The sequence below is a fragment of the Quercus robur genome, chromosome 5 (genome assembly GCF_932294415.1).
Source record: "Quercus robur chromosome 5, dhQueRobu3.1, whole genome shotgun sequence".
Classification (NCBI taxonomy): Eukaryota; Viridiplantae; Streptophyta; class Magnoliopsida; order Fagales; family Fagaceae; genus Quercus; species Quercus robur.
The window spans coordinates 23,965,856-24,037,944 of record NC_065538.1 but is presented as its reverse complement, the minus strand read 5'-3'; the positions used below and the strand labels follow the sequence as shown (position 1 = coordinate 24,037,944).

At 34.2% G+C, this 72,089-nt stretch overlaps 3 protein-coding genes across 4 annotated transcripts; 2 read left to right on the top strand and 1 right to left on the bottom strand.

Moving 5' to 3' along the window:
- Positions 1-14,036: 14,036 nt before the first annotated feature.
- On the top strand, positions 14,037-66,115 carry LOC126725567 (palmitoyl-acyl carrier protein thioesterase, chloroplastic-like). Of its 2 annotated transcripts, none has more exons than XM_050430362.1 (8): positions 14,037-14,531; positions 14,740-14,933; positions 15,011-15,144; positions 16,102-16,215; positions 16,392-16,560; positions 16,644-16,712; positions 17,703-18,021; positions 65,980-66,115. In XM_050430362.1, the coding sequence occupies exons 1-7, from the start codon at positions 14,339-14,341 to the stop codon at positions 17,964-17,966; spliced, it is 1,137 nt and encodes a 378-aa protein (XP_050286319.1). In that variant the 5' UTR covers positions 14,037-14,338; the 3' UTR covers positions 17,967-18,021; positions 65,980-66,115. The 2 variants fall into 2 exon arrangements, with proteins under 2 accessions (XP_050286319.1, XP_050286320.1); XM_050430363.1 differs by having other exon boundaries at positions 14,112-14,531; positions 14,740-14,921.
- Positions 27,715-28,251, bottom strand: LOC126728005 (uncharacterized). Its single transcript, XM_050433891.1, has one exon. It carries the CDS (start codon positions 28,249-28,251, stop codon positions 27,715-27,717), a length of 537 nt encoding a protein of 178 aa, XP_050289848.1.
- LOC126725568 (palmitoyl-acyl carrier protein thioesterase, chloroplastic-like) lies at positions 62,114-66,115 on the top strand. The gene is made up of 7 exons (XM_050430364.1): positions 62,114-62,472; positions 62,681-62,862; positions 62,952-63,085; positions 64,044-64,157; positions 64,334-64,502; positions 64,586-64,654; positions 65,655-66,115. Exons 1-7 carry the CDS (start codon positions 62,280-62,282, stop codon positions 65,916-65,918), a joined length of 1,125 nt encoding a protein of 374 aa, XP_050286321.1. The 5' UTR covers positions 62,114-62,279; the 3' UTR covers positions 65,919-66,115.
- Positions 66,116-72,089: the final 5,974 nt, after the last annotated feature.

The following is a 72,089-nucleotide window of genomic DNA, read 5'->3' as shown; positions in this document are numbered from 1 at the left end:
TTAGGGTATGTTTGGTTGGGATGAAAACAGGGAAGATGGAAAATAGGGTGGAAAATGACATTTTTCACTGTTTGGTTGATGAGAGAAAACAAGAAAGACAGAAAATAGGGGGAAAATTTTTCCCTCCAGGCCCACCTTTTTTTATCCTCCCAATTTGGGAGAAAAATGAGGAGGGAAAAGTGTTGAAAGATGTACTTTACACAAATACCCTCAATTTAAGTTGCATTTTTTTTTCTTTCTTCTCTCCTCCCTGGGCAGCAACGTTGCCCCTCTTTTTTCTTTTTTTCTTTTTCATAGGCAATAACGTTGCCAGTAACATTGCCCCTTTTTTTTTTGCTTCTTTTTCTTTTTTTGGGCAATCTAGTTGCTAGTTGTCACTTTTTTTCTTTTTTTCTTGGGCATTAACATTACCCTTTTTTTTTTTCTTTTGATTTTTTAGGGCTTGGGCATGATAGTTTATTTTTATTTTTAATGGATGTGATTTTTTTGGAACATGTTTTTTATTTTTATAAAAAAATTTGGGTGATTGCTCTTTTTTGTGCGGTTATTTGTCACCTTTTTTTTTTTTTTTAATTTGGCATCATTCTTTAACAAGGGTATAGAGTAAATTTATTCAAACTCTTTTTTCCACCCCTTCACTTTTTCACTCCCAACCAAATAAAAAGAAGAGAAAATAAAATTTTTTCTATCCTCCCACTTTTCCATTCTCACACAATTTTCTATCCTCTCACTTTTCCACCACTCCAACCAAACGAACCCTTATTGTTTTATCACACTTATAGCAAATAAACTACAAAAAACATGTGAGTTCCAGTTAGCTCAACTGGTAAAATTTCTTATGGTTGTATAAGAGATCTAGGGTTCAATCCCTGTCTACACCAAAAACTGATTGTTGTCTTAGTTTGATAATAAAGAGCTATTATCAGGAGCGGACGTCATAGTTTGAAACTCTCTCTCAAAAAAACTACCAAAAACATATCTTGTCTCATATTTAGCAAATAAGCAAAGAGTTCTTCGGCTTTTTTTTTTTGTTACTCTATGTGTGCCGCAACAATTAATATTTGTAAGAACTTTTGGCAGTATTATGCCTTTTTATTTGGTGCAAAATTTTTTAGTAGTTCTCTCTTTGGTTTGTACTTAATGGAAATTTGTATTTGATAGTGATTTGGTTTGGGTTTTGTAGAAATCTCTTTGAGGGTGTTACAGAGTGGAGAAAAATCTATATTTTTTTTTTTTTTTTTTGAAGAGGAATAAAAGTTTGCACTGCAACAGAGAAAACATAATACAGAGAAGACCGAAAAAAAAAAAAAAAAAAAAAAAAAAAAAAAAAACCAAAGAGAACCTGCAGGGCAGGCATTAGTGCAGAAGGTCTGCTTGTACAATGGATTCTAAAAAAGAAGGGGTGACCCCATACCACACCTGATGGGAACCAGTCCTTTGGGCAAAGTGAGCGAGTTCGTGGGCTGCATAGTTGAAGGCCCGGCTAAGGAATCTGAAAATGCAGAAAACAAAGGAGGCTTGGGCTTGGATAATATCCTATATAATGTGTCCAAATGGAGTCCCAGTAGTAGAGTCATTGATTGCATTGACCACATTATAAGCATCACTTTCACGCATCACACAAGGAAGATGCAACTCTTGAGCAAGCAAGATACCTTGCTCCAAGGCAATGATTTCCACTAATTCCCCCGGGTAATGGGACTAAAGAGGTTTGCAAAGAGCAGCAACTGTTTCACCCTAGCAATCTCTAATGATGACTCCAATGCTAGAAATTCCTTCAAGGTCTGATGAAGCCCCATCCACATTTATTTTAAATACACCAGGAGGAGGAGGCGACCAACAACTAGAAAGAGGCGGTCTAGAGGTGGAGAGGTCTGTATAAGATGCACCAGTGAAATCTTCTATGGTATTCCTAGCCATCTGCCAAACCTGTGAGGGGTGAGAGCATTTGCCTTCATGGATGGTTCTGTTTCTATTATACCAAATTGCCCAAGCAACAGTGAAGAAAGATTCTAAAACATGAGAGGGCTTGTGTGCAAGAATGTACATGGCTGAATCAGGAAAGGTCCAATTGTTTCTTTGGATCAATTGCACACCATCAGCCCAAAAACTCCAAACCCGGATAGCAAACTCACAGTGACGCAAAACATGGTGAACGGATTCCAGCTCCTTGTTACAAATTGGGCAGTCTTTGGCTGTGTTAATTTAGGTGCAACCTTTATTCTAATCTAATCAAACCTCAAATCTCGTATAGAAACAATGCTCTTCTAGTACTGGGAGTGGAGGTATAGGTGATACGAGTTTAGTAAAGTGAGAGACAATTAAATAGACTAGACAAATCCAAGACCAGAATGCAAGTGAAATATTTGAGGGTCGTTTTGGAAACCCATAGTACGAAAGCCCAAGCTCAAAAGTTAGAAAGAAAACAACCTTAAAGTAATTGGGTCAAGCAATATTGGGTTTCTCGGCCCATGCTCAAAACCTGTGGCCCTTTCTCTTTATGCCGAGGCCTGCGCACCGAACGGCTTGATGTCTTGGGCCATTATTTGTTTGCATTGGTCCTAACTCTCCAAGCATTCCCTTTTAACCTTATTACACTGAACTAAGCTATAGCCTACATGTATGTGTAATTATATTGACAATATTTAAATCTAAACTCTTGTTTGCCTCCCTTTCTTTCCCTTTGAATTTGACTCATTATACTTAGCTTTGGCCTAAGCTGGACTGCTGGACTGCTGGAGTACCAATTAGACGTTGATTCAAAGCTTCAGTATCCATCTTTCGGGCACGCACCATACTAGAAAGGATTGGACTGCATTTACATTACATATACAAAGACTCATTCATCTTTATGCATCAAATTTGAATGCCCGTGAAAAAGAACTAATCTTTGGCGAGATTCAAAATCAGGTTACTGAACCATTGCTATCTGCAGAAAAATTATCATGACTTTCACAAGTTACGGATACAGTATTGTTTACACAAATTTTTAGATATTACTATGTAAAACAAACTAAAACTACATAGGAGCAAGATACGACATCATATGTACATACAGTTGTAAGAAAGCCATAAGTAAGTTTGCAGAGTTCACAGTAAGGCCATGATTTAGACATACTGAAGCATATCTGAGACCATGGGTACCTGTACCTGTCGGATTGCTGAGTGCTTACTGGGAATTTTTTAACGAAATCAACCAAAAGTGTAGTTTAGGAAACATAATCTAGTCAACACCTTCGCTGTTTTCCTTTCCTGCCAACGTACTTCTTAGGTTTGTAGGCACTCAGGCAGTCAGGCGTGAGTCTGAATCTCTCCCTCTTGAAGGATATTATCAGAATTGACTTCAAACAAGAACATTACAGCTCTTGAAGTTTATACAACCCATGCCATTATCCTTGAAAACTAGGATTTTAAAGCAAGCCACACCAATTTTTACCTAATTGACTACATAACCGTGAACTTCTCAATACTTTAAAAGCCACAATCTTCCAACTGAGCAAATTTAAATCCTCCTATGTAGTTGGGCTCTTTCTTATATCAGTTTATATATATAGAGACAAAGAGAGACAGAGAGAGAGAGACAGAAAATGTGGACTTGAATGCAGAGGGTTTCATTGGCAGGTCCAAACCAAACAATAAGCTGGACTACTCTCTTCAAACCGATTCCACTCAATGATTGTGTTTCACATATTCTTTGGTAATAATGCATAAGAAAACATCAATAAACAAATTCTTCTTCCACCAGTAAGCCAGTCATGTGGCATCTCATGGACATGATAATTCTTTTTCGAATTAACATCAGTTAAATATTCTTAGCAAGAAATAACAAATAGATTCTTAAACATGTACAACATCTGACAAGCGGGAACTATAGAAACATCTTGAAAGGAAAAAAAAATATACATACACACATATATATATAGCAGCATTAAATTTTGGTGGACAATCCTAGTGCAATGCCTACGAGATTTAAAAAGAATGAGAAAATATTTAAGTTGTGTAGGAGGCACAACATAAAAATGGAGAATCTAATAATAAAAATAAATAAATAAATAAAGGAACCAAAAGACCTCATGATGCTAGCCAATGCATATCCAACTATTTAGGCTCCACTTAGCATCAAAGGTCACATATCGTGCTTCTTCATTCAAAATACACCCTAGATGAACAAATATACTTCAGAATACATATCATGAGAACCCCAAATTCACATAGTTGATCTATAATATACCTATGAAAGAGGCCTAAGATTTAGAATTGCCTCTAAAGGGAATTAAAATTGAGTGAAAATTTTGATTGTCTGATGAAACAACAATGAATAATATAGCAGACAAAAAGAAGACAGAAATTATAAATCACCATTTTGATTCTCTGAAAATGAAGGAAATTTTTATAAAACAAGACAATAAAGGAGATTGTTCAATGTTTCCATTTTTATTCTCCAAGCAACCAAACCTTACAAAGCCAAATTAGTAGAAACCATAGAAAACCATAGAATTTCAATGAAAAAAAGTTAGTAACAAATTTAAAGAGAAAATGTTTTAAGAGATCACTACAACAAAATGTATTTTTAGTGACGAAAATTAGTGAGGAAATATTTTTCGTCACTAAAAATACAGCTTTAGTGACGAAATATGAATTTCGTCACTAATAATGAAAAAAATTATAACATTTAGTGACGAAAAATAAATTTCGTCACTATTGTGATTTGAAAAATGGGCGCCAATAGAGGGAAATTTTGGCGCGAATTTAATTAATCTATAGTGACGAAATATTTCGTCACTAAAAGTTGAAATTTTTAGTGACGAAATATTTCGTCACTGTAGGTATTACTATGGATAATATTAGTAACGAAAATCCTTTCGTCACTATAAGGAAGAATTAGTGACGAAAAATATTCGTCACTAAAAATAATAATAGTTGTGCACTTATATGTTTTTAGTGACGAAATCATAATTCGTCACTAAAAGTATAATTTAGTGATGAAATATAAATTTCATCTCTAAAAATCTTAACAAAGCCCAGTCTTTAGTGACGAAACTGGAATTCGTCACTAAAGACTTCAAAGCCCAATTTCAATACCCAGCACATGCACCAAAAGTTTTTAGAGTTTTTTTTTCAACAGAGCCACAAACTCTCTTCAAAGCACTTGTTGTGCCATATTTCGGTCCAAAAAAAAAAAAAAAAAAAACAAAGAGCCAAACAGGTTGCGATTAAGCTCCACCGTCACCGTTGAGCTCCCACCGTCGCGATTAAGCTTAGCCGTCACCGATGAAGCTCAAACCGCCGTTGAGCTCCCACCGTCGCGATTAAGCTTAGCCGTCGCCAATGAAGCTCAAACCTTCGCCGATGAAGCTCCGTTAAGAGCCAACCGTCGCTGATTAAGCTCAACGGCGACCCTTCACATTCCTTCGAACCGACGACCATTCGACTTCCCGGCGACCCTTCGCATTCCCTCGAACCGGCGACCATTTGACTTCCCGGCGACCGTTCGCCTTCCTTCGAATCGACGACCGTTCGCCTTCCTTCGAATCGGCGACTTCCCGGCGACCGTCGCCTTCCTTCGAATCGGCGACTTCCCGGCGACCGTCGCCTTCCTTCGAATCGGCGACTTCCCGGCGACCGTCAAAGGTGTTTATCCCTGGCTTTTGTATACTTCTTTATATCAGTACAATTTCTATCATTTAATTTTTTTTTTTTTTTTTTTTGAGGAAGTTCTATCGTTTAACTTAAATTTAAAAATAAAAATTAAAAAAAAAAAAAAAAAAAAAAAAAGACTCATATTAATCTTCCTAATCAACAAATAAATCATAAATAAACACTATTTCATGTTAATTCTTAATATGGGGCTCTATTATGGGGCTCTATTATGTTGTGCTTGGAGGTCGGTAACTTTACTGGTTTCCCAGTCATCGCCTATTGTTGTTAGTTTAAATGTTTCTTTTATTGTCCTTGATTTTTCCTTCTTTATCTAAATTGGTACATTATGTAGTTCTTTCTGGTTTAAATTTTGGGAAAATAGATTGTATCATTGACAACAAAATGCCACTCAAACAGCATGGATGGAAAATACATTCTGACGGGAGGTGAAGATGATTTAGTACAAGTTTAGAGCATGGAAGATCAGAAGGTTGTAGCATGGGGTGAGGGGCATAATTCATGGGTAAGTTAATTAAAATAATGTTGGGCTACATATAATTCTCACATAATGATAGCCACCTTGCTCAGTGTTTTTTGAATCATGCTGGCAGGTCAGTGGAGTGTGTTTTGATTCATATTGGTCAGTGGAGTGTGTTTTGGGAAACTGTCATGTATCGGTTTGGTTTTGTTGGTCAGGTATTGAGAAATATATAATTTTAGTGACTGTTCAAGCATTTGATTGGTTAAGTAGACACTAAGTGTATTATTTATATGTGGATAAGTGTGGTTGTGTGGGTCAATAGTTAATACAATGCCAATGGCTTGAATTTTTTCATTTAGTTTAAAATATTTTTGGCGTAAATGCACTTTTAGTCCCTACATTTTGACCTTTTTCCATTTTAGTCCCTACATTTTATTTTTTTCCACTTTTAGTCCCTAAACCAATTAACGCGGAACATTTAAGTCCTTGAAACACTATTCCGTCACCAAACTACCGAAGAAACTGACGGATTAATAAAATAATAATAAAAATTCATTGTAGCACTGACACGTCAGCATATAAATTTAAAAAATTAATTTATTAATTTTAACTAAATAAAAACGAAATTAAAAGTATTTCGTTATTGTTAGCAACCTAAATCAGCCACCTAAATCACAAATCGGAGAGAAAAAATCAGCAAAAGCCAGCCAGCCAGCCACCACAGCCCACCCACTCAGCCACTATCCACAAACCCACCCAGCCACCCACCGCAACCCCCAAGCCATCCCAAAAACCCAGATCATGAAGGAAAAAAAAACCCCCACTCACTCTCACCGATTCCAGGTCAGAGATCTTAGTGACGAAGTTTCTAGTGAAACCAGATCCGAGCAATGAGCGACGGAGCGGCGGTGACAAGGCTCACCTCGGCCCCCTCGCAGCGACTTCTCTGACTACAAAACGGGCCAAGATCTGATGGTGGTGCCACCAGAACAAAGGCGAAGGGTGCTGACGGAGTGGAGGCGAAGAGTGGCGTCACCGATGGGTGTTGTCACTGGTTTGGGCAAGTGTGAGAAAGGATGAGTAAAGTATAAGAAAGGGGGAGAAAGAGTTGGGTATGAAAGACAGTCGGATGTGATATTTTTGTAAAATACTTTATACTTGTTTTTCTAGTAAAATATTTTACAAGTTTTTATATACAAGGTTTTAGATTTTTTTTTCCAAATAACCTTACTTTGCTAACAATTTCGTTAGTTTACCGGAGAATTTTGGGGGGTTTTGGTTTGTTTTTCTTGTGGGTATCTGACTCGATTTTTTTTTTTTTTGTATTTGTTTCCCAAGTAGATTTATGGGTTTGAAGGTTAAGGTTTACTTTGTTGGAGATCGGTTTGGTTGTTGGGTTTATGGGTTTGGTTGTTTTATTGGAGATTTGGGTTTGGCTCTTTGTTGGAGATTGATTTTGCAGGAGATCTGTATTTTTGTGATTGTTGGTTTTGTTCTCATTTGAAGATTGCTATGTGTTTTGCATGTTTGGTTGCTAAGAAAATGCAAGAAGAGAAACAAAAATATTGATTTTTAAAATTTCTGGGCAAGGTTTGTTGGGAAGAAAATGAAGAACATGATTAAGGGGAAGAACACATGTTTTTATTCTGGGCAAGGTTCGAACATGATTTTTTAATTCTGTTTTTATTTTTTTTATTTAGTTAAAATTAATAAATTAATTTTTTAAATTTATATGCTGATGTGTCAGTGCTACAGTGAATTTTTATTATTATTTTATTAATCCGTCAGTTTCTCCGGTAGTTTGGTGACGGAACAGTGTTTCAAGGACTTAAATGTTCTGCGTTAATTGGTTTAGGGACTAAAAGTGGAAAAAATAAAACGTAGGGACTAAAATGGAAAAAAGTCAAAATGTAGGGACTAAAAGTGCATTTACGCCAATATTTTTTATAAAAACAATGACAAATAGATAATGACAAGTGAAAATTACATAAAAATAAAAATGTTATACAAACTTAACAAAATAAAATAATAACACCTACTCACATTAAAAAATAGATAATGAAAACTGATAATGAACTATTAATTATATAACGATTTCAAAATATGAAAATCGTAGATGAAAATTATAAAATTTCATGTATTTACGTTTGTGTGTATGTGCATATTTTTTTCTTTATAGTGTCAATAACTCAATATATCCAAGTTCTTTTTAAATTAAATTTTGTTTAATTTAAGCTTCTTAAGAAACTCTTACAAAAAAATTTCCTACAAAAAATTTGGAAGCCGCCATAATGTCAATATGTTAAATACCATGAGAAAAGGCATTCACTCCTAACATTAAAGCAAAGTTTCTACAAGATCATAGAGAGTAGGGTAGCGTTTAAACTTTAATTAAGGTTGCCCTGCCTACAAGGTGACAACTTTTGGGCTTTGACTTTGATGTAACCCATACTTTGCTAAATAATAATAATAATATATATATATATATATATATATGCTTTAATTAAGGTTGCCCTGCCTACAAGGTGACAACTTTTGGGCTTTGACTTTGATGTAACCCATACTTTGCTAAATAATATATATATATATATATATATATATATATACTTTAATTAAGGTTGCTCTGCCTACAAGGTGACAACTTTTGGACTTTGACTTTGATGTAACCCATACTTTGCTAAATAATATATATATACTAGTATTATGCCCGTACGATACACGGCTTAATTAAAATTCAAATGTAAATAATTTTTTTTTATTAATTTCCTTAAAATTAAATAATAAAATAAACAATAAAAAATAAATGAATATTTTACTTTTAAGTTATATAATGAATGCATATTGTGTGAGACTAAAGTGTTTTAAAAGAGTGCGCACACACGCGCGCACACACACACACACACACACACACACATATATATATATATATATATCTAAAATAATTTAATGGAAGATGGTAGATAACTACGTAACTAATATAAAATGAGATACATAAAAGAAATATAAAAGGATTTTTCATAATATATTGAGATTTAAGGCTCAAGTAATATTTAAATGGAAAAACCTTAAATTTAACAATTAAAAGCTATTAAAAAAATTATTGAAAGCATATTTAAGTGGAAAACTCAATTCAGTAATTAAGAATAATCTAAATAACTAAACATTTAAAAATATAAAGTAGAGAGACATACACAAAAATATAATTTTTGTTCTTGAAAGCATGGGAGAAGACACTGAAACTTGAGTGATTTTCACCCAACCAAAAAAATAAATATAATAAATAAATTCATTAGCATTGATATGTGATGAGAATTGAGAAGTGATACCTTTCAATAGTAACATCCTTTTTTTTTCTTTTTTTTTTCTTTTTTTGAGAAAGATTTTGGCCTTTAGTTGTGAACAATAATCTCTATTATTTGATCTCAACCTCTCTCTCTATTATTAACAAACCAAAATAAGTAGCACAAAAAAAAAAGCAAAAAATAAATAAAAAGACCAAAATAACAAAATGAGTAATACAGATAAATAAAAATAAATAAAGAAGAAGCAAAAAGACCAACAAAATAAAAATTATTGAGGCATAAATAGAACAAAATAAGTGAAGGGGAAAAATGTCTTACTTTTTCTTTGGAGATCATTGAGTAATTCTTTACTTGCAATGGACAATTTATCTAGGCGTGGTGTTTATGTTGAAGCAGTTTGTCCAATATGCAGAATTTCAAATCAAACTGTACTAAACGAAAACAGAAGTGTGCAATTGTTGAGTGTAATTCATATATGATATACAAAATAATAAAAATTCATGTCTAACTCTATTTAACGATTGATACTCAAACAATAACCAAATAAATAGGATAAAACTTTAGGAAATTAGGTTAAACAAAAGACAAAAAATACACAAAACCTATTCAATTTGATGGAAAAAAAATTAAATTAAACAAATACATTAAAAAAATTAGAGTAAACAAATACATATGTGTAAGGTTGTAAGGAGAAGAAAGGGAATAATAGAGGAAAAAAACTACAGGGTAGGTATTTATTATGAATTATCTTATATATATACACTCCACATTGAAGAAGTTGATATGAACAAAAAGTCTAATGTTAGTCTAATTTATAAAGGTGTATGAAACTGAAATTAGATGGACTTTAAGATTTTTATCAAATTAGAAATTATCGAAGAAGAAAAATTATATCTATTTTTTTTTAAATCTAAAAACTTTTCTGCAATTTTTACATGTAGTAAGGTTTTTTTTTTTTTTTTGTGAAGATTTTACATGTAGTAATATAATTTAAATTTAAAAAAAAAAAAAAAAAAAAAAAAAAAAAAAAAAAAAGAAGGATAAGATGGACCTTTTTTTATGTGTACTATATTGATTTTTTTAATTAAGATTGTTATCAACTTATATATTATAATAAGAAAATGATTAAATGAAGAATTTGGATTGTAATCAAATTATGATTTTTATCAATTTAGAAATTATAGGAGAAGAAAAATAATATATATTTAAAAAGCATCAAGATGAAAGAATCTCTTTTTTATTTAAATTTTATCCTTAGGTAATTCTATTCTATTGATTTTAGGGTTTGTTGATAACATTTTAGATAGACACAACTGTTATAGTTGTAAATCAAATACCACTTTCTTTTATTACTTGATTTGTCATATTTATCCAAAAAATATGTATATATCTATTCTTAAAATCTAAAAATTTATTAAAATTTCTGCAATTTGGTGAAACCATGTGACGCAACCACGGCGTCTAAACCCAACTTTTATTATATATAATATAATATAATATGAAAAAAAAAAAAAAAAAAAAAAGAAGGATAAGATGGACCTTTTTTTACGTGTACTACATTGATTTTTTTTAATTAAGATTGTTATCAACTTATATATTATAATAAGAAATGGATCAAATGAAGAATTTGGATTGTAATCAAATTATGATTTTTATCAATTTAGAAATTATAGAAGAAGAAAAATAATATATATTTAAAAAGCATCGAAATGAAAGAATCTCTTTTTTATTTAAATTTTGTCCTTAGGTAATTCTATTCTATTGATTTTAGGATTTGTTGATAACATTTTAGATAGACACAACTGTTATAGTTGTAAATCAAATACCACTTTCTTTTACTTGATTTGTCATATTTATCCAAAAAATATGTATATATCTATTCTTAAAATCTAAAAATTTATTAAAATTTCTGCAATTTGGTGAAGCCACGTGGCGCAACCACAGCGTCTAAGCCCAACTTTTATTATATATAATATGATATGAGATGAGTTCAAGTTACACCTGGTGTAACTCTAAAGAGTTACACATTTTTTAAACCATTGGATTTGAGCAGATCCAATGGTCAAAAAAAGACTCTCATTAATGCTAATATTCTGATTAGGATCTTATTAATTATCCCTCATTTATTATATTTTATATCTATCTCTAAACCTAAAAAAAGTGTTATATTTGACTCTCTCTCTCTCTCTCTCTCTCTCTCTCTCTCTCTCTCTCTCTCTCTCTCTCTCTCTCTCTCTCCTCCACCATTGTTCTACCTCCATGGATAGATTACCGACAGAAGGTTGTGAAGCAATGGTCTCTCATCCTTGCAAATCATAAATTCAAAAAAGAAATATATATGATGAACGGACTTTTCAACACAAACCAGCAATAGCCGCTAACCATAAACGCAAGAAAGCATGAAAACATCATAAAAAAAATGTATTTGACACTATCAATTCATAGTATTTATAGGCTATCGGGAGAGGAGAGTGACATAATCTAGACTCAAACTGGGACACAACTTCCTTATAAAAATATAAAATATAAAATATATTTTAGAAAACCAATTGATAGATTCAATTCTAATATGTAGCAAACCTCTAAAGCAATTGCCGGCAGAAGGTTGTGAAGCAATTGCCGGCAGAAGGTTTTTGATCATTTACTTGTAAATTATTTGTTGCAAGCCTTGGGTAACGGTTTTAGGTGGAGTCTACATATATTTTTTTATTTATTTATGATGTTTTCATGCTTTCTTGGGTTTATGGTTAGCGGCTATTGCTGGTTTGTGTTGAAAAGTCCGTTCATCATATATGTTTCTTTTTTGAATGTATGATTTGCAAGGATGAGAGAGCATTGCTTCACAACCTTCTGCTGGCAATCTATCCATGGAGGTCGAATAATGGTGGAGGAGAAAGAGATAGAGAGAGAAACGTAGAGAGAGAGAGAGTCAAATATAACACTTTTTTGGGTTTAGAGATAGATATAAAATATAATAAATGAGGGATAATTAATGAGATCCTAATCAAAATTTTAGCATTAATGAGGGTCTTTTTTTTACCGTTGGATCTACTTAAATTTAATGGTTTAAAAAATGTGTAACTCTTTAAAGTTACACTAGGTGTAACTTGAACCCATCTCTATATATATATATATATATATATATATAAATGGGTTCAAGTTACACTTAATGTAACTCTAAGAGAGTTAAATCTTTTTTAAACCATTGGATTTAAGTAGATCCAATGGTTAAAAAAAGACTATAATTATTACAAATATTCTAATTAGAATCTAATTAATTACCCTCATTTATTACTTTCTAAACCTATCTCTTAATCCAAAAAAGTTTGACTTCTGACTCTCCCTCTTATTTACATTTCTCTCTCTCCTCCTCCACCACCTCCACAAATTGACGGCAAAAAAAAACCAGAATGGCATACAAAGATTATAAAGCATATTGATGGGACTGATGAACTCAACCTACCTGAACGATCTCATCAAGTCCAACGAGGCCATCCTCTAAGACGAGCTAACCACATGTCCCTATCACTAATGAAAGTAACGAAGCCATTCAATACAGCAAATAATGTCCCGAGCAGTTACAAGACTAACTGTACAGACCGTTGGATGCCTCATTGAGGCTCACATTACTAAGCATGAGGCATTACCAAGAGAGACATTAAAGCTACATTAACAACCACAACGGTTAGGGGCTATGGAAATATATATAAAGCTCTCATAGCACCAATACAAGGTACATAGACACATCTAAAAAGCACTACTAGTTATTTTGATACTCTTTTATTTCCTAAAAGCTTTTCTTATACTGACTTTAGTATCGAAGACGTTGTGGCAGGCACCATACCAGTGACCACATTAAGGAAGCTATCTTATCATTTTCAAGGTGACACAGACAAAGACTTGGCTCCATCTGGACGCACTTACAATGACTGACGAATCTGCACATCATCACATACAAGTAGCAATTGAAGAAGGTTCATACATGTTGCTCCGTTGTAGAGCCCGTGGACATTTTCATAAAAGACAAATATAGCATCATACAAAGCTTAAGAAAACATTTGATGAGAATCATAAAAAAATTAGAGCAAGTTGTCGGTGTTATCTCTCATGCCTCTCTACCGACAAGTAAATGTCTCAAGCAATGCATTAAAAAGGTTTGAGATTGTGACTTGTAAGCAATTTCCACCCCTCCCAAGTTTTGACTCATGTACCCAACAATAAAAAGATTTGAGATTGAGACACATTTACTTTTAAAAAAAGAAGAATATAATTTACCATTTAAAACTGCAATACATATCTATATAGATTAGTTGGCGAAGAAGAAAAGCCTTATTTTCTTCACAAACAAATGCTAGATCTGGTTGACATATATTTAGAGAGAAGTTTTTTTATACTCTATTGGATGATCCAGGGGATCAATACTCAATTGTAATCCTGCCAATTAATTTATAGGAACATGATCTGTAAAAGAACTTTAGGCTGCATATATATACATATATATATATATATATATGTGTGTGTGAGAGAGAGAGAGAGAGAGAGAGAGAGAGAGAGGGAGACAATAGTAGGGCTGGGTAGCCTATTCCGCATCCTTGTCCCCACTAAGCTAATCCCTAACCTACTCCTAATAAATAAATAAATAAATAATCTCAAACCTGGCGCGTCCCTATATAATGAACAAATTAACGTTATATTGAAAATGTATAAAGTTACTCCCCTTAGGTATTATAGATTCATTCAGAATTTCCTAGAGACCATTTGTGATAATTTCATTTGATACTTTCTTATAAATTTGAGTGGTTTCCACTTAATTAGGATTTGGTTCAAATTACTCATCAGAAAATTCACCATTTTTTCACCATTTTTACTTTATCTTTTCGCTGCTTTTTCTAATAGGAGGTCATATAATCAATCCATGGTAACAGCTTTGGTCACCCCGACAGTCTTCAGGCTGATCCTTCCATCACTGTCCTCTTCAAAAAATAACCCCACCATGTGTTGGAAAGGAAGAAGCAACAGCCTAATTACTAATGGAAATAATTTCAACTTTGCTCCTCACCGTGCTTTGCTATTTAAGATGCAGACTAAAGAGCCTCCCGAGGAAAATGGTACCATTTAGTAAAAGTCCTGATTGTATCATGTTGTGCATTACATGTATTATATATGTTTTATGATGTTCTTTCGTTATGTGGCTCCCACGTAAGTGTAAAAGATTGGTTTCGACTACAATTACAATTCACTGGGGACTAAATCTTAGCTCTGCCTCTGCTGATTGGTTTCACTTCTTGCTATTGTCAATATGATTGCCGTGCGCAGATACTGAGAAAAGGCAAAAAGAACTGAATTTGAATCCAAGGCGGCTTGATTTAATTACGGACACATTTGGTGGAAAGTTGCTGCATGGAGGGCTTGTACTCCAGCAAAAATACTTACTTAGATCATATGAGTCAGACCCTGATGGCAAAGTTTCCATAGAAGCCTTAGTGAATCGTTTGCAGGTTCTAGATCCGGTATCGTAATTTGGTAAGTTAAATTAAGTCATTGTACCAATTGAAACCCTTAACTTTCCTGGCTCTTGTCCTTGTAGGAATCAACAATTAACCACCTTAAGAGTTTGGGGCTGCAAGCCAATGGTTTTGGTAGTACACCAGAGATGCATAGAAAGGACCTTGTATGGGTGGTCTATCGATTACAAATTGAGGTGGAGCGTCTGCCTACATGGTAACCTATACATGCCTTTTCAATTATCAGCATAATTGTGTTGAGAATTTTATTAATTTGAAAATTAATTGGTATATATTCTCACTAATTATATTAAACTTTTATATAAATTCTAATGAAACCAAAGTATCACCCTAATAATATATGTTGATCCAAAAATATTATATTCACCTTGATGATGTTATAGATCCCAATGAGTCGTGCATCCAAATTAAGTTTCATAAGACCTATGAAAGATAAAAACACTCAATTAGGGTCACATGGGTGCGGCGTTGAGCTAAACTTCTCTGATACTAAAGTCAAAACTCACTAAACCTAATATCAAGAAAGTAATCAAGTAATTAGGGTTTTTCTTTCATACCTTGGAATGGATGTGGGCCATGTGGCCTAGTGCTTATATAGGATTCAGGTCTGACCATGGTCTCTAGGATCTCCTCCCCCTTCCTTAATTGCAGCGTGTGAGATGTAATGGTCATGATGATAGACAGAAATTTCGAGCTTCATGCCCATGAATAGAAATAATGGGTATAGAGACTCATTTTGGGTGGGACATTCATGATGTTTGATTATTTCATATTAAACCATCATTTATCCTTCTTCTTCTAATCTCTCTTTCTCTCTCTGATCAGAGGGAAGAGGGAAAGAGTGTTTTGAGACATAGTCTCCAATGGATTGTATTATATATCCCTGGTATCCCATAGGGTTAAAAGCAAGTATATCCTCTTTCATTTATTGAAATCAGAGAACTAATTAGCTGATTTAATTCTTTTCCGGCATACAACAAGTAGGGTGTATTGTTTAGTTGCAAGAATTCAAAACTAAGATATATTAAAGATTCTTGATGTTGAACTGGAATTACATTATATGTTTTTGCAACAATTGCGCACTTTGGAATAATTGCACTTAACAAGTCTTAAATTTATATCCTATTAAGACATGCGATGACTATGTTTGAAGGGCTGATGTAGTTCAAGTGGACCATTGGTTTGCTTCTGCGTCAGGAAAGAGAAAAGAATGTGACTGGCTTGTCCGTGATTACAAGACAGGCGAAACTCTTATTCGAGCAACCAGGTTGAAACTTGTTTGTCCATGTATCAGTTAATTTTCTTCCTGTCATTCCATTTACTTAAAATCAAATTTTTGATTGAAAAATGTGCATGCTATATGTCTATATCTTTGTTTGAAGCTAATTCATTGATTCTTGAGTATATTACGCCGTTCACTGGAGTTATTTTGGTTATATGCAGCCTGTATATGATGATGAATACGAAGACAAGGAAAATATCTTTAGAAAAGGAAGTTGGTGCAGAAATGAAGCATCTCGTTTTTAAAAGTGACCCTATCATTAATAAGGCCAAGAAAAAACTCCAGCATTTGGACTTTGAGACGGCGGATTATATCCGAACTGGTTTAAGGGTAAGCGTCTTGAATTTGTTGAGCAATTATTCATAATGACTTCAATTTAAACAATTCTCCTAATTTGTTGTTGAAATATGCAGCCTTTATGGAATGATTTGGATATCAATTATCACGTAAACCATGTGAAATACATTAGCTGGATTCTTGAGGTAGATCCTTAATCATCAACCATGTCTTTTTGTTCGTACATAATTCTGTTAATAATCTTATTTCCATGTTTAGGGGTTTCTCACTTTGGTCAGAACCTAAGTAGATATAACAACACATGTTAGTTCAAAACTTTCAAAGCTCAGTTGCCACCACACACACACACACACACACAAATCTCCAAAACAGGTTGTGTTTAGTTTGACCCAAAAAAAAAAAAAAAAAATTCAATCGCAAGGAAAAAAAATTATTTTCAAGTTTTGGTTACGTTCCTAAAGATACTCCAGAAAATATTTTCCAATGTTTGGTTACATTTTTTAAAATTCTATGAAAAACATATAATCTACTACTTTCTCACACTTTTTCATCTCCCAAGCACATATATAAAATAAATAAATAAAAACTTTAGATAAAAAAATCATCATGAGAACCAGAGTTGAGGTGACCGATGGCCATCAGCAATAGTGGTTCACCACCGATAGCGATGGATGGCCACCGAGACTAAGGAAGTTAGCGGGCGATGGTGGTTGGGTGGCAAATAGTGGGTGGAGGTTCAGTTTATAAGTTTTGGATAAGGGTAAAAACGGTTTACAAAAAATGAAAACATAAACAATTTTATGTCATAAGTGCCTTTATTTTATGGTCAAGAGGAAAAATATTTTTAGTTAACCAACATTTTCCATTACCCCAAACACCCATAAATGCGAAAAATATTTTTCCAAATCAATTTCCACCAAACCAAACACAACTTGCAATGTACATCATTATGATATTTCTTGACTTTTATTTTAGAATCTAGATTATGCCCTTTCTTTTAAACTTTCTATATATGATCGATAATATGTTAGAAATAATATGCTGAAATATATGCAAATCTCCAACAAAATTATAAGAGAGTGTGAAATTGCATTACTGCTCTATCATATCATATTCAAATCTTCTACAGACTACATTTATTTTGTTCATATGGTCTCAAAGTTCCATTCTGTCAGAGTGCACCTCGCTCAATCTTGGCGAGTCACAACCTTTCTGTCATGACTTTGGAATATCGAAAGGAGTGTGGGTGGAATAGCATACTTCAGTCCTTGACTAAACTTAAGAAAGATGGCACCAGTCACTCTACAGAGGATGGAGGGGTAGAGTTTGATCACTTACTACGAGCTGAGGACGGGTCTGAGATTTTGAGAGGAAGGACCAAGTGGTTGCCCAAAAATAGCAAAAAGTGTTCGGAATCAATTAATATGGTATATGGATAAGTCCTATAAAAGTACAAGTTGGGATATATTTAATACTTTATTAAATAATGTTATAATATATATATATATATTGTAAAGATTCCTGTTTTCAATAAATATATATATATATATATATATATATATTCCCTCAAATGAAGGCAATATGTGTGCAAATAGCAAGAAAAACACACAAAAACACGATAAATTTGAACGTGTAAACTAATAAATTATTAATAAAAGTACTTTTCTTTTTACAATATATGTATTGTAGATTTGTAGTTCATAATTAATACAACTAAGAACCCATTTGGGATAGCTTATTTGCTTCAGCTTACTTAATTTTTAGTTTTTTTTTTTTTTTTTTTTTTTTGTATTATTCATGGGTCTATTATACTATTTAGCTAACTCTTAACTTTTTTTCTTCTACATTTCCAGTAAAAAGTTTTCAATTTCAGCTAAATAAACTACTCCCAAACGCACCCTAATTATTACTCCTTAACTTTAGTTTATTTTAAAAAAATATTACTCCTTAACCTATATCCATAATTGTCAAAGCTTGAATCATATTCAGCTTATTTAGTTTTTAGTTTCTTTTTGGTATTATTCATGAGTCTATTGTACTATTTAGCTAGATTTTAACTTTTTTTTCTTTTACACTTTCAGTAAAAAAATTTCAATTTCAGTTAAATAAACTATTCCCAAATGCACCCTAATTATTACTCCGTAACTTTAGTTTTTTTCTTTTTTTTAATTATTACTCCTTAACCTATATCCATAATTGTCAAAGCTTGAATCATATTATGATATATAAACCAAAATAATTATGAGATTAAATTCTATAAGGATTTGATACAAAACTCCAAGTTTTATACAATTGAAATCCAATTTTGTGTTATGTGTCCTAAATTATTTATTTTTAAAGAGAAATTATTTCTTAATTTTAGAGTCAAATGTAAGACTACGTTATAAATATCTATCTAAGTAAGTTATTGCGTATAAAAATCAAAAAGTCTAGAATTAATAAACATAAAAAAAAAATTGAGAAAGTAAAAAAAATGTACAATTTACATTTTCTACCTGTAAGGACTCTATTCGTAACAATCCCAAAATGATATTGGGTTAGCACGTTAGGGGCCCAAACAACATAATTTGTAGAGCGTGGGTGTTCAAGAACTAGATTAACCTTTCTAGAAGCAAAAAGATTCAACCTCCCGTTTATAGGTGGATCAGAGCCGCTATAACAATCGGTTTTTCTTTGAAACCAATACAACTCTATTCTTTCTAAGTTTTCTTTTTCAGTTTTCTCTCTGTTCCTCTCTATGTTTCGACTCCTTTTTGCATGCCTTTCTCTCATGTTATATACCGCCCTCTTTATTCCATCTTCACCATACACGTGTAGGTTAGGTTCAGGGGATCTCTTTCTGTCCCATCTAACACCTTTTGGAACCTCCTTCTAGTAACTGTAAGGCTGCTTCACCACTGTTCAGGCATCACTTCCACATTAATGCGGCCAGAGAGTTGGTTAGGAGGCAATTAATGCGGAGGCAGCTGTTACCATAGATATTTGTTTGCCTTCTCTCTCTCCCACCTTTGGCTCCCTTATCCCATCTTGAGTGGTGATGTAGCTCCGAGGTATGTCTGTAACCAAATGGCGTCTTGATCATCCTCGGACTCATATTGTCGATAAGGGTTTTGTTCTCGGACGAATACTGAACTCACCTTTCGTGATATTCCCTCTTCCCTTCGTTTGGTTACCCTTTCAATCTGGTATGGGCCCCCTCAAGCATCCTCGGATGGGCCACAGGCCCAATTAACTTGACTTTAATAATTTTAATGACTGACCGGCCCCCACAATAGCCCTTCAAAATCTTACTTTTTGACTCCTCGGGAGAAAAGATGGATTTTGACGTCATAAGCCCATACCCAGTCATGTTTGGAGGCATGCTTCTGACGCTTCAGTATCCCGATTCTGGCAGCATTAAATTTTGGCGACACCCTTGTCTCTCACGTTCGATGGTGAGATGCAAATCAAGCAATGGAGGGTCTATCTCGTTTCATGAGCAGGAATTTTACCGCTTATAATTTCTACATGACTATAAAGGCGTTCTCAAATCAATTCTCTTTCTTACCTTCGATGACCACATAGTTCCAAAGCTCATACACTGAACCTACCCTTCTCCTTTTTCATCATCTTCCTGGCTATCCCCTACGTAGTGTGTCCCAAATATGTTTAGAGTTCTAGGTAGCATAGACGCTTTGAACGAGAGGATGAACCTAAAACTGACCCACCATAATGTGAATTGGGTGTACAATCTCCATCACCTGAAAGGGCAAGGGTATTATCTTAGGTCGAGATATCCCGAAGTGAGGCTGATCTAGTGCCTTCCCACTTCGAACAAGAACCTAAAGGAGGATTTCCTTATCTTCTCCAGGGAATGGCATAATGGTCTACCATGCCCCACGATGGAAGGAGTACCAAGTGGGAGCATAGTCAGAGATTCATAACATTTGGTTTATGTATAAGTTTTTTTTTTTTTTTTTTTTTTTTTTTTTTTTCTCGTGATTCCTACCTCTAACAACGCTTTGCTTCAATTCAATGGTTCTGTAGATAGATGTTACACAAAGCCCAACCTTAGGTTAGTTAATAAGGCGAGTTTGGATAAGGTATTGAAAGCCGAGATATACGTGAATGAAGCTGACGGCCAGCTCCGGGCAGCACATTTAATCCTCGACTATACCCCCCTATCATCCGCTTTCCAGGCGCCGAAGTACATTATTAGAGCCCGCGATCCTTGGCTTCACCGTATCAGTGTTGCCTATATAGGGTTCATAGTCCCAGAAGGTATTCCACTTCCCCAATATACATCCCGTACTGGGCCTCTTTTCGTGGCCAAAGTCTCAGCAGGAGCCTCTTCATCCCAGCTTACCCCCCGAGAAGAGGAAGTAGAAGAGAGAAGGGAAGAGGAAAAAGATGAGGAAGAAGTTGTAGAGGTCTCTGAAACCTCGGACGACTTTGGGATTTTTGATCAATCCATAAACTTCGAGGAAGATCTTGACGAGATGGGGATACAGAGAAAACCCCAAAGAAGCTTGTTGGAGTTGATGGAAGGTCAGCCCGGGAAGAGTGCGCCGGCAAAATCAACACAATCCCAAGCTCCATCTCTTCCCGCTAGGTCTCCTCCTCCTACTCCTTGCCAGCCTTCTCGTCAACCTCCTCAGCCAGCCCGTCCTGATGCTGCCGAATTAAAAAGGCGCAGGGAGCAAAAAGGCAAGGAGGTGGCAGACGTTGGCCAGTCTCGTCCTACTCGCGAGGAAGGTGCCCAACGAGCTGCAAAGCAGCAAAAAACCAGGCACCAAGCTATGCGGGGCCAAGAGAGATCTGATTCCCAACTTTCTGAGCCACAAGCATGGTTGCCAGCACCTATGCATGGTGGGGAGCCCCTGCGAGATGATGCATCTATAAGGGACTTCAACGGTGGCATAGGGTGCCACGTAGCCTCGGCCATAGAGGAAACCTTATTGCTCCCAAAAGATATGGCCGAAATAAAGGATATGAGGAAGAATGAACTCATCCTCGACAATAAAAGATACTTGGGCATGGTAAGAAGCTGACTTTTTTCTCCTTCCTTTTATGATCATCACTCACCAATATGTACCTTTTACTGACTATAGTGTTAACCTCTTTTCTACAGATTATCCAAAATACTTTCAAGCTGGATGAGATGCTCAATATCTGCTTCGATCAGCTAGATGATGAAAGGAGGAGACGGACAACGGCTGTACAGACCTTGTCCAAATTTGAACAGGACTTGGCCGATGTAAAGAAAAAGTTACATGCTGAAGAGCAAGCTCGCAAGAGCGCCGAGTCGGCACTAGAAGGCTATCAAAAGCAGGCCGAGGACTAGGGGAACCACTTGCGTGAGGCGAATACCGAACTGAAGAAGGCTCAAGAACAAGTCCTAGTTCTTAAGAAGCACTCGGAGGAAACCTAAAAGCTAAGGAAGCTAGCTAAAAAGTCCAGGGAGGTAGCCGAAAAAGCAAAAATCGAGGCCGAACGGGCAATGAATGAAGCTGAGCAGAGAGGCTATAAGGTTGGCATAGCTGAGACTGAGGAGGCTTTGAAAGCTGAGGTTCCAGTGGTGTGCCGTATCTACTGTGCAAAAACTTGGGATGAGGCCCTTAACCGTGCTGGGGTGGAGGATTCATCTGAGTTACGTAAGCCAGAGAACATATTCTTTCCTGAGGCGATCCGCCCCTCAGCTTTTATACCCCATCGGGCTGATGCTCCTCCTTCAGTCATTAACCCCAACGAGGAGGTTTTGCCTCACAGTTTTCCTCTCCCTGGCCAGCTAGAATCAATTAAAGGGGGGATTGCCCCTCCAGGAGCTTCCTCGAACAAGACTGCCACTGCTTCGGAGGCAGAGACGGCCTCCCAAAGTTTTCAACAAGGCTTGGCCTCCACAGTCTTGCTAACTGGGGGCGTGACTAAGGATAAAGAGGGAATCACCACTTTAGAGGCAGACAAATCTGCCAACTAGGCCCCAAAGATCCAATTAAAATTGAAAAAGTAGGAATTGTTTTGTAGTCTAATTAGAAATTTAGTAAGGACTCTTGTGCTCATTTTCTTACCGCTCTTGCTACTTTATGTTATTTTTGTACTTGTTCACTGTGTTACTGTAATTTGGATGGGTTCATTTCAACTATCTTTTGTTTGCATGGGGCAATTCTACTTATAAACATCGTCGATTGGCAATTGAAAATAGATGATAAGCATTAATACTACGGAATCTTAGGGAAACGTTTTAGATATACACGTAATCTTTCCAATCAATTGAAGCTTTTTATAAAAAGTTCAAAAACTGAATGAAATTACGCCTTCAGTACTTCGATTGTACATTAAATGACATTCATAGATTCCTCTTTAATACTTCAATAGATGTTATAGGGCATTAATCTAAACTAAGTTTGTGGTTTGAGGACTTGACACAACTTAGCTTCCGTGTAACATTTCAATGCATATCATAGGACGTTAATTTCCACTAAGTTTGTGATCCGAGGACCTGACATAACTTAGTTTCTGTTTAACATTTCAATACACATCATAGGACGTTAATTTCCACTAAGTTTGTGATCCGAGGACCTGACATAACTTAGTTTCTGTTTAACATTTCAATACACATCAGAGGACGTTAATTTCCACTAAGATTGTGATCCGAGGACCTGATATAACTTAGTTTTTGTTTAACATTTCAATACATATCACAGGACGTTAATTTCTACTAAGTTTGTGATCCGAGGACCTGACATAATTTAGTTTCTGTTTAACATTTCAATACATATCACAGGACGTTAATTTCCACTAAGTTTGTGATCTGAGGACCTGACATAACTTAGTTTCTGTTTAACATTTCAACACATCTCATAGGACGTTAATTTCCACTAAGTTTGTGATCCGAGGACCTGACATAACTTAGTTTCTGTTTAACATTTCAATACATATCATAGAGTGTAGGAACGCAGGATGTATGGTTAATGTAAATTAAGAGAAAAATTCAAATTAAACTACTTTTGTTAATAATAATACCTCTTGAGATTATTTACATTCCAAGGGTGAAGTACAGCTTTTTCATCTAGGTCTTCTAGATAATAGGCTCCTATTCCGGCTACAAAAGTAATATGATATAGCCCTTCCCAATTAGGCCCCAATTTTCCCCAATTTGGATTCTTGGTGGCTCCTAGAACTTTTCTCAGCACTAGATTTCCTACGGCCAACGGCCTCAGCTTCACATTACTATCATAGCCTTGCTTGAGTTTATGCTGGTAGTAAGCTTATTGAACCATCGCGCTCTCCCTTCGCTCTTTGATCAAGTCCAAACTTTTCTCCAACATCGCATCGTTATTGTCCGAAGAAAATGAACTGGTCCTTAACATTGGGAATCCCGTTTCTAGGGGGATGACAGCCTCGGCCCCATAGGTCATGGAAAAAGGAGTTTCCCCCGTTGAACACCGGGGTGTTGTTCGATACGTCCAAAGAACATGAGGCAACTCTTCCACCCATTTTCCTTTCATGTTATCCAGCCTCTTCTTAAGCCCATTGACTATTACTTTGTTAACAGCTTCAGCCTGCCCATTCCCTTGAGGATAAGCCGGAGTAGAATATCTGTTTTTTATACCCAAGTCCGAACAGTATTGCCTAAAGGCATTGCTGTCAAATTGGAGTCCATTATCCGAGACAAAAGTGCGTGGAGTTCCAAATCGCGTGACAATATTCCTCCAAATAAACTTCTTAACATCTACGTCTCTGATATTCGCCAAGGGCTCAACTTCGACCCATTTAGTAAAGTAGTCTGTGTCGACCAGCAAATACTTCTTGTTTCCTAGGGCTTTAGGAAAAGGGCCGACAATGTCCAGCCCCCATTGAGCAAAAGGCCAAGGGCTGGAGAGAGGGTTAAGAACTCCTCCTGGTTGATGGATATTTGGAGCGTATCTTTGGCACTGATCACATTTCCTAACGTACTCCTGCGCTTCCTTCTGAATATTTGGCCACCAATATCCTTGTGTGATGGCTCGGCATGATAGAGACCTTCCCCCTGTATGGCTTCCACAAATACCCTCATGCAATTCTTCTAGGATTGATTCTGTAGTCTCAGGAGGCACACAGAGCAGGTATGGCCCAGAGAAGGAACTTTTGTATAACTTTTTATCCTCAAATAACCAATACCGAGGAGCTTTCCTCCGTATTTTCTCAGCTTCTACTTTCTCTTTGGGCAATATGTCACTTTCAAGGAATTTCAATATGGGATCCATCTAGCTCGGCGCCATATTGGTTTAATAGACTTGGCAAACATCCTTTTCAGGTGACGTAGGGGTATACAAGTCTTCAACGATGATCAACCAAGGAAAATTCCTTACCGAGGAGGTGGCAAGGGTTGCCAGGGAGTCGGCGTAAGTATTTTCCCCTTGGGGAATATGCAATAAGTCGAAAGACTCAAACTTCATCTACACACGCCTAATCTGGCTCAGATACTCTTGCATTCTTGGATCCTAGGCTACCAGCTCTCCTCTCACCTGGCCGACTATCAACCTCGAGTCCGAGAATACTTCCACTACCTTTCCGCCCATTTTTTGGACCATACTCATTCCCATCAACAAAGCTTCGTATTCCGCTTCATTGTTAGTAGCCAAGAACCCTAACCTTAACGGCTTCTCGATGATGACCTCCTCGGGGGATATCAATACTAATCCCAATCCTGCTCCCCGTTGGTTTGCTGCCCCATCCACGTACACCCTCCAAGGGGACCCACCTTGTGTGGATATTAGGCCAACCGATTTTTCATCCATGTGGTCTTGCTTCACATTAACTTCTTATGGGCATTCGGCGAACTCGGCCACCAGATCGGCAAGGACTTGACCTTTCACAGAGGTGCGAGGCATGTACTTGATATCGAAGGCACCTAGAATCGTGCCCCACTTAGCAATTCTTCCGGTGTAGTCCGCACTTTTGAGTATGGACTTGAGAGGTAGTTGGGTCAAGATAACCACGATATGGGCCTGAAAGTAATGCGGAAGTTTGCGTGTTGCATGGACCACCGCCAAGATGGCTTTTTCTAATGACAAGTATCTTACCTCGGCCTCATGGAGGGATTTGCTTACATAGTAAACTGGCCTTTGGACGCCATCGTCCTCTCATATCAAGATGAAACTAATTGCATGAGGGGCAACCGCTAGATAAGCAAACAATACCTCATCCACCTCAGGACTAGACGTGATAGGCAGCCTGGACAGGTATTCTTTCAACTGTTGGAATGCCACCGCACACTCCTCGGTCCATTCAAATCCTTACCACTTATGCAATAGACGGAAAAAAGGACGACACCTCTCGGCTGACCTAGAGATGAACCGGTTCAAAGCAGCAGTCATTCCAGTCAGTTTCTGCACTTCTTTTGGATTCCGAGGTGCTTGCAAATCGTTAATGGACTTAATCTGATCTGGGTTCACTTCAATTCCTCTATGGGTCACCATGTACCCTAAGAACTTCCCGGAACCCACACCAAAGGAGCACTTTGAAGCATTCAAGCGTAACTTATGTTTTCTCAGTATCCCAAAGATACTCGTGAGATCTTCCACATGCTCGGACACCACTTTACTTTTCACAACCATGTCATCGATATAAACTTCAATACTTCTACCAAGTTGTGGTTCAAACATTTTCGTCATCATACGTTGGTAGGTAGATCCGGCGTTTTTCAAACCGAAGGGCATCACCTTGTAATGGTAGTTCCCAATTGGGGTGACAAAAGCAGTCTTTTCCTGATCGTCCACGGCCAGCGGTATTTGGTGATATCCTTGGAAGGCATCCAAGAAACTCATCCTAGGATGACCCACGGTTGCATCCACCAACTGGTCTATCTTCGGCATGGGAAATGGATCCTTGGGGCAAGCCTTATTAAGGTCCGTGAAGTCCACGCACACCCGCCACTTTCCAGTCTTTTTTTTTACCACCACCGTATTGGCCAACCATTGAGGATAAAAAACTTCCTTGATAGCCCCAGCCTGTTTGAGCTTGCCACTTCACTCCTAACCACCTCGGCGTGCTCCTTTGATGGTCGCCAAGGAGGCTGTCTCCTGGGAATAACGGGGGGATTCACATTGAGTTGATGACAAATGAAATTCGGGTCCACCCCTAGGGCTTCATACGGATTCCATGCAAACACATCTACATTTGCTTGGAGGAATTCCAACAACCTCTCCTTCTCTTGCAAAGGCAACTTAGCCCCAACCTGGAAGAATTTTTCCAGATCACCAACAGCAATTACCCTCTCCAAATCTTCACACTCTACCTCATCGGCTGGTACATCCAAGCGTAATGCAGGGGGCTTTAATTGCTATAGTTCATTGTTGGTCGTAGCCGAGGTTTCTGCTAATGGCCTATGCTGTATAGCCGCTACTAGGCATTGCCGAGCAGCTGCCTGACTCCCTACTATTTCCAACACTTGGCCTCCGGATGGGTACTTCACTTTCTGATGCAAAGTAGACGAGACCGCTTTAAGGGTATGAAGCCAAGGTCTGCCCATAATAGCCGTGTATGGAGAGAAAACGTCTACTACAATAAAGTCCACTTCCACCACATCCGTACCTGCTTGTACAGGCAGCCTGATCAATCCTTTGGGAGCGACCATCCTTCCCTCAAAACTTACTAGAGGGGAGTTGTAGGTTGTTAAATCCTCTGGCTTCAAACCTAGCCTCTTATACAAGTCTGGATACATTATATCCACAGCGCTACCCTGATCTACCATCACCTTTTTGACATTGTACCCGCCAATTCTCAACGTGACCACCAAAGCATCATTATGGGGCTGTATGGCTCCGACCATGTCCTCATCCGAAAAGCCCAGAATCAAGGGGACATCCATCCTGGCTCTCTTCGATACTTGGGAGTGCTCCTCAGCCAAGGGTCGGAACACCGACAGTACCCTGGAAGGGCAAGATCCAGTCCTCCCCGGGGCTGCAAAGATAATGTTAATCGTACCCAGAGGAAGTCTCGAAGAAGCATCCCCACGCACCTCTGAAAAGATAACTGTTCCAAGTGGTCCCATAAATTCCTACAATTTTCCGTCGTGTGCCCATGATCCTGGTGATAGTGGCAATATAAGTTCGGGTTGCGTCTTCTAGGCTCTCCCGCCATCTTGTTTGGCCATTTGAAAAAGGGCTCATTCTTTATTTTCTCCAAAATCTGTTACACTGGCTCTCGAAATATTGCATTAACCACCTAGGCGTCCGCAGAACCCGACTGCCCAACAAAGTCCTTCTGGGGTCGGTTACTGTTATAACGGTCCGACCTGAAATCCCTCCTCTCCTGAGGGATTACCTTGGCTTTCCCCTTGCCCTGAAGTTGATCCTCTTCTACCCTTCTGTACTTATCTATCCTGTCCATCAACTGGCGTACATTAATAATAGGTTTACCCGTCAGGGATTTGCTTAAATCGTGATCGGCTGGGAGGCCAGCTTTGAAAGTGGTTATGGCCACATCATCGTTCTTTCCCTCTATTTCATTAAACATTTCCCAGTACCTATCCGAATAAGTCTTGATAGTCTCACCCTCTCGCATAGACATAGTCAGCAAAGATCCCAAAGGCCGAGGAACCCTGTTGCAGCTAATGAAGCGAGCACCAAAAGCCCGAGTCAGTTTTTTGAAAGATTCAATAGAATTGGCCTCTAAGCCGTTGAACCATCTCATCGCCACCGGACCCAAACTCGATGGAAAGACCTTGCACATCAAAGCCTCGTCCCTAGAGTAGATAGCCATTTTCTGGCTAAAATAGCTTACATGTTCTACCGGGTCCGACCGGCCATCATATAGGGAGAACGTAGGCTGATGGAATCGCCAAGGAAGAACTACATCGTCTATATTCTTCATAAAGGGTGATTTGGAAATTTGGCTCAAGGCTTTGTTCATGGCACTGTTACCCAAGCCCCTGCTAGGTGGACTTCTGTGCCTACGTCGATGGTCGTGCTCCTCCTCATAGGAAAAAGTCTCGCTTGGCGAAGTTCTCAATCTCCGCCTATAACTAGCTCCATCCGACTCCTCGGATAATGATTCGAAGCAAGGTGGGGAGCGCTCCCATCGGGCATGACGCAACTCTTTTCAAATCGGCAATCTCACGTTGCAGATTCCCGACACGCTTTGCGTGGGAGACGTGACTCTTCCCACGATAGTGACTTTTAGTGGTATGAGTTGTGCGTACACTCCCCTCATGGCCTTCTCTCCGTTCGGGACTCCTATGAGGATCACCGTGCTAAAAGCCCCTTGACTCTGCCTGGTGCGGGTTGGCATCCTCCTGATGTGGTCCCGCCGCATAATGATGTGGACCTGCTTCCTCTATCATAAACGTTACACCGAAAGTCTTTGAAGTTAATACAAACTCTCCCCACAGACGGCACCAATTGTAAGGACTCTATTCGTAACAATCCCAAAATGATATTAGGTTAGCACGTTAGGGGTCCAAACAATATAATTTGTAGAGCGTGGGTGTTCAAGAACTAGATTAACCTTTCTAGAAGCAAAAAGATTCAACCTCCTGTTTATAGATGGATCAGAGCCGCTATAACAATCGGTTTTTCTTTGAAACCAATACAACTCTGTTCTTTCTAAGTTTTCTTTTTCAGTTTTCTCTCTATTCCTCTCTATGTTTCGCCTCCTTTCTGCATGCTTTTCTCTCATGTTATATACCGCCCTCTTTATTCCATCTTTACCATACACGTGTAGGTTGGGTTCAGAGGATCTCTTTCTGTCCCATCTAACACCTTCTGAAACCTCCTTCTAGTAGCTGTAAGGCTGCTTCACCACTGTTCAGGTATCACCTCCACATTAATGCGACCGGAGAGCTGGTTAGGAGGCAATTAATGCGGAGGCAGCTGTTACCATAGATATTTGTTTGCCTTCTCTCTCTCCCACCTTTGGCTCCCTTATCCCATCTTGAGTGGTGACGTAGCTCCGAGGTATGTCTGTAACCAGATGGCGTCCTGATTGTCCTCGGACTCATATTACCGAGAAGGGTTTTGTCCTCGGACAAATACTGAACTCACCTTTTGTGATATTCCCTCTTCCCTTCGTTTGGTTACCCTTTCAATCTGGTATGGGCCTCCTTGGGCAGGTTTGCCTCCTCGGATGGGCCACAGGCCCAATTAACTTGACTTTAATAACTTTAGTAACTAACCGGCCCCCACACTACCTAATAATATTCTTACAAGATTTTCTAAAGAGTTAAAAAGTATATATATAAGAATGACTATTATTAGTATTTAAATTATATATGTAAGAATTATACTATGCATTTTAATATATATTTTTTAAGTATATCTATATATATATATATATATATATGAAGTTACAAACTAGTATAACAAATGAGAGAAGACATGGGGGCCAATTTCAAGGCTTCGTAATTCATAACTCCTATTTCTACGAAGAAAGACATTTCTAAAACTATCCAAGTTAAAAATCATTTGATTTTATTCCCTAATTTGAATTAAAAATCCTTAAATTATCTAAGACTAAGGAAATTAATTTTTACATAAAATAATTTCAAAAAGAAAAAAAAAAAAAAAAAAAAAAAAAAAAGAATTATCTCCTGATAACGAGAACGATGTCCTCTGCCCTTTCGAATATAATTGTTTTTCTATTGGTGGCCTTGTTACTCCCCTGGACTAACTAGCTGCTTTTTTTTACCATTGCAAACTGGTATAGCATTTTTGTTGGAGTGTCATATTTAGGGTTTCAACTTGTTGTCCAGCGATTTGTTGCATGTGCATGAAGTGTTATGGTGGTCGTGACTATAAATAGGGTGGCGGAGCCGTTATTTCAGTTTAAGGAAAAATATAAAAACAAAGTTAATCTAAATAATATTAATTGATGTTAAATTGTTAAAGACCAAAAAAATTAAAAAAATAATTGTAAACTAATATAGTTCTTTAAATTATTATTTTGTGTAAAATATGCAATAGTGACTCTAGAATTTAAAAAATAAATAAATTAAATTATACAAAATTTAATAAAAAGAGAATTTTAATATATTGTCATCACAAAAAATAAAAACACGTGAATATACAAAGTTTTATAATTTTCTTCTACTAAAAAAAATGAAAAAGCAAATTGAGACTGGTGAGAAATAAAGTACTAATTGATAGTGTTAAGATGAGAATAATAAAGTGGGAGAGAGTCCAATATGATAAGAGAGAGAGAGAGAGAGAGAGAGATGATACATTCTATGAGATGTTATGCTAGCATAACTACTGCGACTGTAAAGCCAAGGAGAGCAGAGCTATCGATGGCATTGAGGTGAACTCGTGGCAAGAATATCTCAACTGGTAATTTTTTTAATGGATTTTTTGTTGAATATTTTATTCATTTTTTTTTCTTTTGGCCTAATTTTATTATTGTTTGGGCTTTTTTTTTTTTTTTTTTTTGTTTAGGCTACTTTTTATTGTTGTTATTTACGTTATTTAAAGGATTAATAATTATGTTAGGGAGCCAAAATTATTTTTGTGAGAAATGTTACATTAATAACACTTTCGTTACAAATCCTAAGCGATAAGTTGTTATTAATAGTGGTAAAAGTAATGATAGTGGTGAGCTTAATTGAAAACCAGCAATAGCTTATCATTTATGATTTGTTATAAAATTGTTGTAAAAGTGTTATGAATATAACATTACTCTATTTTTGTTGAACCAAAATCTTGAGATTTTCAAATAAGGGTGTTCAATAACTTTTTATAAGATAGAGAAAATAAATTAGTTTAAAATTTATTATTTATAAATATATATATTTTTGGCAAGTTAGTTAGTTTCATAATTAGGCAATTAGGTAATCTTAACTACTTTTTATTGTTGTTATTTACGTTATTTAAAGGATTAATGATTATGTTAGGGAGCCAAAATTATTTTTGTGAGAAATGTTACATTAATAACACTTTCGCAACAAATCCTAGGCGATAAGTTGTTATTAATAGTTGTAAAAGTAATGATAGTGGTGGGCTCAATTGAAAACCAGTAATAGCTTATCATTTATGATTTGTTGTAAAAGTGTTATGAATATAGCATTACTCTGTTTTTGTTGAACCAAAATCTTGAGATTTTCAAATAAGGGTGTTCAATAACTTTTTATAAGATAGAGAAAATAAATTACTTTAAAATTTATTATTTATAAATATATATATATATATATATATTTGGCAAGTTAGTTAGTTTCATAATTAGGCAATCTTAAGTACAACAGCTAAGAAAATTTTAGAGTCAATGGGTGCAAAGTGCAATTGCCTCCGCCTTACTCCATCCCTGGCTATAATTCTTTTTATTGTACAATCCCACTGTAACAAATGTATGATATTTTGCAAAAGAAAGATGTATGTAGGGTTTTTTCTTTTTCCTTTTATCTACAGTAACATATATAATAGTAAAAGCTCCAATTTAAAAAACTGAATGGAAGTGCTCTGGTAATTGAATGACCTTTCCCACATCCCTTACTTTGAAAAAAAAGGCATACCCTCCCCCTCCTAGCATTTAAGCGCATGGTCATAGAGAGATTAGGGCGGCAAATATATAGTACAAAATTTAAACAAGGCCGCCCTTCCTACAAGGTGACAATTTAGCCCTTTACTTCTAGCCTTTTTTTTTTTTTTTTAGATGGGATACTTCTAGCCTTTTGACTCTAGTGAAAACTAAACTTTTCTAAAATTAAAGGCTTAAATGTATTTAGTCCTCTTAATTTAACTAGTAATTTCGGGAAAATGCATAGTTCAAAGCGTTCTAAATTTCTAATTCCTAAGTGTCCAATTTTAGCATGTGTTCTACTTCAAAACATGGTGGTACATTTCTTCTCAATAGTTTTACTAGGTGATATTTGAACTTAAGATCAACAAAATCTTATTCCACCCTTATATGATTAGCAGGAAAAAAAATCTTCAAACTTTTATTGACAAGAATTTTACGAATATTGATCTCTTATTTGAATATCATTATGAAAATCAAATATACATTTCATAAAACCAACCACCAAGCTCTTCGGCTCAAGTGGTACGCTCATCTCTTTTCCACAGGAGAAACAATTATCTTATGAAACCATATTATAAGACATCTATTGGAAACATTGAATATTTTGATATGGTAATTATTTTGAATATTATTTAAAGATGGAAAAATCAGCATTTCATTGATGGCTTGCCTTATTCCCTTGTTTGAATTAATATATATTTATTTTACTTATTAAACGTTTTGAAAGTTATTGTAACTAGTGTGTAACCTCATGTATATGTATGGTTACAATTAAAAACAATCACAATTATACATTTTTTTTAAGAAGTGATTCAAATTATACATTGTATTAGCTTTTACTTTTTTTTAACCATACATTTCTAAATTATATAGTGGTTTCTCAATACATATATATATATATATATGTATATATGTATATATATATATATGTATATATGTATATATATATGATATTGAATTTAATTGGATTTAGACTTTTTGGTATTTTCACACAATAATTCACTTGCTACAAAATTAAAAATAAAATAAAATACGTGGCATAAAATTGAAAATTCAATTAAAGTCAAATTGGATTTTCTCTGAGCAGGGTTTATTCTTTTCCTTTTATCTACAGTAACATACGCAATAGTAAAAGTCCTAACTGAAAACACCAAATGACAATGCTTTGGTAATTGAATGACCATTCTTCAAGAAAAAGGACCAGAGTTCAAGTCTCCAAGAGAAAGGTTCATACACATATACACTTAGATTAGACTAGAGTAGAAATTCTATCTTATATATATCTATATATATATATATATATATATATACTCTTTTCTGGCCGGTGGTAGTGTGGTTGTGTTCTTTGTCTCTTGTCCGTGTCTACTCGAACGCTTGATATTCCGTTGTTGTGTTCCCTTCTTACCGTCATTGGCGCCACCCTAGTCGTAAAGTGAAGTCCTAGCTGTAAGGCCCGTTTGAGCCAAGAGAGGGCGTGTAGGGCATGAGAGGTATAAGGTTGGTTAGGGTATGTGTTACGAAATGCAACGGTTGTGAGAAAAACATGATAACTGAGTGTTCAACCTTTAGACTACAGTAGAAATTCTATCTTATATATATATATATATATATACTCTTTTCTGGCCGGTGGTAGTGTGGTTGTGTTCTTTGTCTCTTGTCTGTGTCTATCCGAACACTTGATATTCCGTTGTTGTGTTCCCTTCTTACCGTCGTTGGCGCCACCCTAGTCGTAAAGTGAAGTCCTAGCTGTAAGGCCCGTTTGAGCCAAGAGAGGGCGTCTAGGGCATGAGAGGTATAAGGTTGGTTAGGGTATGTGTTACGAAATGCAACGGTTGTGAGAAAAACATGATAACTGAGTGTTCAACCTAGGATAGTATGGATAAGTTGTGGAGATCCAACTCCTCTATCAGCTCCAAGACTAGTTGTCCTCCTGATATTGTAAATGAAGGAGATCACACTATTGATGATAATGAGTTGATCCCTAATTTTCGTAAATGGACTATTCCTAAAGTTGATACTAAAACTATTTATAAAACTAGTTTTGTTGAAAGTGCTTTTCATTCCATGAATTTTTGACAATGTTAAAAATTGATAAGGATCTTAATAAATCCGGTAATGAACAGAATAAGCACAGTGATGGAGATGAATCCAGTCAACAGGCTTTTCTTCCTGATAAAGGTACTCCTGATACTTTCACTGATCCCCAACTTGCTTTTGTTAATAAATTACTTCCTCCTAAATGGTTTACAAAAGTTAAAATTGTTGTTTCTCCTGATTATCATTTCACTGTTATTGCTATGATTGATTCTGGTGTAGATATGAACTGTATCCAAGAAGGATTAATTCCTTCAAAGTATTTCGAAAAATCTACTGAAAGATTGGTTTCTGCTAATGGTTCTCAAATGAAAATTAAGTATGAATTGAATAATGCTCATGTGTGCCATGATAATATTTGTTTCAAGATTCCTTCTGTTCTTGTCAAAAATATGACTGATAAAGTGATCCTTGGTCTGCCATTTATTAATGCTTTGTATCCCTTTCTTGTTGAACATGATGGAATTACTACTGATCCGTTTGGACAGAAAGTAAAATTCAAATTTGCTTCAAAGTTTGAAATTGATATTGATAATCTGTCTTATAAGAAAGATTCTCCCATGAATGAACTTGTTCAAGAACTAGTGATGAATTCTTACCAATGTTGCACTAATGATTTTAAAGGTAATTTTCATAATACCAAAATGATAAATACTATCCATTATCCTAACATTATCAATGATTCTTTGCAGGAATCGGACAATGATGCGTGGATAAATACCACTAATAAGTGGGATAATAATAGTATTCATATTTACACCACTAGTAAGTGGATTATTATGGAAAAGAAAAACAAGGAAAAAGCTCCTACACAGGACTATTCTCAAAACAAAGGGTTCCCAGCGGGACAACCTTTTAAAATGCATAAAGGCGCATGTTCTGGTATAAAACCCAGTGGATCAACATCCCTTCGAGGAGATGTCCCGGCAGAGGTAACATACTCCAATGGTGATATATTAATTGCTTTACAGGAAGTTTTGTCAAAAAATCTACAATTCCACAATGGAACCTATTCAGAATTACCAGATTCTATTAAATTCATTCTTGATAACCTTCAGTTTGCTTTTACCAAAAACCACAGTAATGTTTTTCAAAAAACCCTTAGAGCCCTTGAAATCCACCTCGTTAACCTTACTGCTCAAAATGTGATTTATATGAGCCATTATGGTAACCTTATTCCAGAAAATGACCTTGCTTCAAATATTGACTTTGTTCCAGAAAATAACCTTGTTTCAAAAAATGAGGCTCTTGTGAGCCGTCTTAAAGCCTACACTAGTCAACTCTTTGGCAAAGAGGAAATCCATTCGATGGATAAAGAGACTATAATGGGCACTGATTATGCTAGATTGAGTCTTAAGACCCAATCCATGTTAAGAAGTGCTGTTGCCAACTTGCCTTCAGATTTACAATCTCGTATTCTGGATAGAAAGGCTATGTTTAGGTCTTTTGACCTATGGTCCAAGTATTTCAAAAAACTTGTTACTGCCACTATTCCTGACCCTAATGAAATAGACGAAGGTGATAATGTCTTTATTCATCTTGAATGGGAAGATCACTTTGGGAGCAGTCTCAGAGTATATGAAAAGAAACATCCATTTCCTGGTCTCCTTATTGATTTTGATGATGGTTCATATTTCACTGATGAAGATTCAGATGATAGTGATGATGACGATCCTAATCCTAGCTAGCTTTCCCAAATGTTTGAATATAGCTTTGTTAGATTCATAAAGTTAACAAGCCATAAACAGGCCAGTCAACTTCCACAGATCATTCAGAATGCCATTAAAGGGTTTGAAAACTCTTCCACTAGACCTTTTGTTACTATTAGATGCTGAAGCACTCTGCCAAAATGGGAAAGAAATAACTGGATGAATGTTAACCCCTCAAAGCATCTCATTCTCATTAATGGTTATACTCACCAAGGGCAATGGTTTAAGGGAAATTCTCAATTATCCTTTAAAGATCCTTTTGGTCTTGCAAAATGCTGGAGAAATTATTTTAATAATCAAATTCGTGAAGTTACTCATAATCTATGGAAAAATTATCATTTCATAGGAAGCACAGATAGAATTGCTGTTTTTGGTCCCAAACCCTATGCTAATGCCTTTGTTCACCTACAAACAGAAGATCATCCTAATCTAGAAAGTCTTCTCATCCCAGGGAAAACTCCAAAGTTTGAGCCAATTTTATATTGCGGATTCTGTAATAAGTATGCTATTTACCATGTATATGATTCTCCACAAGGTCCTTTTGATCCTTTTGATGGTTATCCCTCCGATGCTCCCTCTACTAATTGATGAGGTCACTACTGTTACAAGACTGGTGTTACTTTATTTGTCTGGCTTGCACAACAGCCAAAATATTTTATTGTCCTTCACAAATATGTTGCGGAAAATCCGGAACTGATACATAATACTCCGGATTTTGCGGAAGATTTTGATTCTCTTATTTGTCTAGCCTGCACAATGGCCAATGCTCCAATATTTACTACTACTAGAAGCTGGTTTTCCACTATTATGATGCTTCAAAAAGATCCCAAAGATTAATGTTCACGTGAAAGCAACAAAGTGCATGCCTATTAGTTCCTTTTGTTGGCTTCTTTCTTATTGGCTTCTTTTGTCTCTAAAGGACACCAATAATGAGGCCTTGTTCCTACACTTATAGGCCTATTACTGATCTCTACAGAGGATTCCCATAATCTTGTGGATTCCTCACAAGATTGGGTCAAAAAAAGAAGAGAAATTCCATTTTACTATTCAGTCACTATTTACCTATCACTATTCAAATGTCACTATTCACTGTTACTTTTCATCCGTTACTGTTCATGACACTGTTCACTCTGAATTTTGCCTATTTAAGGGGGGTTGTCCCTTATGTTTTAGGGGCTTCTCAAGTCAAGTTTGGCTTTGGAAGTCAAGTTTGAGTTCTGATTTCTCTTCCCTTAGAACTAGCCTTCTTAGAGAGAGAACCCACCTTGCTTCTACTACTACTACCTTGTTTACTACCTTGTTCACCTTTGTTCACTACAAGCCTTGTAATCCTACAAACCTTGTAACTAGGACTAGTTCAAGCTTTGTAACTGTTAACCTGTAACTGTTGAGATCTTGTATTCACTACTACTACTGTAAGTGTTTATCCTACTTTCAATAAGAAGTATTTTCAGTTCTATGTTCATTACTTTACTTGTTGCTACAACCACCTTAGACAGATTACCGCCATACCGGATGGTTTTAAATTGCTTTCATTTGTTTTGAACTATTGTTCTTATAAACTTTGAATTATTTTGACATATACTGCTTGGCTAGTTCTACCGTCTTATTATTGTTCTTACATTTAAGTTATTTACATTCAAGCTATTTACTTTTAAGTTACGCTATTTACTTTCAAGTTACTTACATTATTTTCACTACAATATTACTGTGCTTCTGTCTCATCCTCTTCAGCAGTGCGTCCCCTTCCCCCTTTATGGTATTAGAGCCACTCTTTTCTGGCCGGTGGTAGTGTGGTTGTATGTTCTTTGTCTCTTCTCCGTGTCTACCCGAATGCTTGATATTTCGTTGTTGTGTCCCCTTCTTGCCGTCGTTGGCGCCACCCTAGTCGTAAAGTGAAGTCCTAGAACCTAGCTGTAAGGCCCGTTTGAGCCAAGAGAGGGCGTGTAGGGCATGAGAGGTATAAGGTTGGTTAGGGTATGTGCTACGAAATGCAACGGTTGTGAGAAAAACATGATAACTGAGTGTTCAACCTAGGATAGTATGGATAAGTTGTGGAGATCCAACTCCTCTATCAGCTCCAGGACTAGTTGTCCTCCTGATATTGTAAATGAAAAAGATCACACTATTGATGATAATAAGTTGATCCCTGATTTTCGTAAATGGACTATTCCTAAAGTTGATACTAAAACTATTTATAAAACTAGTTTTGTTGAAAGTGCTTTTCATTCTGCTTACAAAGCTAGAACTGTTGAACAAATTTTCTCTATTTCGAGAATTCATGAAAAATTCTGTTTGTTTACTAAAAAGAATATTAATGACTTCCTTGCTGCTAAAAAATTCAGTTATTTGCATATTGGTATGGTTCAAGTTGCTATTAAACCACTCACCCGAAAGGGTATTAATGCTTCTATTCTTATGTGTTTAAGAGATGCTAGATTTAAGATTTTTAAAGATAGCATTCTTGGTATGATCACTACTTCTATGTATGATAGTCCTGTTTATTTTAACTGTTATCATGATCTTACTCTTGCTTTGGATGATCCTAATATTGTTAAAGCTTTGACATTGAATATTGCTTCATCTGGTTATCACATGGAAGAGGGTAGTAAGCCTTTTACTTTGATCTATCGCATTTATTATAAACTAATGGGTACTCAAATGAATCCTTGTGCTATGATTCCTAGAGAACCTTCGGGTAAAATCATGTTAATTCAATGTTCAACTCCTGATGCTAAAATCCAAGTTCCAAAAATGATTCAATGGCAAGATGTTAAACTTCCTAATGATTGGTTGTTAGAACAAGAAACCCTTCCTACTAAACCCATTTTTGATGAGCTTGATCTTACTCATATTCAAAAATATCTTGATGGTACTATTAAAATAAGTTTTCAAAACAATCCACCTTTGAGAATCAACGAAGGAAGACATTCCTTTGCTGGATCTGAAAGTATTTCAAAAAGAGATCGAGAGATCAATGAATTTTTGAAAAAGAATTTGGAAACATCCTCTGATTTAAAGCTAAAAGGTATTTCAAGTGATAAATCTCAAATTAGCTCTGTTTACTATTCTATTAAACCTGAAACTTCCACTCCATTTAGTAAAACTGCTAATGAAGATGAGGAAGACACTATTACTCCATCTGATTTTGATTCTCCTATTGAAAATCCTCCTGTTTACCAAAATCAATTAAGAGTTTTGACTATTCTAAATGATGATTTTGAAATTGATTGGGATTCTTTGTACAATGAGTTTATGCTTGCAACAAACAGAACCAAGAGAAAATATTTCCAAAATAATTTTGCTCAATCTGAAAAAGACCGTGTTAAAAGAAAATGGTTGGAAATGATGAATCAATTGAAAAAACATATTTTGTTTTTTGATTTTCTTGAAAACCATTATGTTTCAAAAGATGAGGTTTCAAAACAACATTTAAATGTGATAAAGAAATCAAATTTTGTTAAGATTGATAAAACCATTATTAGGTCTAGTCATCCTCCTCTTGATTAAATTTTGATAACTACTAAGAAAGATGAAGTGACAAAAGAGGAAGTGAAGGCCTCTCCTTTCAAAATTGCTGATGATCAAACTCCTATTGTTAGCCTTATTGAACAAAACAATTTTACTAATCAATCTTTGCATATTATTGGTCAATAGCTTGACCGTATTGAAGAAAAAATTGTTGAAAAATCTGTTTCCGTTTTTGAAAAATTTGTTCCTATTAAAACTGAGAAACCTTTGATTGATTTACCCAGTCAAAGAGAAAAAGTTATGTTTAAAACTTCTCAATCCAAGACTCTTGAAATTGTTGAAAAATTGCTTTCTGATTTAAAAGTTAAAACTGAAGGTACTTCTACAAGTACTTCAGCTGCTCGGACTATTTCCAAAAAAGAAATTGTTTCTGAAGAAAATACAGATTCTGATACTGTTTCTTCTGTTCTTGCAAAAAGAATCTTTGATGATGATTTCCCAGAAATTAAAAGATTTGTTGGGAACTCCAAACCCATGTCTTTTACTAAAAACTGGTATTCAAAGCCTACTCCTCCTAATATGCAGTTTGAAGAGAGATCTTTTCAAACACAGTTTTCTGTTTCTGCTGATAAACTTTATGAATGGAATATTGATGGTTTGTCTGAACAGGAAATCGTTACTAAACTGATTCACATGTCTATGGTTGGTTATCAAAATAGCCATGATCTTAATCAACCTGGTATTGTTAACTTGCTTGTTACTGGTTTTTCTGGTACTCTGCGTGAATGGTGGGATTCCTATATCACTAAAGAATCCAGAGAGTCTATTAAACATGCTATTAAAAAAAAATGATGAAGGTTTGCCTATTTTTGATGAAAGTATTGGTCGTGGTATTCCTAATGGTGTTAATGCCTTGATCTATACTATTCTCAAACACTTTGTTGGTACTCCATCCAAAATTTCATCTCATGATTATTTAAATAATTTGAGTTGTCCAACTATGTCTGAATACAAATGGTATCAAGATGTTTTTATTTCCAGAGTAATGCTCCGGAAAGATTGTCATAAGCCTTATTGGAAGGAAAAGTCTATTGACGGTCTGCCTCCTATCTTTGCTCATAAGGTAAAACAAGAATTAATGGATAAAAATGATTCTATTGATTATGATAATTTAACATATGGTGATATTTTCAGTACTACTAAAAAACTTGGTATCAATATGTGTAATAATAATTCCTCTGTTCTTAAAATTGGTGGTAGAGGTTCTTGCTGCAATGTTATTAAAACCAATGTTCTCACCAAAGGTAAAGAGGAAAAATTTAATAAAAAGAAATCCAAAGAACTAACTGTTAATGATTTACAACATGAAATTAATATTGTTAAAAAAGAGATAAGCGAACTAAAACATAATTCTAAAGATATTAAAAGTGATAACAATAATCTTAACCAAGGACATGAGCATAAAGATGGAGATGAATCCTGTCAACAAGCTCTTCTTTCTGGTAAAGGTATTCCTGATGCTTTCATTAATTCTCAACTTGCTCTTGTTAATAAAATAATTCCTCCAAAATGGTTTACAAAAGTTAAAATTGTTGTTTCCCTTGATTATCATTTCACTGTTATTGCTATGATAGATTCAGGTGCGGATATGAACTGTATCCAAGAAGGACTGATTCCTTCAAAATACTTTGAAAAATCTACTGAAAGATTAGTTTCTGCTAATGGTTCTCAGATGAAAATAAAGTATGAATTGAATAATGCTCATGTATGCCATGCTAATGTCTGTTTCAAGATTCCTTCTGTTCTTGTTAAAAATATGACTGATAAAGTGATTCTTGGTTTGCCTTTTATAAATGCTTTATATCTTTTTCTTGTTGAACATGATGGAATTAATACTAATCCTTTTGGACAAAAATTAAAGTTCAAATTTGCTTCGAAGATTGATATTGATACTAATACTGCTTCAAACATGATTCATGCTAAAATTAAACATCTTAAATTTCTTCAGCAAGAAGTTAGATACAAGAAAATTGCTGAACAAATTTCTGATAAATTGTTACAATCCAAAATTGATAATTTTCAGAAAATGTTGATTAATGATGTTTGCTCTGATGTTCCTAATACTTTCTGGCATAGGAAGAAACATATTGTTGATTTGCCATATGTCAAAGATTTTGATGAGAAAAATATTCCCACTAAAGCTCGTCCTATCCAAATGAATGTTGAAACTATTGAATTTTGCAAAAAAGAAATCCATGATTTGTTGCAGAAAAAATTGATTAGGAATAGCAAGTCTCCTTGGTCTTGTTCAGCCTTTTATGTCCAAAAAAATGCTGAGATTGAAAGAGGAACCCCAAGATTAGTCATTAACTACAAACCCTTGAATAAGGTTTTAGAATGGATTCGGTATCCTATTCCCAACAAGAATGACCTTGTCCATAGGCTGAATGAAGCTGTTGTGTTCTCTAAGTTTGATATGAAATCTGGGTTTTGGCAAATTCAGATTAGTGAGAATGATAGGTACAAAATTGCTTTCACCACTCCTTTTGGACATTATGAGTGGAATATCATGCCATTTGGCCTTAAAAATGCCCCAAGCAAGTTTCAAAATATCATGAATGATATTTTTAACTCCTTCAGTCATTTCACCATTGTTTATATTGATGATGTTCTTGTTTACTCTAGCTCTATTGACGAACACTGGAAACATTTGAATTCGTTTTTTCTAGATACTATCAAAAGAAATGGTCTTGTTGTCTCAGCCAAGAAGGTTAAACTATTCCAAACCAAAGTTCGTTTTCTTAGCTATGATATCTCTGAAGGACAGATTCGTCCTAAAAATAGAGCCATCCAGTTTGCCAATAAGTTTCCTGATGTTATCATTGACAAAACACAGCTCCAAAGATTTCTTGGGTCATTAAACTATGTTGCAGATTTTTACAAAGATATGAGGAAACAATGCAAACCTCTGTTTGATCAGTTAAAAAGTAATCCTCCTCCTTGGTCTGATGTTCATACTTCTATTGTTAAACAAATCAAAACTCATGTTAAGACATTGCCTTGTCTTGGTATTCCTACTGTTGGTGCTTTCAAAATTGTTGAGACCGATGCCTCTGATGTTGGTTATGGTGGTATTCTAAAACAAAGAGTTTCTCCTGAGTCATCTGAACAAATTGTTCGTTTCTATTCTGGTATTTGGAATAATGCACAGTTAAATTATAGTACTATTAAAAAGGAAATTTTATCTATAGTACTATGTATTTCAAAATTTCAAAGTGATTTGTTAAACCAAAAATTTTTGTTACGTATTGATTGCAAAAGTGCTAAATATGTTATTGAAAAAGATGTTGAAAATATTGCTTCAAAACATATTTTCGCTAGATGGCAAGCTATTTTAAGCGTTTTTTATTTTGATATTGAATATATTAAAGGATCTCAAAATTCTATCCCTAATTTCCTTACCCGTGAATTTCTACAGTGTCACAATGGCAAGTAGAAGACCAAAAGATAATCCTCCTGCTGAAACTTCTAAACAAATTGTTAAAAAAGAACTTGATTCTCCCCTTGACATAACCAACCGTTTCACCACCCTAGGAACCATCCCTAGGATTAATTACTCCACTGTTCTTGCTTCATCTTATGATCCTTATGCCTTAACCCCTGTTAACCAGCCCATTAAAACTGTTTTTCCAAAAAATTCCCCTCAGTACATCAAAAAACAATATTTCCAACACCTGTATTATGTTGAACCCAACAAAGCCTCTATTTCTGATCCTCTCAGACTTGCTAAGAGTTATTTCCCTCCGAAGTTTCATTGGATTCCGGAGCATAGGGAAAAGAATTTAAATTATTATTCTGATCTTCTGCGCCATGAAAGATCTATTATTATTAACACCATTTCTGATCATAAAGACACTTCCAAAATTATTTACCACAGTGTTTACTTGGTCAATTTTATTTATGAAGAAAATTGGGGCTCTTCTTTTACATCTACCAGGACAATGCCAAGTTCCCCCATTCCCTATTCATATTATGATTATATCATGGCTTGGTCAAGATTCATGCTGCACCAGAATGAAAACATGTCTCATTCCTGGTTTGTTAACTTTGACAAAAATTTCACTGGTGATTTGCCCCTTTGGTTCAACCACTGGTGGGCCCAATTTGGTCCTATTACTGAATTATTTCCTGCACCATTACTTGATGCTTTCGATTGTTTCAAGAAATGTTATAGGCGTGATGCTTATGGAGCCAAATTTCCTGCTTTGCTTCATTTTGTTAAAAAATATAAGATACCTTGGATATTGAAATGGCAATATGAGAAAGATGGTGATGTTCTCTCTAGACATTGGTATGTAAAATGGTGGGGCAAATTCCCTCACACTTAACGTATTATTACCGTTGTTGCCTCTATTTCCAGAGAATCTTCATCTGCTGCTGCTTTGCCCATTGTTCAAACCCCTGATCCTGCTGATGCTCCCTCTTCTTCTTCCGGCAAAAATGTTCAGACTAAAAGCTCCTCTATTGACAATTTGAGAAAGAATCCTGATGCTCTTCTAGCTTTACTCAAATGGGCAGAAGAAGCTGTTGCTAATCAAGAAGAATCCAAAGCCTCCTCAGAAGAATCTGTTGCTCACAACCCCTATTTCCTATATGACCAGGAGCTGTTTGGACATGATGAAGATAACACTCCAGATCTGCAAGAAGATTGAGCTTATTTGTCTAACTTGCATAAAGGCCAAATGCTACACTGTTTACTAGTGAACTTTCACTGTTAATTTCCACTCCTGATGATAATGTTCTGAAAAGTTGATTCTCCGTGTTTCCCGTGACTTTTAGTCACACCAAGATTGCTTTCAACAATTTATCTTTTACTGTTAACTTTTACTGTTCACGAGTACTGTTTACTAAAAACTTTGCCTATTTAAGGGGGGATGTCCCTTGGGTCTTCTCAAGTCAAGTTTGGCTTTGGAAGTCAAGTTTGAGTTCTGATTTCTCTTCCCTTAGAACTAGCCTTCTTAGAGAGAGAACCCACCTTGCTTCTACTACTACTACTACCTTGTTCACCTTTGTTCACTACAAGCCTTGTAATCCTACAAACCTTGTAACTAGGACTAGTTCAAGTTTTGTAACTGTTAACCTGTAACTGTTGAGATCTTGTATTCACTACTACTACTGTAAGTGTTTATCCCACTTTCAATAAGAAGTATTTTCAGTTCTATGTTCATTACTTTACTTGTTGCTACCGCCACCTTGGACGGATTACCGCCATACCGGACGGTTCTAAATTGCTTTCATTTATTTTGAACTATTGTTTTTATTTACTTTGAATTATTTTGATATATACTGCTTGGCTGGTTCTACCGCCTTATTATTGTTCTTATATTCAAGTTATTTACATTCAAGCTATTTACTTTCAAGTTACTTACATTATTTTCACTACAATATTACTATGCTTCCGTCTCCTTGTCTTCAGCAGTGCATCCCCTTCCCCCTTTATCTTACATTATTTTCACTACAATATTACTGTGCTTCCGTCTCATCCTCTTCAGCAGTGCGTCCCCTTCCCCCTTTATGGTATTAGAGCCACTCTTTTCTGGCCGGTGGCAGTGTGGTTGTGTTCTTTGTCTCTTGTCTGTGTCTACCCGAACGCTTGATATTCCGTTGTTGTGTTCCCTTCTTGCCGTCATTGGCGCCACCCTAATCATAAAGTGAAGTCCTAGAACCTAGCTGTAAGGCCCATTTAAGCCAAGAGAGGGCGTGTAGGGCATGAGAGGTATAAGGTTGGTTAGGGTATGTGTTACGAAATGCAACGGTTGTGAGAAAAACATGATAACTGAGTGTTCAACCTAGGATAATATGGATAAGTTGTGGAGATCCAACTCCTCTATCAGCTCCAGGACTAGTTGTCCTCCTGATATTGTAAATGAAGAAGATCACACTATTGATGATAATGAGTTGATCCCTGATTTTCGTAAATGGACTATTCCTAAAGTTGATACTAAAACTATTTATAAAACTAGTTTTGTTGAAAGTGCTTTTCATTCTTCTTACAAAGCTAGAACTGTTGAAAAAATTTTCTCTATTTCGAGAATTCATGAAAAATGCTGTTTGTTTACTAAAAAGAATAGTAATGACTTCCTTGCTGCTAAAAAATTCAATTATTTGCATATTGGTATGGTTCAAGTTGCTATTAAACCACTTACCCGAAAGGGTATTAATGCTTCTGTTCTCATGTGTTTAAGAGATGCTAGATTTAAGATTTTTAAAGATAGCATTCTTGGTATGATCACTGCTTCTATGTATGATGATCCTGTTTATTTTAACTGTTATCTTGATCTTACTCTTGCTTTGGATGATCCTAATATTGTTAAAGCATTGACATTGAATATTGCTTCATCTGGTTATCACATGGAAGAAGGTAGTAAGCCTTTTGCTTTGATCTACCGCATTTATTATAAACTAATGGGTACGCAAATGAATCCTTGTGCTATGATTCCTAGAGAACCTTCGGGTAGAACCATGTTAATTCAATGTTCAACTCCTGATGCTAAAATTCAAGTTCCAAAAATGATTCAATGGCAAGATGTTAAACTTCCTAATGATTGGTTGTTAGAACAAGAAACCCCTCCTGCTAAACCCATTTTTGATGAACTTGATCTTACTCATATTCAACAATATCTTGATGGTACTATTAAAATAATTTTTCAAAACAATCCACCTTTGAGGATCAACCAAGGAAGACATTCCTTTGCTGGATCTGAAAGTATTTCAAAAAGTGATCGAGAGATCAATGAATTTTGGAAAAAGAATTTGGAAACATCCTCTGATTTAAAGCTAAAAGGTATTTCAAGTGATAAATCTCAAATTAGCTCTGTTTACTATTCTACTAAACCTGAAACTTCTACTCCATTTAGTAAAACTGCTAATGAAGATGAGGAAGACACTGTTTCTGTTACTCCATCTGATTTTGATTCTTCTATTGAAAATCCTCCTGTTTACCAAAATCAATTAAGAGTTTAGACTGTATTAAATGATGATTTTGAAATTGATTGGGATTCTTTGTACAATGAGTTTATGCTTGCAACAAACAGAACCAAGAGAAAATATTTCCAAAATAATTTTGCTCAATCTGAAAAAGACCGTGTTAAAAGAAAATGGTTGGAAATGATGAATCAATTGAAAAAACATATTTTGTTTTTTGATTTTCTTGAAAACCGTTATGTTTCAAAAGATGAGGTTTTAAAACAACATTTAAATGTGATAAAGAAATCAAATTTTGTTAAGATTGATAAAACCATTATTAGGTCTAGTCATCCTCCTCTTGATTCAATTTTGATAACTACTAAGAAAGATGAAGTGACAAAAGAGGAAGTGAAGGCCTCTCCTTTCAAAATTGCTAATGATCAAACTCCCATTGTTAGCCTTATTGAACAAAACAATTTCACTAATCAATCTTTGCATATTATTGGTCAACAGCTTGACCGTATTGAAGAAAAAATTGTTGAAAAATCTGTTTCTACTTTTGAAAAATCTGTTCCTGTTAAAACTGAGAAACCTTTGATTGATTTACCCAGTCAAAGAGAAAAAGTTATGTTTAAAACTTCTCAGTCCAAGACTCTTGAAATTGTTGACAAAATGCTTTCTAACTTGAAGGTTAAAACTAAGGGTACTTCTACAAGTACTCCAACTGCTCGAACTATTTTCAAAAAAGAAATTGTTTATGAAGAAAATACAGATTTTGATACTGTTTCTTCTGTTTCTGCAAAAAGAATCTTTGATGATGATTTCCCTAAAATTAAAAGATTTGTTGGAAACTCCAAACCCATGTCATTCACTAAAAACTGGTATTCAAAACCTACTCCTCCTGATATGCAGTTTGAAGAGAGATCTTTTCAAACACAGTTTTCTGTTTCTGCTGATAAGCTTGATGAATGGAATATTGATGGTTTGTTTGAACAAGAAATTATTAATAAAATGAGTCACATGTCTATGGTTGGTATTGCTTATCAAAACAACCATGATCTTGATCAACCTGAAATTGTTAATTTACTTGCTACTGGTTTTTCTGGTACTCTTCGTGGATGGTGGGATTCATACATCACTGAAGAATCCAAAGAGTCTATTAAACATGCTGTTAAAAAGAATGATGAAGGTTTGCCTATTTTTGATGAAAGTATTGGTCGTGGTATTCCTGATGGTGTTAATACCTTGATTTATACTATTCTCAAACATTTTGTTGGTACTCCATCTAATATTTCATCTCGTGTTTCTGATTATTTGAATAATTTGAGTTGTCCCACTATGTCTGATTACAGATGGTATCAAGATGTTTTTACTTCCAGAGTGATGCTCCAGAAAGATTGCCATAAGCCTTATTGGAAAGAAAAGTTTATTGACGGTCTACCTCCTATCTTTGCTCATAAGGTAAAACAAGAATTAATGGGTAAAAATGATTCTATTGATTATGATAATTTAACCTATGGTAATATTTTTAGTACTTTTAAAAAACTTGGTAACAATATGTGTAATGATGAAAAATTGTTAAAACACCAATTAAAGAATAAAAGAAAAGCTAATTATGAAATGGGAAATTTCTGTGAACAATATGGTTTGCCTCCTATTGCTCCTTCTAGGCAAAAAAGTAAAAAACATGATAAAAGCCATAAAAAATATAAAAAATACATAAATAACTTTGTTAAACCTAATGATTTCTATGCTAAGAAGAAAAATGTTTCTAAAAAACATGCTAAACAAAGATCGGGTAAAGGTAAATGCTTTAACTGTGGTAAACCTGGACACTTTAGTAAAGACTGTAAAGAAAAACCTGGTAAATTGAAAAACAAGTTCAACATGTTAAACATTGATGATAATGTGCAAGAAGAATTATTCAGAATCCTTGAATCAAACAACTCATCTAATTCTTTGGAAGATGATTTTTCTTCTTCATCTGATTCTTGCTATCAATCTGCTGATGATTCTTCTGATTCTCCTAATATTAAAATTGGTTGTAGAGATTCCTGTTGCAATGTTATTAATGCTCTCACCAAGAGTGAAGAAGATGAAAAATTAATAATTCAACTAATAAATCAAATTCAAAACCCTGAACTCTAGAAAGAATATTTGGATAGGTTTAAGAAAAACTTGATAAGAGATGAAATTGGTAAAAAACCAAAATCAACCATAAGTTTTGAAGAAACTTTGGAAAGATTTAATAAAAAGAAATCTAAAGAATTAACTGTTAATGATCTCCAAAATGAAATTCATATTGTTAAACAAGAGATAAATGAATTAAAACATGAATTTAAAAGTATGAAAAGTGATAACAATAATCTCAGACAAGAATTGACAATGTTAAAACTTGATAAAGATCTTAATAAATCCAATAATGAACAAAATGAGCACAGTGATGGAGATGAATCCAGTCAACAGGCTCTTCTTTCTGATAAAGGTACTCCTGATACTTTCACTGATCCCCAACTTGCTTTTGTTAATAAATTACTTCCTCCAAAATGGTTTACAAAAGTTAAAATTGTTGTTTCTCCTGATTATCATTTCACTGTTAATGCTATGATTGATTCTGGTGCAGACATGAACTGTATCCAAGAAGGATTAATTCCTTCAAAATATTTCGAGAAATCTACTGAAAGATTGGTTTCTGCTAATGGTTCCCAAATGAAAATTAATTATGAATTGAATAATGCTCATGTGTGCCACGATAATGTTTGTTTCAAGATTCCTTCTGTTCTTGTCAAAAATATGACTGATAAAGTGATTCTTGGTCTGCCATTTATTAATGCTTTGTATCCCTTTCTTGTTGAACATGATGGAATTACTACTAATCCATTTGGACAGAAAGTAAAATTCAAATTTGCTTCAAAGTTTGAAATTGATATTGATAATCTGTCTTATAAGAAAAATTCTCCCATGAATGAACTTGTTCAAGAACTAGTGAATTCTTGCCAATATTTCACTGATGATTTTAAAGGTAATTTTCATAATACCAAAATGTTGAATATTATCCATTATCCTAACATTATCAATGATTCTTTGCTGGAATCGGAAAATGATGCGTGGATAAATACCACTAATAAGTGGGATAATAATAATATTCCCATTCATACCACTAGTAAGTGGATTATTATGGAAAAGAAAAACAAGGGAAAAGCTCCTGCACAGGACTATTCTCAAAACAAAGGGTTCCTAGCGGGACAACCTTTTAAAATGCATGAAGGCGCATCTTCTGGGGTAAAACCCAGTGGATCAACATCCCTTCAAGGAGATGTCCCGGCAGAGGTGACATACTCTAATGGTGATATGTTAATTGCTTTACAAGAAATTTTGTCAAGAAATTTACAATTCCACAATGGAACCTGTTCAGAATTACCAAATTCTATTAAACTCATCCTTGATAGCCTTCAATTTGCTTTTATTGGAAACCACCATGATCTTTTCCAAAAAATTCTCAGAAACCTTGAAATCCATCTTGTTAACCTTATTGCTCAAAATGAAGCTTATGTGAGCCACCAAGTTAACCCTGTTTCAGAAAATGATCTTGCTTTAGAAAATAACTTTGCTTCAAAAAATGACATTGTTTCAAAAAATGAGGCTTTTGAAAGCCATCCTGTTAGCCACCCAAATATCAAAGATGAACCCAATACTAGTCAACTCTTTGGCAAAGAGGACATCCATTCAATGGATAAAAAGACTATTATGGGCACTGATTACGCAAGAATGAGTCTTAAGACCCAATCTTTGTTGAAAAGTGCTATTGCCAACTTGCCAACAGACATACAATCTCATATTCTGGAAAGCAAGGCTATGTTTAAGTCTTCTGACTTATGGTTCGAACATTTCAAGATACTTGTTACAACTGCTATTCCTGATCCTGCTAATTCAGATGATTTTAGTGACATTCTTCAACAAGTTGATTGGAAAGAACACTTTGGGAGTAGTTTCAGAGTGTACGAAAAGAAACACCTGTTTCCCGACCTTCTAGTCAATTATGATGATGGTTCAGATGATGATAAGAGGAGTCTTGATTGGCTCTCCCAAATGTTTGAGTATGCTTTATTAGGCTCATAAGACTAACAAGCCATGACCAAACCAGCCAACTCCCACAAATCATTTAGACTGCTATTAAAAAAAATTTGAAAGTCCTTTTGTTTCGATCAGATGCTGGAGCACTTTGCCTCAATGGGAAAGAGATAACTGGATGAATGTCCAGCCCTCAAAACATCTCATTCTCATTAATGGATACACGCATCAAGGGCAATGGTATGAAGGAGACTCTTATTTATCCTTCAAAAATCCTTGGGCTCTCGCAGACTGCTGGAGTAATTATTTTAACAATCAAATTCATGAGGTTGCTCAGAATTTATGGAAGAATTATCACTTTATGGGGAATTCAGGCATAATTTCTGTTTTTGGTCCGAAACCTTATGCTAATGCCATTCCTCATTTGCGGATAGCAGATCACTGTAATCCAAGAAGTTTTCTCACTCCAAGAAAAACTCCAGAGTTTGAGCCACTTCTATACTGTGGATTTTGTAACCAATATGTTCTCTATCGTGAGCATGAATGTAATGATGATCCTCCATGGGAACTCTACGATGACTACCCATTAGATGCTACTTCCACTGATTAATGAGTTTATTCCTAAGGTTACTACTATTACAAGACTGGTGCTACTTTATTTGTTTGGCTTGCACAAAAGACAAAATATTTCATTGTCCATGACGGATATGAAAATCTAGAACTGTTTCAAGATACTCCGGATTTTGTGGAAGATTTTGATTCCTGTATTTGTCTGGCCTGCACAATGGCCAATGCTTCAATATTTGCTACTGTTGGAAGCTTGTTTTACACCAATATGATGCTTTCAAAGGTTCCCAAAGACCAGTGTTCACGTGAAGACATTTGAAAGGCATGCTAGTCCTTTTTATTGGTTTCTTTCCTATTGGTTTCTTTTGTCACTAAAGGACACCAATAATGAAGACTTGTCCCTAAACTTATAAGTCTATTGCTGAGCTCTACGGTGGATTCATGCAATCTTGAAGATTCCCCACAATCCTAGGTCAAAAAGAGAAGAAAAATTCTATTTTACTATTCACCTGTCACTATTCATCTGTCACTATTCATCTGTCACTGTTCATCCGTTACTGTTCATGACACTGTTCACTCCGAATTTTGCCTATTTAAGGGGGGTTGTCCCTCATGTTTGAGGGGCTTCTCAAGTCAAGTTTGGCTTTGGAAGTCAAGTTTGAGTTCTGATTTCTCTTCCCTTAGAACTAGCCTTCTTAGAGAGAGAACCCACCTTGCTTCTACTACTACTACTACCCTGTTCACCTTTGTTCACTACAAGCCTTGTAATCTTACAAACCTTGTAACTAGGACTAGTTCAAGTTTTGTAACTGTTAACCTATAACTGTTGAGATCTTGTATTCACTACTACTACAGTAAGTGTTTATCCTACTTTCAATAAGAAGTATTTTCAGTTCTATGTTCATTATTTTACTTGTTGTTACCGCCACCTTGGACGGATTACCGCCATACCGGACGGTTCTAAATTGCTTTCATTTATTTTAAACTATTGTTCTTATTTACTTTGAATTATTTTGATATATACTGCTTGGCTGGTTCTACCACCTTATTATTGTTCTTACATTCAAGTTATTTACATTCAAGCTATTTACTTTTAAGATACGCTATTTACTTTCAAGTTACTTACATTATTTTCACTACTATATTACTGTGCTTCCGTCTCATCCTCTTCAGCAGTGCGTCCCCTTCCCCCTTTATGGTATATATATACATATATATAAAATAAAAAATAAATAAAAACTTTGAAAAAAAACGGCATACCCTCCCCCTCCTAGCATTTATGCACATGGTCATAGAGAGATTAGGGCGGCAAATATATAGTACAAAATTTATACAAGGCCGCCCTTCCTACGAGGTCACAATTTAGCCCTGTACTTCTAGCCTTTTGACTTTAGTGAAAACCAAACTTTTCTAAAATTAAAGGCTTAAATGTATTTAGTCCTCTTAATTTCACAAGTAATTTAGGGAAAATGCATAGTTCAGAGGGTTCTAATTCCTAAGTGTCCAATCTAAGCATGAGTTCTACTCCGAAACATGCGGGTACATTTCTTCTCGGTAGTTTTACAGGTGATATTTGAAGTTAAGATCAACAAAAAAATCTTATTCCAACCTTATATGATTAGTAGGGAAAAAGTCTGGCAAAATTTGGCATTTAGACTGTTTTTAGAAATTTTTTTTGTGAATAGCATGCGCGTCAAACTATTTAGTTAGATGGACTGATTTTGGAACTCGAGTTTGTCAAACTCGAGTTCCAGCTCAAAATTTAAACTATAGTGGCGTTCTCTATAAACGCTGCCATAGGCACTAAAAAAACGCTACTATAGTGTTTGCTTTCCAGCCCAAAGTCGAGTTTGGCAAACTCAACTTCCAAAATCAGTCCAACTAACTAAATAGTTTGACGCGCATGCTATTCACAAAAAAAATTTCTAAAAATAGTCTAAATACCAAATTTTGCCGAGTCTACAAACTTTTATTAAGAAGAATTTTACAGATTTTGATCTTTGATTTGACTATCATTATGAAAATCAAATATATATTTCGTAATTATGATGCAGTAGTATGATATGACCATTATGATCTTCAAGGTTTGTGTTGTAAGTAAAAATTCATAAAACCAACCACCAAGATCTTTGGCTCAAGTGGCACGTTCATCTCTTTTCCGCAAGAGAAAAAAAATCTTATGAAACCATTTTATAAGATATCTGTTAGAAACATTGAATATTTTGATATGGTCATTATTTTGAATATTATTTAAAGTTGAAAAAATCAGCATTTCATTAATGGCTTGCCTTAATCCCTTGTTAGAATTAATATATCTTAATTTTACTTATTAAAAGTAATGAAAGTTATTGTAACTATTGTGTAGCCTCGTGCATATGTACGACTTTCATTAAAAACAATCACAATTATACATTTTATTGAAGAAGTGATTCAAATTATACTTTTTATTGACATACACTTTTTTTGAACCATACATTTCTAAATTATGTAATGGTTTTTCATTATATATATATATATGATTTAAAATTTAATTGGATTTAGACTTTTCGATTTTTTCACACAATAATTCACTTGCCACAAAAATTTAAAATAAAAAAATGGACACGTCACACATAGCAGAAAATTGGACAATTGAAATCCAATTTAGAATTTAAATGGATATGAACTCTTAGATTTTTACACGTAATAATTCACTTGGCACAAAATTAAAAATTAAATAGAACACATGACGCAAAATTGAAAATTTAATTGAAATCTAATTAGATTTTTTCTGAGTAAAGTTTATTCTTTTCTTTTTATCTACAACTAGCTTGTAACTCTATGCATATGCATGAATACATTTAAAGATATACAATAAGATGCATAATATAATTCCTATATATATAATTTAAATACTATTGATAGTCATTTTTATATTTTGTTAACTCTTTAAAAAAATTTGTGAGGATATTATTAAGTATAAAATATAAATTGTCCATTTTTTTTAATTATTGTGAAGAATTTTTTTTTTTTATGATTCATTTATTCTAAACTCTTTGGTTTTTGTAATTAATAATTCATTTGGATGAATATTTATGATGTGGTCTCACATTTGATTCTAAAATTAAGAAAAGAATAATTAATTTAGAACACCTAGTGCAAAATTGAAACTCTAATTTAGAATTTTAATTTGAATTTCTCTTAGTTTTACCTATTATTATATATATAGATAACATGTATAATAGTAAAAGCTCCTATTTAAAACACCGAATGAGAATGCTCTGCTAATTGAATGACCTCTCTTCACATCCATTACTTTGAAAAAAAAGGCGTACCTTCCCCCTCCTAGTATTTAAGCACATGGTCATAGAGAGATTAGGGCGGCAACTGTATAGTACAAAATTTAAACAAGGCCGCCCTTCCTATAGGGTCACAATTTAGCCCTGTACTTGTAGCCTTTTGACTTTAGTGAAAACCAAACTTTTCTAAAATTAAAGGCTCAAATGTATTTAGTCCTCTTAATTTCACAAGTAAATTTGGGAAAATGCATAGTTCAAAGGGTTCTAATTCCTATGTGCCCAATCTAAGCATGAGTTCTACTTCAAAACATGGTGGTACATTTCTTCTCAGTAGTTTTACAGGATGATATTTGAACTTAAGATCAACAAAAAAAAATCTTATTCCACCTTTATATGATTAGTAGGAAAACTGTCTACAACCTTTTATTGAGAAGAATTTTACAAATTTTGATCTTTGATTTGACCATCATTATTAAAATCAAATATATATTTCATAATTATGATGCAATAGTATGATATGATCATTATGATCTTCAAGGTTTGTGTTGTAAGTAAAAATACATAAAACCAACCACCAAGCTCTTTGGCTCAAGTGCACGTTCATCTCTTTTCTACAGGAGAAAAAATTATCATATGAAACCATTTTATAAGACATCTGTTAGAAACATTGAATATTTTGATATGGTAATTATTTTGAATATTATTTTAAGTTTAAAAAATCAGCATTTCATTAATGGCTTGCCATAACCCATTGTTAGAATTAATATATCTTAATTTTACTTATTAATAGTTTTGAAAGTTATTGTAACTTGTGTATAGCCCCATGCATATATATGTACCGCTACAATTCAAAATAATCACAATTATACTTTTTTTTTTAAGAAGTGATTCAAATTATACATTGTATTAGTTTGCACTTTTTTTAAAACCATACATATCTAAATTATGTAATGGTTTCCCATTATATATATATATATAGAGAGAGAGAGAGAGAGAGAGAGAGAGATGGGTTCAAGTTACACCTTTTTCGAACCATTGGATTTAAGTAAATTCAACGGTCAAAAAAGATACTTATTAATACTGATATTCTTATTAGGATCTCATTTATTATTTCGTATTTATGACATTCCATACTTATCTCTAAAATCAAAAACAGGTATACGTTCTCTCTGTTCTCTCTCTCTCCTCCATTGCCCTTACAGTTGCAAACCATGGATTTTTGGATTTTTGGCTTACACTTCATTTTGCAGGGAAATGTTGTCCCTGCATATGGCGTCATGAATGAACAAAATCCCACTTTCCTTTGTGACAAGAAAAAAAAATCAAGAGTTACAAATCTTAGACGAAATTGCATAACAACGTAATTAACATTGTAAGAGTCAATAACTTGGTATAGTGATAATTTTCTCACACAACCCATAAGACAACACATGATAAATTTCCTTTCATTCATATTATTTTCAAATCCTCTGGATTAGGCTATATTTGAGATCTCACCTACAGAGTTTATGAACTACAGCAATTAATCTCTAAGAATTTTCGCCAAGTTTATAGTTTTGGATATTTCAAGTGAACCTCATGGAAACTAGACAATGTTTCAAAGTAATAGATCCAAAAAATTTACACCTGGCATGATGAATTATTTCCCTATGGCAGTGGAGGTGGAAGAGTGATGGAGGAGAAAGAGAGAGCAGAGAGAACGTATAACAGTTTTTGATTTTAGAGACGAGTATGGAATGTCATCAATAAGGGTTAATAAATGAGATCTTACTCAGAATATTAGCATTAATGAGTGCCTTTTTTTTACCGTTTGATCTACTTAAATCCAATGGTTTAAAAAATGTGTAATTCTTTAGAGTTACACCAGGTGTAACTTGAACTCATCTCATATATATATATATATATATATATTGTTAGGTTCTAGAGATTTAGAATTAAATGTTTAGAATTCTATTTTGTATATATTGGCAAACCAAGAACAAAACATGTTTAGTCTATGTGTTAGGCATTGCTCAAAGTGTGTGTTTCAAGCTTCAAGTTTAAGCAAACTGCAGAAAAGAGAGTTGAGAATTTGCCAAGCTCAATCAATTGAAAATTAGATTCAACCGATTGAGAATCGTAGAAATCAAATTCTGCAAAATTTTAAAACAAGGCCTAAGCTTGCGAAAACGTTTAGGGTTTCAATCCAACTAATCTACATAAAAAAAGGAAACCCTAGCTACGTTTTGAAAACCTTTGGAAGACTCATGTGTTACTCATTGTGAGATCTGAGAGGTGTTGTACCTTCTAACAATACAAGCGTCTACCGAAGTAAGATATACAATCAAACATTAGTAGAACCTAGTTGTTGCTACAAAGATCAACAACTAAAGGTGATCTGAAACCTTTGAGTGGGATCTCAAAGTCTTAAGCGTGGGTGCTTGTGTTGCAGTAAGTCCAAGAAAAGGAGGAGTCCGTGGATTCGGAACTTGCACGTGGTCGTGTCAGTAAGTTAATACTAGAAGTAGCAATAGATTTAGGGTTAAATTTGGTTGTAAAAACTTCGATTCTCCTATAGTGGATTTGTTTTACCTTGAGGATAACTAGGTCAAATCCTCCCTAAATTTTCCTAGGTCATCATATCGTTGTGTTATTTACTTTCTGCTGCTTTACTTGATATGATTTATTATTGTTTAACCTAGATTTGAATAATTAATCTAAGTAATCACTTGGCTAATATATTAGGTTAAACAATCTATTTTAAGGGGTCTAAACAAACTAACAGGTGGTATTAGAACAAGTTAGCTCTTATTTTTAGGTTTTTATACCTAGAATTGATTCTTGACCCCTGTTCTCATGGAATCTTTGTTATTATGTTTGAATTCAATTAGGTTGAGAATTGAATCTATTTCCACTTGGACTATGTGGCTTTTTAAATGTGCTAATCGTATTCTTGAGTATCTAGGATAACTACATGTTGCAATAATTATGTTTGTTATACTGCTTTAACTGCCTTAAAGGCACATGATACTTGTCTTTGGTATTTGGATAGTGGTTGTTCCAGGCATATGATGGGTAATAAAGCATTGTTCAAGACCCTTTTTGAAGGAAAGATTGGTACCATCACATTTGGAGATGGAAGCAAGTCAGTCACCCATGGTATTGGGACAATAGACATTCTAGGACTACCGATGTTCGAAGACGTGTGGTATGTGGATGAATTGAAAGCAAACTTGTTGAGTATCAGTCAGATCTGTGATAATGGGCTGAATTGTGGTTTACTAAGTATGAATGTGAGATACTTGATAATAGTGGTGACTGCATGTGTTGGAATAAGGACCGCTAATAATTGTTACAATATAACACCAAGTATAAGTCACAAGTGTTATAGTGTAAAATTAATCAAGTGGATCTATGGCATCAATGGTTAGGACATGCTAGCCACAAGCAAATAGAAAAGATCTCCAAGTGTGAAGCAGCCTTCAGTTTACCAAAGTTCAAGAAGATGGAGAAGAGTATTTGTGGACCATGTCAGATTGGTAAACAAGTGAAATCTAAGCATCTATCAATTAGTGAAGTCTAGACATCTAGACCCTTAGAGTTGCTGCATATTAATCTCATGGATCCTGCCAAAGTTCAAAACTTAGGCGGAGTGAAGTACATTCTTGTTGTAGTGGATGATTTCACACGATACACTTGGGTGGTTCTCTTAAAGGATAAATCTGAAGCTCTTGACAAGATGATTCATCTATGCAAGAAGTTGCAATTAGAGAAGAATACCTTGATTGCTGGGATTAGAAGTGATCATGGAAGAAAGTTTCAAACCTCTAAACTTTGGTCCTTTTGCAATGATCATGGAACAAAGTAAGAATTTTCTGCACCCACGACTCCTCAATAGAATGGAGTTGTGGAAAGAAAGAATAGAGTAATTTAAGAAATAGCCAGAGTCATATTGAATAACAAAAGTATGCCAAAGTTTTTCTGCGGAGAAGCAAAAAACACTGCATGCCATACCTTGAATAGAGTGTACTTTCGACCCAATACTAAGAAGACTCCATATCTGGAGAGGAAAGAAACCGGTGGTGAAATATTTCAGAGCTTTTGGTAGTGATTGTTACATCCTTTGGACTGGGAGAATCTTGAAAAGTTTGATGCAAAAAGTAATAAAGGGTTCTTTCTCGAATATTCTACATCAAGCAGAACTTACAGGGTTTACAATCTTAAAACCAAAACTGTAATGGAATCTGCAAATGTGGTGATAAATGATTAACAATGTGCTGAAACTAATTCTGAAGAGGTTCAAAGTATTCAAGGAAAATCCATGGAAGTTGAAGAAACTCTTCCTAAGGAGTATGTTGATAAGCCAAACGATGAAGAACTACTAATTCTGAATGATACTATGTCAAAACCAATAACCCCAATTCAAGAAAACCAACAAGAACAAGGTGAGACAAGTACTTCATTTGAGCAAGAGAGTACAACAACTTCTCTAGTGAAAGGTCCATCTGCTAGGGTTTAGCTTAATCACTCTCCCACCAATATCTTGGGAAGTTTAAATGATAACATGAGACTAGAATCTAAAGATTATCGGGCATAATTTTGATGCGAAATGTTCTTTTATTAGATTTTTTGTATTTTTCTATAATGAACTATAAAATTTTTGTATGTTTATTAATATTTAAGAATATGATAATATATCAAAGTTGATAACTTTGTATTCAATATGAACTATGGTTAGTGTATCAATACTACAATTCGGCCCCCCAAGTGAAAATTCTTGGCTATGCCCTTGTGTGCTTGTATGATATAAATATAATTAACTATATATAATTTAATAATTAGGAAATAGGGGATTTACTGCATGTGTGTGTATTGTTATTATGTTATAATAACTTTTTGTTATGAAGTAGATACTAAGTATTTTAAGTAATATCTAACTACTAAGTATAAAGTAGTTAAAATATAAAGTAGTTAAAATATAATAGTTAGTGATTTTAAGAAAAAAATATCTAATTTTAGTGATTATTCAAGCATTTGATTGGTTAAGTAGATACTAGGTATATTATTTATATGTGGATAAGTGCGGTTGTCTGGGTCAACAATTAATACAATGCCAATGGCTTGAATTTTTTCATTTAGTTTAAAATATTTTTATAAAAACAATGACAAATAGATAATGACAAGTGAACATTACATAAAAATAAAAATGTTATACAAACTTAACAACATAAAATAATAACACATACTCACATTAAAAAATAGATAATGAAAACTGATAATGAACTATTAATTATATAACGATTTCAAAATATGAAAATCGTAGATGAAAATTATAAAATTTCATGTATTTACGTTTGTCTGTATGTGCATTTTTTTTCTTTATAGTGTCAATAACTCAATATATCCAAGTTCTTTTTAAATTAAATTTTGTTTAATTTAACCTTCTTAAGAAACTCCTACAAAAAATTTGTAAGCCGCCATACTGCCAATATGTTAAATACCATGAGAAAAGGCATTCACTCTAACGTTAAAGCAAAGTTTCTACAAGATCATAGAGAGTAGAGTAGCTTTTAAACTTTAATTAAGGTTGCCCTGCCTACAAGGTGACAACTTTTGGACTTTGACTTTGATGAAGTCCATACTTTGCTAAATAATATATATATATATATATATAAAAATGAGTTCAAGTTACACGTGGTGTAACTCTAAAGAGTTACATCTTTTTTAAACCATTGGATTTAAGTAGATTCAACGGTTAAAAAAAAACTATAATTATTACAAATATTCTTATTAGAATCTAATTAATTACCCTCATTTATTACCTTCTAAACCTATCTCTTAATCCCAAAAAAGTTTGACTTCTAACTCTCTCTCTTATTTACGTTTCTCTCTCTCTTTCTCCTCCACCAACTCCACAAGTTGCCGGCAAAAAAAAAAAAAAAAAAAAAACTAGAACGGCACACAAAGATTATAAAGCATATAAGTGTTGGATATATAAATACATATTTGTATTGCATAGAAAACATATGCAGCGAAAAATTAACGGCTCTACTTCATTCGCAATGGATAACATGTACTATGTAAGTTTCAGAATATAAGAACAAGAAAGTGTACCTTGAAGCGGTCGGTAAAATTCAAAACTAAAGATTAGAAGTACTTGAAAACACTTTTAATCTTCACTCCAATTCCACTTGATACCCAAGAAGTGTGGTCTCTCAATCAGTTATATGTGTATGTTCAAGAGAGAATGAAAGAGTGTCTAACACTCACATACATACCATTTCATGTTCTTACAAAAATTCTGTATGTTTCTCTCCTTATAACTGATTATCTAATTGGGCTAACCTTTTGGGCTTTTTCAATTGGGTTTTGGTATGTGACTTGGAGTGGGACCAAAAGGGAACAAATAAGACTGAGACACATTTACAAAGTCATGAATGAAGACTGCCACTTTGTAAATTACTACATCTTAATCCTTGAATACCCGATTTAATCTTTTTAAGTTATTCATCATAAATTTAGTAATTTCTTACCAAAGTGGTTAGGCCTAACTCTCTGAATAACTGAACTCATAAAACTTATCTCAAGGGAATATTTTATATCTCCATTAAAAGATTATAAATTCCATCTTGAGAATATATGTTCCATTAACACTAAATGTGGCTGCCCAACATACTGAAGTTTTGATCGTAACTTTAGATTTCACTCTTGATATATCAAAGCAACCTACATTTCATGATCAGGTCCATTATTCTCTCAAGATTAAGAATTAATGTAAATAGAAGTCGTAAGATTTATTATTCATTTAACAGTCATTAGGAGAATAATAAATTTCACAGCAGTCCAATTCAATATGTCTTAACTCTTAAAACATATCAACTAGAAGTCTTCACTTTTATAATCAAGACAAATCATTTTAGTTGATATGTTATAATCTTCGCAGATGAAATGCCCAATTTCATCACCGACTATAAACTAAAATTTTGAATTTACAAAGAACTTGTGTCTTATATCTTCTGTGACTAATTCATATAAATAGCATACTATGTATCTCATGGACTATATGATAATGTCCAAATATTCATGTTACCATTATTTTAGATAATAATAAAACAACTTTATTAATCATAACATTAAGTTATACATTAAATCATACATAATGTCATACATAGCATCATACAATAGGATTTAAGGGCACTAATCCTAACATCAAGTGCAATTGAAGAAGGTTCGCACGTGTTGCCCCGTTGTAGAGCCTGTGGATATATTCCTAAAAGACTAGTATCATACAAAGCTTAAGAAAACGTTTGATGAGAATCATAAAAAAATTAGAGCAAGTTGTCGGTGTTATCTCTCATGCCTCTCTACCGACAAGTAAATGTCTCAAGCAATGCATTAAAAAGGTTTGAGATTGTGACTTGTAAGCAATTTCCACCCCTCCCAAGTTTTGACACATGTACCCAACAATAAAAAGATTTGAGATTGAGACACATTTACTTTTAAAAAAAGAAGAATATAATTTACCAATTAAAACTGCAATACATATCTATATAGATTAGTTGGCGAAGAAGAAAAGCCTTATTTTCTTCACAAACAAATGCGAGACCGGGTTGACATATATTCAGAGAGAAGTTTTTTTTTTTTTTTTTACTCTATTGGATGATCCAGGGGACCAATACTCAATTGTAATCCTGCCAATTATTTTATAAGAACATGATCTGTCAAAGAACTTTAGGCTGCATACATATATATATATATATATATATATATGTGTGTGTGAGAGAGAGAGAGAGAGAGAGACAATAGTAGGGCTGGGTAGCCTATTCCGCATCCTTGTCCCCACTAAGCTAATCCCTAACCTACTCCTAATAAATAAATAATCTCTAACCTTGGCGCGTCCCTATATAATGAAGAAATTAACGTTATATTGAAAATGTATAAAGTTACTCCACTTAGGTATTATAGATTCATTCAGAATTTCCTAGAGACCATTTGTGATGATTTCATTTGATACTTTCTTATAAATTTGAGTGGTTTCCACTTAATTAGGATTTGGTTCAAATTACTCATCAGAAAATTCACCATTTTTTCACCATTTTTACTTTATCTTTTCGCTGCTTTTTCTAATAGGAGGTCATATTATCAATCCATGGTAACAGCTTTGGTCACCCCGACAGTCTTCAGGCCGGTCCTTCCATCACTGTCCTCTTCAAAGAATAACCCCACCATGTGTTGGAAAGGAAGAAGCAAAAGCCTAAATACTAATGGAAATAATTTCAACTTTGCTCCTCACCGTGCTTTGCTAGTTAAGATGCAGACTAAAGAGCCTCCCGAGGAAAATGGTACCATTTAGTAAAAGTCCTGATTGTATCATGTTGTGCATTACATGTATTATATATGTTTTATGATGTTCTTTTGTTATGTGGCTCCCACGTAAGTGTAAAAGATTGGTTTCGACTACAATTATAATTCACTGGGAACTAAATCTTAGCTCTGCCTCTGCTGATTGGTTTCACTTCTTGATATTGTCAATATGATTGCCGTGCGCAGATACTGAGAAAAGGCAAAAAGAACTGAATTTGAATCCAAGGCAGCTTGATTTAATTACGGACACATTTGGTGGAAAGTTGCTGCATGGAGGGCTTGTACTCCAGCAAAAATTCTTACTTAGATCATATGAGTCAAACCCTGATGGCAAAGTTTCCATAGAAGCCTTAGTGAATCGTTTGCAGGTTCTAAATCTGGAATCGTAATTTGGTAAGTTAAATTAAGTCATTGTACCAATTGAAACCCTTAACTTTCCTGGCTCTTGTCCTTGTAGGAATCAACAATTAACCACCTTAAGAGTTTGGGGCTGCAAGCCAGTGGTTTTGGTAGTACACCAGTGATGCATAGAAAGGACCTTGTATGGGTGGTCTATCGATTGCAAATTGAGGTGGAGCGTCTGCCTACATGGTAACCTATACATGCCTTTTCAATTATCAGCATAATTGTGTTGAGAATTTTATTAATTTGAAAATTAATTGGTATATATTCTCACTAATTATATTAAACTTTTATATAAATTCTAATGAAACCAAAGTATCACCCTAATAATATATGTTGATCCAAAAATATTATATTCACCTTGATGGTGTTATAGATCCCAATGAGTCGCACATCCAAATTAAGTTTCATAAGACCTATGAAAGATAGAAACACTCAATTAGGGTCGCATGGGTGCGGCGCTGAGCTAAACTTCTCTGATACTTTAGTCAAAACTCACTAAACCTAATATCAAGAAAGTAATCAAGTAATTAGGGTTTTTCTTTCATACCTTGGAATGGATGTGGGCCATGTGGCCTAGTGCTATATAGGATTCAGGTCTGACCATGGTCTCTAGGATCTCTTCCCCCTTCCTTAATTGCAGCGTGTGAAATGTAATGGTCATGATGATAGACAGAAATTTCGAGCTTCATGCCCATGAATAGAAATAATGGGTATAGAGACTCATTTTGGGTGGGACATTCATGATGTTTGATTATTTCATATTAAACCATCATTTATCCTTCTTCTTCTAATCTCTCTTTCTCTCTCTGATCAGAGGGAAGAGGGAAAGAGTGTTTTGAGACGTAGTCTCCAATGGATTGTATTGTATATCCCTGGTATCCCATAGGGTTAAAAGCAAGTATATCCTCTTTCATTTATTGAAATCAGAGATAACTAATTAGCTGATTTAATTCTTTTCCGGCATACAACAAGTAGGGTGTATTGTTTAGTTGCAAGAATTCAAAACTAAGATATATTAAAGATTCTTGATGTTGAACTGGAATTACATTATATGTTTTTGCAACAATTGCTCACTTTGGAATAATTGCACTTAACAAGTCTTAAATTTATATCCTATTAAGACATGCGATGACTATGTTTGAAGGGCTGATGTAGTTCAAGTGGACCATTGGTTTGCTTCTGCGTCAGGAAAGAGAAAAGAATGTGACTGGCTTGTCCGTGATTACAAGACAGGCGAAACTCTTATTCGAGCAACCAGGTTGAAACTTGTTTGTCCATGTATCAGTTAATTTTCTTCCTGTCATTCCATTTACTTAAAATCAAATTTTTGATTGAAAAATGTGCATGCTATATGTCTATATCTTTGTTTGAAGCTAATTCATTGATTCTTGAGTATATTACGCCGTTCACTGGAGTTATTTTGGTTATATGCAGCCTGTATATGATGATGAATACGAAGACAAGGAAAATATCTTTAGAAAAGGAAGTTGGTGCAGAAATGAAGCATCTCGTTTTTAAAAGTGACCCTATCATTAATAAGGCCAAGAAAAAACTCCCGCATTTGGACTTTGAGACGGCGGATTATATCCGAACTGGTTTAAGGGTAAGCGTCTAGAATTTGTTGAGCAATTATTCATAATGACTTCAATTTAAACAACTCTCCTAATTTGTTCTTGAAATATGCAGCCTTTATGGAATGATTTGGATATCAATTATCACGTAAACCATGTGAAATACATTAGCTGGATTCTTGAGGTAGATCCTTAATCATCAATCATGTCTTTTTGTTCGTACATAATTCTGTTAATAATCTTATTTCCATGTTTAGGGGTTTCTCACTATGGTCAGAACCTAAGTAGATATAACAACACATGTTAGTTCAAAACTTTCAAAGCTCAGTTGCCACCACACACACACACACACAAATCTCCAAAACAGGTTGTGTTTAGTTTGACCCCAAAAAAAAAAAAAAAGTTTCAATCGCAAGGAAAAGAAATTATTTTCAAGTTTTGGTTACGTTCCTAAAGATACTCCAGAAAATATTTTCCAATGTTTGGTTACATTTTTTAAAATTTTATGGAAAACATATAATCTACTACTTTCTCACACTTTTTCATCTCCCGAACACATATATAAAATAAATAAATAAAAATTTTAGATAAAAAAATCATAATGAGAACTAGAGTTGGGGTGACCGGTGGCCATCAACAATAGTGGTTCAACATCGATAGTGATGGATGGCCACCGAGACTAGGGAAGTTAGTGGGTGATGGTGGTTGGGTGGCAAATAGTGGGCACAGGGAGGGGTGGGTGGAGGTTCAGTTTATAAGTTTTGGATAAGGATAAAAACGGTTTACAAAAAATGAAAACATAAACAATTTTCTGTCATAAGTGTCTTTATTTTATGGTCAATAGGAAAACAATTTTTAGTTAACCAACATTTTCCGTTACCTCAAACACCCATAAATGTGGAAAATATTTTTCCAAATCAATTTCCACCAAACCAAACACAACTTGCAATGTACATCATTACGATATTTCTTGACTTTCATTTTAGAATCTAGATTATGCCCTTTCTTTTAAACTTTCTATATATGATCGATAATATGTTAGAAATAATATGCTGAAATATATGCAAATCTCCAACAAAATTATAAGAGTGTGAAATTGCATTACTGCTCTATCATATCATATTCAAATCTTCTACAGACTACATTTATTTTGTTCATATGGTCTCAAAGTTCCATTCTGTCAGAGTGCACCTCGCTCAATCTTGGCGAGTCACAACCTTTCTGTCATGACTTTGGAATATCGAAAGGAGTGTGGGTGGAATAGCATACTTCAGTCCTTGACTAAACTTAAGAAAGATGGCACCAGTCACACTACAGAGGATGGAGGGGTAGAGTTTGATCACTTACTACGAGCTGAGGACGGGTCTGAGATTTTGAGAGGAAGGACCAAGTGGTTGCCCAAAAATAGCAAAAAGTGTTCGGAATCAATTAATATGGTATATGGATAAGTCCTATAAAAGTACAAGTTGGGATATATGTAATGCTTTATTAAATAATGTTATATATATATATATATATATATATATATATTCCCTCAAATGAAGGCAATATGTGTGCAAATAGCAAGAAAAACACAAAAGTACACTATAAATTTGAACGTGTAAACTAATAAATTATTAATAAAAGTACTTTTCTTTTTACAATATATGTATTGTAGATTTGTAGTTCATAATTAATACAACTAAGAACCCATTTGGGATAGATATATTATTTGCTTCAGCTTATTTAGTTTTTAGTTTTTTTTTTTTTTTTTGGTATTATTCATGGTTCTATTATACTATTTAGCTAACTCATTACTTTTTTTTCTTCTACACTTTCAGTAAAAAGTTTTCAATTTCAACTAAATAAACTACTCCCAAACGCACCCTAATTATTACTCCTTAACTTTAGTTTTTTTTTTTTTTTTAATTATTACTCCTTAACCTATATCCATAATTGTCAAAGCTTGAATCATATTATGATATATAAACCAAAATAATTATGAGATTAAATTCTATAAGAATTTGATACAAAACCCCAAGTTTTATATCCTCCAATCCAATCCCAATATATTACACTATCTTATTACAGATATAAGAATAAGCACAACCACACCCAATCAATTCTAATACCTATCTGAAAATCTAACCAAATTGAGAGTTTATTGAGATGTTATTAGATGTAATAGGATGTATTGAGTTTTAAGTGAAAATCCAATGTGTTAATCTCTTATTAAATGTTGTAAAACATGAGTTTTTTATACTCTATCCTTACCAAATTTGGACTCAATTTTTATTTCTTTTGCATAACTTTCATCATCTTGCGTAACAAGTTTCATCTAAATCAATGTTGTCATCGTTTTGCAAGTGGGCGGAGCAGGAAGTAGCCATAAAATGCCTGACCAAGTGGACAAAGTAAGTGATGTCAAGCCGTATCATAGTGAGAGTGAGATAGATATGGCTAGCTACTAACCAATTGTTGATATAAAGTGGATCCGAAAGGGTTCAGCATCAAAGGAATTCAACTTCACAATAATTTCCAAGGTATTGGAGATGGTCTCGTTATCAATGGGACCAACATTGGAAAGGAGATTGATTAATGAGTGCTTTGCCTGAAAGTGATAATAGCCATTAAATGAGGCAATGGCTTCACAACCAAGGAACTAGATCAAAGTTCTCAAGTCCTTAATTTCAAAGTTCTAAGTGAAAAAAAATGTTGGAGTGTGCAAATCCTATAGTGTCATCGCTAATAATAATCATATCATTGGCATAAAGAATAATGAGAGTAATACTAACAGTGTATCGAGTATCAACGGATCATTAAGAAGACCGAATTATAAGAGGAGGATGGGTACAAACTACAAAGCCTTTTTGCCCAACAACAAAATTGAATTTGACAAATAGTCATCATTAATTGAGAAAGGTGTCTTTGACATTAATTTGAAAAAATGACCAACAATGAACACTTGCAACTTCTATTAGGGGATGAACAATGGATACTTTAGCAACAAGAAAAAAAACACTCCTTATCATTACTTTTTCTTAAAATATAATAAACATTAAAACATCTAAAGATAAATTGCAAAATACACTCCTAAAATTTAGGGTTATTTGAATTTTATATTCTGAAGTCTGAGAAATTAGATTTTACACCCTAAAGTTTTGTTTCATTAGCAAAACCTCACCCTCTATTAGTTTAGGCTGTTGAGCAGCACATTGGCATGTTAATGTGCATTTTTTTTTTTTTCCTTATCAAATCAGCACCTATTCAAAATGGTGAGTTTTCGCTTTTTCTTCTCTTTCTTTCCAACTAGTTTGTCTCTTTTTTCTTTTTCTTTTTTTTCTTTTTTTTTTCTTTTTTTTTTTTTTGTCTCTATTTGAATTTGTTATCTATGATAGGCCCCTCTTCCACCTTGGGACAACTTTCAAACCATTCTGGTCGGCTCCAGTCATTTCGGCCCATTTAGGAAAATAAATGCCAGGAATGCAAATTTCGGACGGAATTCATTCTTCACATGATCTCAACTTAGATGTTAACAAAACCAAATTCTCAACCAAACAATTAAAATTAAAAAAAAAAATGTTAACAGATCATTCACAATTTAACACATTTAAAGCTTTAATTTTAAAAGAAAAAAAAAAGCACTAACCCAAAATAATTAAGAAGAGAGGGGAATTAATAACAATGTCAGGGCCGACAACTTCTATTTTTGTTGTTGTTGTTGTTGCTTTCTTCTCTTTCTCCACTGCGTCGCTTGCTTCAAACTTCTCTTCACGTTTTCATCATTAAGTTCCAACTTCCTAATTTCCTTTTAATAAACAATGGGCATGCTTTTGCGTTTTGGTAAAGTTCTTGGATGGTTCTTCCTTCTACAGTTCTACGAATAGCCTTCTAAAGGTGAAATAATACTATTATTTTATAGCTTTTTTAATAGTCAATGTGATGGCTTAGCATCTACTGGACAGCAGGAGTACATTACACATTGAGCAATGCAGGCATAGCTCTCTCCATCGGTCATTGTGATTCGTGAAAGAAAGAAACCGGTTGGAGAGAAAGAGAAGAAAAGGTGAAACTTACTATTTTAAATAGTTGCCAATTTGTCTGAAGGAAAAAATAAAAAAATAAAAATAATCCGCATCAACATGCCAACATGTCACTTAATATCCTAAACTAATAAAGGGTGGAGTTTTATGGGAAGGGCTTGTGTCCAATTAAAGTTATCACTGGACACGTTAGGGTTCGGACACATGTCCAAGAGTGAACACATGTCCGCAATCCAACGTGTCCAAGAGTGGACACGTGTCTGCAATCCAACATGTTGATAACTTTCACTGGACACAAGCCACACCCGAGTTTTATTATCGAAACAAACTTCAGTGTGTAAAATCAAAAAAAATGCATAAACACTCCCTAAACTTTGATGTAATGGCTATGATACCCTTTTAAACTTTTATGTTGGCCAATTTTCTCCATGAACTTTTCACCAAAGCCAAATTAATACCTCTGATACTCTTTGGTGAAAATGGCTAAATACCACCATTTTCAGAAATTTGTAGCAAAAAAACACGATTTCGGAACTTATTAGGGAAATACCACTTTTATGGTACTCGAGTTTGCCAAACTCGAGTTCCTAGAAGTTTTGCCACCGTGGCACTGCTGAGGTGGAAATTGGGCGATTAAAAAAAATAATGTGGTACTCAAGCTTGGTATACTCGAGTACCATGCAACACAATACTCGAGTGTACCAGGCTCGAGTACCTTTTATAAAAAAAATGTTGTTTATTTTATTTCTACAGTACTCGAGCTCACCAAGCTCAAGTACCTTGTAACTTTTTTTTTTTTTTTGGGATTATCGACAAATAAACATAAACATAAATGCTATTTATTTTATTTCTACAATACTCGAGCTCACTAAGCTCGAGTACCTTGTAACTTTTCTTTTTTCTTTTTTTCTTTTTTTTGGGATTATCGACAAATAAACATAAACATAAATGCTATTTATTTTATTTCTACAATACTCGAGCTCACTAAGCTCGAGTACCTTGTAACTTTTCTTTTTTCTTTTTTCTTTCTTTTGGGATTATCGACAAATAAACATAAACATAAAAATGAGTAGCTTTTTTATGTTTTTATTTATTTAAATAGAAGCATTGTAAAATATAGAGATTTTAATTTCAAAATATGAATTTAATTTCTACATTAAGTAAAACTGGTCACTGTTTTCTCATAAAAATTGTTAACTGTTTTCTGCAAAAACTGTTTCTAGCATTATGCATAAAATTATTTTATGTTCAGCATTATTTAAAAAAAAATTTCACTCTCTTTTCTACGAAAATTATTTTTTGTTCACTATTTAAAAAATTGTTCGCTGTTTTCTCATAAAACACCTAGTGAAATCGTGTTTTCTAAATTTAAACGCCAAATCTGAATGTTTTTTCATGTTTGAATTTCACAATAATCAAATCTATTTTTCTGCATTGATAAAATCTGTTTTTACATTAATAAAATTTGCTCTCTACACATCATGTTTACTGTATATTCGAATTTGCTTACTGCATTCATAAAATCTGTTTTTGCATTAAGTAAAACTGTTCACTGTTTTCTCATAAAAATTGTTCACTGTTTTCTGCATAAACTATTTCTAGCATTTTGCATAAAATTATTTTTTGTTCAGCATTATTTAAAAAATTGGTCACTCTTTTTCCTGCGTAAATTATTTTTTGTTCACTATTTAAAAAATTGTTCGCTGTTTTCTCATAAAACACCTAGTGAAATCATGTTTTCTAAATTTAAACATCAAATCTGAATGTTTTTTCATGTTTGAATTTCACAATAATTGAATCTATTTTTCTGCATTGATAAAATCTATTTCTACATTAATAAAATTTTCTCTCTACACATCATATTTACTGTATATTCTAATCTGCTTACTGCATTCATAAAATCTGTTTTTTGCATTAAGTAAAATTGTTCACTATTTTCTCATAAAAATTGTTCATTTTTTTCTGCATAAACTATTTCTAGCATTCTACATAAAATTATTTTCTGTTCAGCATTATTTAAAAAATTGTTCATTCTCTTTTCTGCGTAAATTATTTTCTGTTCACTATTTAAAAAATTGTTCGTTGTTTTCTCATAAAACACCTAGTGAAATCGTGTTTTCTAAATTTAAACGCCAAATCTGAATGCTTTTTCATGTTTGAATTTCACAATAATCGAATCTATTTTTCTGCATTGATAAAATCTATTTCTACATTAATAAAATTTGCTATCTGCACATCATGTTTACTATATATTCGAATCTACTTACAGCATTCATAAAATCTGTTTTTTGCATTAATTAAAATTGTTCACTGTTTTCTGGTAAAAATTGTTCACTGTTTTCTGCAAAAACTATTTCTAGCATTCTGCATAAAATTATTTTCTGTTCAGCATTATTTAAAAAATTGTTCACTCTCTTTTCTGCGTAAATTATTTTCTGTTCACTATTTAAAAAATTGTTCGTTGTTTTCTCATAAAACACCTAGTGAAATTGTGTTTTCTAAATTTAAAAGTCAAATCTAAATACTTTTTCATGTTTAAATTTCACAATGAATGAATTTGTTTTTCTGCATTGATAAAATCTATTTCTACATTAATAAAATTTGCTCTCTACACATCATGTTTACTGTATATTCGAATTTGCTTACTGTATTTATAAAATCTGTTTTTTGCATTAAGTAAAATTGTTCACTGTTTTCTCATAAAAATTGTTCACTGTTTTCTGCATAAACTATTTCTAGCATTCTACATAAAATTATTTTCTGTTCAGCATTATTTAAAAAATTATTCGCTCTCTTTTCTGCGTAAATTACTTTTTGTTCACTATTTAAAAAATTGTTCGCTGTTTACTCATAAAACACCTAGTGAAATTGTGTTTTCTAAATTTAAACGCCAAATCTGAATGTTTTTTCATGTTTGAATTTCACAATAATCGAATCTATTTTTCTGCATTGATAAAATTTGTTTCTACATTAATAAAATTTGCTCTCTGCACATCATGTTTACTGTATATTCGAATCTGCTTACTGCATTCATAAAATCTATTTTTTGCATTAATTAAAACTGTTCACTATTTTCTCATAAAAATTGTTCATTGTTTTCTGCATATACTGTTTTTAGCATTGGCGCGGTTATTGCACTTAAATGGTTTTTGTGTTTTTTTAAATATGTAACCATATGAATAATGGACAAACTCCATGAAAGAAAAATGAATGATTCGTATAAATCACCTAATGGTAAATGCCTCGAATAATTCGAATTTATAAAAAAGTTCGAATTAGTTGAATGTAGAAATTCGGGAAAAATCGATGGAAAATCAATGAACATACCAAATCGTGAAGGTGTACATAAGATGTACAAATAGTCTAGACTTGTTGAGAAATTTGACTTGTTAAAAGTACAAAATAATGAAAATTCGTTGGAAAAGTATGTACGTTAGATGTACAGATCGTATGAATTTGTTTAAAAATTTGAATTCGTTGAATGTACAAAACCGTGAAAACTCAAGGAAAAATAGTGTACATTAGATGTATAGATAATACGAATTTGTTGAAAAATACGAATTCATTGAGTGTGTAAAATCGTGAAAATTCAAATGA

Bases quoted from the DNA above. Each gene is read 5' to 3' on its own strand.
- LOC126725567 (XM_050430362.1), top strand. From the start codon at position 14,339: ATGGTAACAGCTTTGGTCACCCCGACAGTCTTCAGGCTGATCCTTCCA. The intron at 14,532-14,739 runs GTACCATTTAGT...TGCCGTGCGCAG, and splicing joins AGAGCCTCCCGAGGAAAATG to ATACTGAGAAAAGGCAAAAA. The intron at 16,216-16,391 runs GTTGAAACTTGT...GGTTATATGCAG, and splicing joins ACTCTTATTCGAGCAACCAG to CCTGTATATGATGATGAATA.
- LOC126728005 (XM_050433891.1), bottom strand. From the start codon at position 28,251: ATGGCTATCTACTCTAGGGACGAGGCTTTGATGTGCAAGGTCTTTCCA.
- LOC126725568 (XM_050430364.1), top strand. From the start codon at position 62,280: ATGGTAACAGCTTTGGTCACCCCGACAGTCTTCAGGCCGGTCCTTCCA. The intron at 64,158-64,333 runs GTTGAAACTTGT...GGTTATATGCAG, and splicing joins ACTCTTATTCGAGCAACCAG to CCTGTATATGATGATGAATA. The intron at 64,655-65,654 runs GTAGATCCTTAA...CCATTCTGTCAG, and splicing joins ACATTAGCTGGATTCTTGAG to AGTGCACCTCGCTCAATCTT.